Below are 60,948 nucleotides of genomic sequence, written 5' to 3'. Positions count from 1 at the left end.
ATGTAAGAGTGAAAGACAGAGAGTTGAGATTTTAAGGTATTTAAGACAGGTTGTGATGTGAAATTAACAGAAGACTTTACATCATAATGAGGCATCCTAATATTTTCTTGTCCTTTTTCACAAGAGCAATTATGCAGCTAGAAGAGTTTCTAGAGGAAGAAGAAATAAACGGAACTGTTTCATCAATGAGTTCTGACAATGTTGTTGCCCTTGTGTATAAACCCACTGGTTCCTTTGAAGGCCTCAACATTTATGCCAGTGCTAATGAGGTATTTAAAAAAATCAGATTTCAGAGTTATTCAGAATTACTGTGGTACTGATATTTTAACTTGCTGGGAATGCTTTAGCAGCAGAACTGAAAATATCAGTTTTATCTACTATTTTATTATATATAATATACTATAATATAAGAAACTATTGTGAGTGTTGAACAAATTCAACACTAAACTACAAACACTAATTTACATACAGAGCTTTTGAATTATGAGTTTGTTCCAAAATACATACTTTATGATTTTTGAATGTTTAAGTATTAAAGAACATGTTCATGTTTTCACTACAGGAGTTAAGTGAAATAATAGTGAAGTTATTTATTTATTTTAAAATGCTGATCATGTGACCTGCTGTGTGTTAGTTCTTTAACTTTTATAATAGTAAGCTAGTAAATCCAAAGCTGTGGGAACTGCTCTAATTTTAGTGATGAGAGGAAACACACTAGAAACAGAATTGTGCATAAATAGATGATCTTTAGGTCGTTGCATTCAGAAAATGTGAATGCAGTAAATAAAATGTAATACTGTATACATTTTTAGACAGTTAATACAAAAGGGAAAAATCACCACAAGTTTTTATTGACAAAACAAATTAAACTAAAGTGGTTACAGATTAGACATCAAATCTTACATAAATCTTTCCTGGAAATACAAAATGATGAATGTTTGTTATATTGTAGGATATTTTAGGATCCCCATATAAAATATATGATGGAAGACTGGTTGGCCTGAGTGTGGAGAGCAAGAACATATCAGGACTGCAGCAGCGTGTCAACATCACCATGAATCTTGCCAAGCAAATAAATGTAGCTAGTACTTAATTTTATCATTTACTTGAGGTGTGCCTCTTAATGCTGTCATGTTATATAATATATATTATATTTTGCTCAACTAAAGTTACTAAAAATTTGATGTGTATAATATTAAAACATTCTGTGCCATAGGAAACCCAAGAACTCTCATGTCAGTTCTTTAACTTCTCAACACACAGTGAGTAACCAAGCTTCACATCTGCCATTAATAGTGTCTAAAACAGATATTTACTTTGTAAAATAGAGTCATTGTTGTTTGTGGTTTTTCTCCAGATCAGAAAAGTGAGCTGAACTAATCTGGATGCAGAGTATCTTATGCATAATGGATCTCTTTGTTGTATTTACCAGATTTTAGTGAGGATGGATGCATTACCCTATGGACATATGGTCAGAATAATGTCTCCTGTTCCTGTGACCATCTAACATACTTTGGTGTGCTGCTCATGGTAGGAATCAACTTTTTTTTTTTTTTTTTTTTTTTTTTAACCTGTCCCGTTTGGCTCTTTTGCCATCAGAATTATTGTCTAAAGGCGAAGAAAGATGCCCAACGGATTTACTTTACCAAATTGACCATCCCAGCCTTGCCGTAATGGTCCATTTGATTCACCTTTTATTGTTTATTTTATTTTCACTTGCTGAATACGGGACAGACTTAACTGGGGGAAAGAAAGGGGAGAAAGAAAGAGGGAAAGAAAAACAGCGGGGAAGAGGGACGGGGAAAAAGGGCAAAAAACCAAAAACCAACAAAATAAGCAGACAAAAAAAATACATATATTGATCATCTGGTTCACCTGTTGAGAAAGAAAGAGAAAACAAGCAGAAGAACACGAGAGTAATAAACAACATCACAATGATCTATGGGAATATGACAGTAAATACTAAATGTTAGACATTATTGTGCAGCCCGTAAGATCGACAGCGCACAGTGTGCTTTGAGGTAAGAGCCAAAAAGGGTGTAGTTTGTGTGTGATCACCTGTGTGTACACCTGTGAGCATGGACGCGCTTGTTTTTAAAAGGTTCCTTCATGTAATGATCTGCTAGAGGGTGTGGGGGGCCACTGCCCCGTCCTCCAGGGCATGAAGCAGGTATGGAGGAGATCAAAACTCCAGACGTCCAGAGGCCCCCAGAACACAAGAGACCAAGGAAGACCAACAGAGGGGCAGCCGCGTCACTATCCCAGAAAGAGCTGAGGAGAGTCCCAGATGAGGGGTCATTCAGCAGCCGCGGAGCAGAAGCCAGGGGGGGCTGCAGTGACGTGCCCGTGAGCTCCGCTGGCAGCCAGCTGTGCCTGAGTGACCGAGCCCCGGGCCGAGAGGCCGAGGGCACCCCGCCTCCGAAGTGGCCCGAGCGAGCCCCAGGCTCCAGGCCCCGATAAGCAGCCGCCAAGGAGTGAGCCGGTGTGTACCTGGGCGCCCACCCCCGGACACAGAGAACCACCAACGCACCGATGTCTGAGGGCGTCCACCACCGGCAGGGGAAGTGGTGGGGGAGATAGGCCTCCAAACCTTGGAGGGCCTGAGATGTCCCCAGAGAGGTGGCGTCTGATACCCAACCTGACATATAGACACAGACATACAGGCACACACAGATACAAACATCCATTCCCACCCTCATGCTCTCATAGGCAATTATTCCACACTCGACCAACGCGGAGACAGACATAAAGAGACGCTGTACACACAATCACTCTCCCCAAGCGTACTCTAAGAACTGGGTCCGGGTACCCTTGCCCCTGGAGGGGGAAACTGCACCCAGACCCAGGTGGTGTTACCCTTTTCCCTGCGGTGGGGAGAAGCAGACCGCCCCGACTCCGCAGCAGCAGGGAGGCCCCACATTCCAGACCCCAGTCGGACGGCCAACTCCTCCTCCTAGCCCCCCCGCTCCAGCAGGCCGCAGAGAACGGGGGTGTGTGAAGACTCCAAACCTCCCTCCACCCGCTCATATGTAGTGTTGATGTATGTGTGTTCTAAGGTGCATTTAAAACCCAGGAGGGCATGGAGCTACCTGCCAAAGCAGCAGGTAGGCGCATAGCCCCTCCTGCTAGCCCTCAATGTCTACGTGTATTTAAAATTGAGAGGTGGGCAACGACGCCAGGGGTGAGGTGTACACCCTGATGGTAATTTGGATTCTGTGTGGCGTGCCCACCCCCAAGATCCTATATGTATGTGTAATGAGAGTGTGAGTAATGTGAATGTCTAAGTTGTGGGATAAAATTGAGGCAGAGGCAGCCAGAAGGGGACAGAGGGGGGGATGCCTCCCCTGCACCCTGGTGACACACCCCTACCCCAAGGCCCTGCATGTGTGGGTGACTGTGGTGGAGCGAGAAGAGGGAGGCAGCTGGAGATGGGGAGGGAAGGAAGGGAGGGGCAAGTGACCCCTCCCTGGGGCCAGCTCCCCCGCTGACCCCAGTAGGCACCCCCATACTCTGCAACCCGCCAGGGAAAGGGGGCCCAGGCCCATCCGGACCGGGGCCAAGTGCAGCAGCGCCGCCCAGCCCCACAGAGCCCGGGACAGTCCACCCGACCCCACCACAGAGAAAACTACACCCACCCCATCATCCACTCATCTTCCAGACTACACAGGACAATAGACGCCCAGGCTGAGAGCTTCCTCCACCTCTCCTGTATCTCCCCCTCCTGCAGAGAGAGTTCCCGAAGAGAGGAAAGCTCCTGCAAGATGTGACAACCTCCCCCACCAGTTGAAGAGCCCCCCAGGTGGCTCGATGCACCGGCGGCACCCTGCGCCAGGGCTGGGCCCCCATACACCCACCCGCCCACAACCCCGGCAACACACCAACCAGGACCCAGGCCCCTGAGGCCCGGCCAGGGCCCCAGCCCAGAGACGGAACGCCCCCAGAACCTCACGCCCATCCCGGGCCCACCCAGGGGCAGCCAGGCTACCAGGTCAGTAACCCACGTCCGTCAGCACAGACCCTCCCCTAGCCCCGCTGCACGCAGCCACGAGGAACCGTCACCCGAGAGCCAACAGAGCCCTTAATTGGCCATGACCGCTACCCCGGGTTGAGCCCCCCAAGGAAGATGCTCCTGGGGAACCCCCCAATGCCCTAAGCCTGTCCCTACCCCCACACCTATCACAACAGTGAAGGTGGGACCAAACTATGACCCCCCACCCCCACTAGGTGATGGAGCTGATCAAAGGAGCCCAGAGCAATTGATCTGATGTGGTGGCAGAGGCTGTATTAAGACTAATGTGATCTAATAGATAATTTCTATATTGGTTAAAATTAAGATTATTTTTATTTTTCCAGTTCATGAGGACTGTTTTCTTGGCTATGCATAGGGCAGTGAAAACCATATGGGCTATATTCTTTTCCGTAGTGACATTATCTAAGCTGCCCAACAAACATACTAAAGGGGAAGTTGGAATGTTACATTTCAGACACTTTGATAAGTCTTCACATATCTCGCGCCAAAACTTCTGAACTGGTGGACAGAACCAAAGAGCGTGGATATAATTGTCCGGTGAATTGGTTTGGCAGTGTGAGCAGTTGTTGGTAGATGTAAAGCCCATCTTGAACATCCGATGACCTGTATAGTGCACTCTATGTAGTATTTTGTATTGAATTAATTGAAGACTGGGATTTCTAATTAGATGAAAGGTTTTTGAACAAATCTGAGACCAGAAGTTTTGGTCTAAGTTAACTGATAAATCCGCTTCCCATTTTGCAATAGGAAGTGATATTGATTCATCTATTTTAGAAAGCATTCTGTATATTTTGGACAGTAATTTGGGGGTTTTAAGAGTCAGAAATTGAACCACACTTGGTGGTGTTTGTAGTTCATCTTGACCCGGTTTAAATCTCTTTTTTACTATGGATTTAATTTGCTGATATTCTAAAAATCTTTTCTTGCTGATCCCATATTGTGTAACTAGTCTGTCAAATGAAATAAATTCTGTTCCTTCTAGTATATGTTCTAAATATTTGATTCCTTTACCACTCCAATCTGAAAAGTTTATCATATTATTGTTTTGTAATATGTCAGGGTTGTTCCAGATAGGTGTACGTTTGCATGGGATTAATGAAGACTCTGTCAACTTCAGAAACTCCCACCATGCTGTCAGAGAGGAGCTGATGTTGATGCTTTTGAAGCATTCATGTCGTTGGATGTTTGAGCTAATAAATGGTAGATTTGAAATCTCTAGATTATTGCAAAGTGCTTGTTCTACATCTAGCCAAGGTTCATCTAAGAGGGTATGTTTTTGCCATCCTGAGATAAACTGAAGCCTGTTGGCTAAGAAGTAGTGCTGAAAGTTAGGTAGTTCTAATCCTCCTTTATCCTTGGTCTTTTGTAGTGTTTTTAAGCTTATACGTGGGGGCTTATTTTTCCAAAGGAATTTGGAATCAACTTTTTTTATTTTTATCTAGTAATATGTATATACATACATACGTGTGTGAGCGTGATATATATATATATATATATATATATATATCGGAGCACTAGGTGCGGTGACTCCCAAGCTAGGCGAGTGGCTCCAGCAGATCCCGGGAACAACATCGGAGATCTCTGTCCAGAAGAGCGCAGTCCTGGGAACAGCTAAGATACTGCGCAGGACCCTCAAGCTCCCAGGCCTCTGGTAGAGGACCCGAGCTTGAAGGATAAAACCGCCCCGCAGGGGCGTGCTGGGTGTTTTTATATATATATATACATACATACATATATACATATCTCACTGTAATATTTATATATATCACTGTTTATATTTTAGTGATACATTATATCAGTATAATATAAATACATGAAAATGTAAGAAAAAAAAACATATCAATATTGAGGATGATTTATTGTAGGGACATGTTTCTTGACTGGCTTTGTTTCTTTGGCAAAGCCTGAGCTCGCTTAGACAAATGTTCTTATCATTTCTTTAAGTACTCTTCAGGAAAAGTTATTCAGGTTTCTTAAAGCACTTCCAAAGCTTTTCTTTGGATGTTGACTGCCTTTTGTTTTCTGTGAAGACGATCCCATCCTTGCTTGAATAATATTGAGTTCTTGTGTGTTTTTCTATACACGTGTTCTTTAACTGCAGTAATAGTATCTTTGGGATAATTTCCATGCTGAAATTTAAACATTTGTCAATCAGAAGCTCACAAGATGGTATTGCATGGTCGATCAAAATTGGACAGTACTTTTCTGTGTTCATAATTACATAAATTCTGATAAAACTCCCTTCACCACATGACAGAGCCCCCACCATGGCATACAGATGTTGCAGACATTCACTGTTCTACGTCTCTCCTGACTTCCATGCCAGAAAACCAAACAAGAACCTTCATGACTCTATCAGACATATTGCCACTGTTTCAGTCCAATTTTTCTGTAATTTGCTGTACCTCAGTCTTTTGTCAAAAAGGGCTTCTGCTGTCTAATGAGACCATTTCTCATGAAGCTTTGGCAAACAGTAGATGGAAACAATCGTAGTTTCAGCTAAAGAAACAACACTGGTTTGTATCTTGAATTAGGTGCCCTTTTTATACGTTAGTGATTGATAGGTTAGTGTTAAGTGACTTCACAAACACAAAAAAACTTCCAGGTGCAAGGTACAAGAGCCAGACTGAAAATTAGTGGAAATTCAATATTGGAATTTCTTTCCAATATTGAAAGAAAAACTTTGAAAAACCTCCAAAAGCTTCAAAAACAGCTGTCTCTTACTAAAAATGTTCAAAATGTAGCTGCATTGGGTGTGCCTTGCCTACCTCTGTGTCATTCGTGATACTACCAGCACATGCCACAAAAAAAAATCTACACATGTCCATTTTTCCCAGCTACAAATGCCACCTTGATAACTCTTGTTTCTGCCATCTGTTTTCACTCACTGTTCTTTGGTTCATTAACCTGTCCCCACATTATCTGTTCCGTTTTAATTTACATTTGCTCTTTACAATGTTTCTGACTTGCTGAAAAAAAAAATGAGTCTGTTTTCATTTTAAATTTCTGCTGCCAAAGATTGGCTGATGATCTGTAAAAAATATTCAACATGGAAAAACAAGACTGTATTTGACCAGTGCAGTGTTCACCTGTCTGTCTCCTGCTTATTGTATTCTATTAAACTGTCCTGTGACATGCATTTCCTTTTTTGTTTTTAATTTAAAGTATTGTTAATGGAAATGCTGCAAAATGATGTGAAAGTGCATTTTCTTCACAGGTGCCTGCTTCCCCATCACCTAAAGAACAGGAGAATTTAACATACATTTCTCTGATTGGCTGCAGTCTCTCTCTGGTCTTTTACCCTGGTCATCACTGTTTTGCTCTTCATCACAAACAGGTAATTATTCATTTTTTGCTTGATGACATTCTTTAAACATTAATCCTCCGGGCCTCCACATTTTTAGTAGCATCCTCCTGTCCTGCTCCCATGATTTCTTCAGCATCTGCTCTCGTCTTCCAAGTCTTGCCCAGTTTTTTTGTCAATTAAATATCCTTTTTCCCTTATCCCATCGTCTCTCTTCATCTTGAAAGAAATGTCGAAGCTTTTTATCCATATTTTTATTATATATTCTTTTATCTCTGACTGGATTTGGATCAATTTTATTCCAAACAGGATATGACCAAATAATCTACATGAACGTTGTGACTTACTGTGAATCACATCTCCTGTATTTGCCAGAAAAGTCAGAGAAGGTGTCTTTATGAAGGTCCACATCAACCTCGTGATCGCCCTGATCCTCCTCAACCTGCACTTCCTGCTGAATTCCACAGTGGCAGCAGTGTCCTCTGCTGGGCCCTGTTTATACATGGCTCTTGCTCTTCACTACTTCCTGCTGGCCACTTTCAGCTGGATGGCCTTGGAGGGATTCCACCTCTACCTTCTCGTAGTCAAAGTCTTTGACATCTATGTCAGCAGATACCTGCTCAAACTCAGTGTGGTGGGATGGGGTGAGTTGAGTACTTCAAACAGGAAGTTCTCTTTATCAGACTGTAAACTGTGGCTGACTGCTCAGTTTGCATGTTTCAGGTGTTCCTGCAGTCATTGTGTCAGTGGTGCTGATCATAGACAGAAGCTTTTATGGTCCTGTCTCTGTGGATACATATAATGTCAACAAAACTGCAATGTAAGGAATGAATTTGCCAACATGTAACATCTAAAAAAATATTTTGATTTCATTTTTGTCAGTATCTCTAGCTCCCATTAAACTCCAATGTAAGAAAATTTGGATGCATGAAAATAAACTTAATTTATATTTATTAACTCTTTTGCACGTGCATTAGAATTTCTGTTTATTTCCATGTTTAGAAGAAAAAAGAATCTAAGTTGTTTAAGTTAGTACACTGACTCACCTACATCTTTTTAACAGAAAGCCTCTTTCACCTTTCAGTGTGCGACATTTTTATCATCATCTATTTCATTTCTTTGTAGGTGCTATATTACCAATGCTGACGTGAAAATGGTGACTACAGTGGGACTGCTCGTGATTGTGTTTCTGTTTAACATGATTATGTTTGGGGTGACAATCAAATATGTTTTCAGTGTTGGACAAAGCAGAGAGGTAATTTTCTCATCTTTTTAAAATAATCTTTAAGTCTAGGTGAGTCAGATCTTACCAAAATCTCTTTTTCCTCTTCCTCTTTTTTTTAAATTTCAGATTTCTATCCTCTTTTTACTTGATACGAATACTCTATAATGGTTGTCTTTAAAAAAAAAAAGAATGTTATGTACTTGTAATATTTTACCATCACTACTTAAAATTTAGTTTCTATTATACACACGCTCTATAAGTGAGCAAAAGAGTCCAGAGAACCCAATTTCAAACAAACCGAATAGTTTTTGTGGACACTCTTAAAGTGTAATTCGAGGACTCTGTTAGTTTCAGGTCATCTAGAACATGCTGTGTTATGTTTCATTCTGTATTTGTTAAATTATTTTGGACAGACTGAATCCAAAAGAGTCATGCAAAGCATTTGTCCCCTGCTGGGAGTTGGCATTCTGCTTGGCTTTCCCTGGAGCCTGGTCTTCTTCTCATTTGGACAACTGACCACTCCTGGCCTCTACCTCTTCTGCATCCTGAACTCACTGCAAGGTCAGTACAGTCTGCAACTATGTGTGTCTCTGTTGAAGGTACTCATCAAGATTAGCCTTTTAACAAAGTTAAGGTAAACTTGAGACCTCACATATAACCTATTCTGGTTAAAGTATATCATAGACATTAACTTGGTGCAGTTAGGCTAATAATACTATCATGTGTCACAGATAAAGATGCTCAGAGTTGGCTATAGGATAAAGAACTGAGGGCTCCAGAATTTTAAAAGAAAGAAAAAACACAACATTTTTTACCCACACTTATGTACTGTGGCCTTGTAACTCTGAATATTGTCTTAGCATTAAAGTTAACTTTTGAATTCCTTGAATAAATGTGCAAATGTTATTGTACAATAAGAAAAAGCCAGCTGATTCTGAAGGGTCAGGATGTGAACTTTTTGTTGATTAAATATGGAATACCCACATAGATTCTCAAAGTGTTTTTTATGGTCCTCTGGTCTCTGAGAAGAAAGTGCTGCAAAAGAGTCATTTACAATAAAATTTACTATAAAAATTGTATAATGTTATGATAACATTTTCTAATTTTGTGTTCCCTTCATCCTGCCCTATGAAAGATAGGCTTTAGCACCCCGACAGCCTCATGCTGAATAAGAAATGGACAGACAAAATTGATTTATAAAAATGTTTTTTAGTAAAATTAAACATTTTGTACATTTTAAGTAACATAAAGGGCATACTTCATTTTAGTACTACGTGTTGGTCATTAAAGAGGTCAGTGAGCTGCAACATTGCTAATGAAAGGAAGGGAAGGCTTTGTTAAGAGGACATTCAGCAGGTGGATGGATCACCTCTGCCTCCACTTTTTGGAAGTTGACTTGAATCTTTAATATGAAGGCTGGGCTGGGCTTTTTCAATGGAGATCTGAGGAAACATTAGATTTAGATAATAGCTGATGTTGCATATACTTACTTTCACGTAAGAGCTCATATAGGACCTTATTTAAATAGTAATCATGTTTATGCTATTGATTAACACAAACTTTAATCTTTGTTCACAGAGTCCAGTTTAGGAAAACTGTTCAGAATAAATGGTGCATCATATTAACATACCTTCTTTTATGCAGTACACTTTCACATACAAGTTTATTTTACTGTGTATGCACTAACAGTAACCTAATACAGTTGAATTATTATTGAATTATATTATTATGTCACTGAGAAAGACCTAAAACTACAACGAGCAGTGAAACACGTAGTACCAGCAACAATGAGATTAAACACAAAGATCTGTTCTTATAAATGTTTTAACTGTAGCTGACCCTCCTGCTTTAAGAAATTTTGATATTGTTTTGTGGATCACACCACTGTGCTAAGTTGTGTATTTATCGCATATTTGATCATAATCCTGATTTGAGATTTTCAGAAATGTCATTAGTTATTTTATGACATTCAGTTTATATAAACTTTTTCTGTGCCAGTTTGTGCTTCTACATGCATTGGTAAATCCTTTGCTAATTCATAAAAACTGCATTAAACCTAAAAATGTTGCTTTGTTTGTTGTTCGGATGTAATAATATTCCTGTTAACACACCTAGTTTAGAGCAGACTGATGCTAAAGTTCAAACAGTCATTATGTTGCCCCCATAAAGAACATTTGTTTAAAACAAATACCTCCCACAGACCACACAGAATCACTTCTGTATTTTAAACATTAAACACATAATCATGAGATCGCTCAGGCAGAACTGCTCACTGATGTTTGTAACTTTTTCTTTATTATATGTAAAAACAAAAACACCCAGCACGCCCCTGCGGGCGGTTTATCCTTCAAGCTCGGGTCCTCTACCAGAGGCCTGGGAGCTTGAGGGTCCTGCGCAGTATCTTAGCTGTTCCCAGGACTGCACTCTTCTGGACAGAGATCTCCGATGTTGTTCCCGGGATCTGCTGGAGCCACTCGCCTAGCTTGGTAGTCACCGCACCTAGTGCTCCGATTACCACGGGGACCACCGTTACCTTCACCCTCCACATCCTCTCGAGCTCTTCTCTGAGCCCTTGGTATTTCTCCAGCTTCTCGTGTTCCTTCTTCCTGATGTTGCTGTCATTCGGAACTGCTACATCGATCACTACGGCCGTCTTCTTCTGTTTGTCTACCACCACTATGTCCGGTTGGTTAGCCACCACCATTTTGTCCGTCTGTATCTGGAAGTCCCACAGGATCTTAGCTCGGTCATTCTCCACCACCCTTGGGGGCATCTCCCATTTTGACCTCGGAACTTCCGGCCATATTCGGCACAGATGTTTCTGTATACTATGCCAGCCACTTGGTTATGGCGTTCCATGTATGCCTTGCCTGCTAGCATCTTGCATCCTGCTGTTATGTGCTGGATTGTCTCAGGGGCATCTTTACACAGCCTGCACCTGGGGTCTTGCCTGGTGTGATAGACCCCAGCCTCTATGGATCTTGTGCTCAGAGCTTGTTCTTGTGCTGCCATGATTAGTGCCTCTGTGCTGTCTTTCAGTCCAGCTTTGTCCAGCCACTGGTAGGATTTCTGGATATCAGCCACCTCCTCTATCTGCCGGTGGTACATACCGTGCAGGGGCCTGTCCTTCCATGATGGTTCCTCGTCTCCCTCCTCTTTCTTGGGTTTCTGCTGCCTGAGGTATTCACTGAGCACTCGGTCAGTTGGGGCCATCTTCCCAATGTATTCTTGGATGTTCGTTGTCTCATCCTGGACTGTGGTGCTGACACTCACCAGTCCCCGGCCCCCTTCCTTCCACTTAGCGTACAGCCTCAGGGTGCTGGACCTGGGGTGAAACCCTCCATGCATGGTCAGGAGCTTTCTTGTCTTTATGTCAGTGGCTTCTATCTCCTCCTTTGGCCAACTTATTATACCAGCTGGGTACCAGATCACAGGCAGGGCGTAGGTGTTGATAGCCCGGATCTTGTTCTTACCGTTCAGCTGTGGATGGATGGATGGATGGATGGATGGATGGATCTGAGCCATTCTTGCACAGAATTTGAAAGAATCTAACCAGTCCAGTTTACTGTTAAGGTGAACAGGAATTTGCACCTGTCCACAACCTTGATGTCCAAACCATGAATAATTACCAGATGATGAAGTCTGTTGCTGACCTTCCTATACTCCAGATCGTTCCCCTGAGATACACATCCAGTGATGACTGTATCATCAGAGAACTTCTGGAGGTCACAGTTAGAGGTGTTGTATCTTAAGTCTGATGTGTAGAGGTTAAAAAGGAAGGGAGAGAGGACCGTCTGCTGAGAGGGCCTCCACCTGGGACACACTGTCCTGAAGGCTAACATATTATGAGGTGTTTTCAAGGTATTGAATTGCCCATGGAGTAAGGCAGGGGTGTCAAACAGAATAGGTCCAACATAGACTCCAATATGACCAACAGACGGCTTTAGAAAATGTGAATGGCAGACATTTTAGATTTAACTGTATTTTTAAATCTTTTGCTCTGGATACAGACTTCCTTGTCTTCTATACTATTCAATTCAATTCAATTCAATTTTATTTATATAGCACCAAATCACAACAAAAGTCGCCTCAAGGCGCTTCATAGCTACAGAGAAAAACCCAACAACCATATGACCCCCTGTGAGCAAGCACTTTGGCGACAGTGGGAAGGAAAAACTCCCTTTTAACAGGAAGAAACCTCCGGCAGAACCAGGCTCAGGGAGGGGCGGGGCCATCTGCTGTGATTGGTTGGGGAGAGAGAAGGAAGACAGGATAAAGACATGCTGTGGAAGAGAGACAGAGATTAATAACAGATATGATTCAATGCAGAGAGGCCTATTAACACATAGTGAGTGAGAAAGGTGACTGGAAAGGAAAAACTCAATGCATCATGGGAATCCCCGGCAGCCTACGTCTATTGCAGCATAACTAAGGGAGGACTCAGGGTCACCTGGTCCAGCCCTAACTATATGCTTTAGCAAAAAGGAAAGTTTTAAGCCTAATCTTAAAAGTAGAGATAGTGTCTGTCTCCCAAATCCAAACTGGAAGCTGGTTCCACAGAAGAGGGGCCTGAAAACTGAAGGCTCTGCCTCCCATTCTACTTTTAAATACTCTAGGAACAACAAGTAAGCCTGCAGTGCGAGAGCGAAGTGCTCTAATAGGGTGATATGGTACCACAAGGTCATTAAGATAAGATGGGGCCTGATTATTTAAGACCATGTATGTGAGGAGCAGGACTTTGAATTCAATTCTGGATTTAACAGGAAGCCAATGAAGGGAAGCCAAAACAGGAGAAATATGCTCTCTCTTTCTAGTCCCTGTCAGGACTCTTGCTGCAGCATTTTGGATTAGCTGAAGACTTTTCAGCGAGTTCAGCGAGCGAATACTACACTCAGGAATTAATTTAGTATTATAAAAACAATTAAATGACAGAGGAGTTCCTGTTTTTTGACTATCTAATTTCAAGATTTTTTACAGTCCATGAACAATATATAAAAAAGGGACATTTTCTGTGAATTTAAAAAAGCTTTTTGTTTTATAATTACAGAACAGTAATTATGTAATATTGCTCCATTCTGCTCTGTCCTCTGCTATCAACAAGGCACTTTCTTCCAGAGAACTGATGCTCACTGGATATTTTTTCCACAAAGTAAACATCCCAGTAGATATACAGTTCCTGAATTACTCAGGCACCAACAGCTATGCCATATTCAAAGTCACTTAAAATCACCTTTCTTCCCTCTTGTTGCACAGCTTGAACTTTAGCATATGCTGAAGTCTGTATGATTAAAGGCAATGGGTTGTTCCCATGTATTTGGCTTTTTAGATATTTGCATTAATCAGCCTTTACATTACTGCCATCTTGTGGCCACAGTTGGCTATTGTCTCTGAAAGCTTTTCATTCTCGTACAAAACTGCAGCTCTCGTTTTGAGGGTGTGTTTTCATCTCCCATTAGCAAAGACTGGAGCTGGTCAGGTATGGCAGCTCAAACAGTTCAAAAGCTTGACAAAACTTTAACAACATAATATGCATGCATTTTTTCCCGTCCATTCTCTTCTTCTTATCCTCATCAGGGATGCGTGGTAGCGGGGGTGGGTGGGGAGGAGTGACCTTGAGCCTATCCCAGCTACCATAGAGAGAGAAGCCAGGTACACCCTGAACAGGTCACCAGCCTGACACAGGGCTTAAATCAACAAACACACAGTCAGTAAATGTATAGTTGGTCTACACAAGTACATCTGATTTGAGATGTTGGCTTGAATTCAAGTTTATATGACAAAAGTACCAGGTTCATATATCTCACAGATCTGTCTTTGTCCTAGCATCAGAGTCAGGCATTTTGTTGTTATTCATCATTTACAATGTAAAGAATAGAGAAAAACAAATAGAAATATTTTTTTCATAATTATTTTAAAAGCAAATGATAAACCAATACACGGCATGAGATAGTTTTTTTTTTTTTTGTTTGTTTTTTTACAAGCTCTTACAGGCTTTAATTTTAACTTCTATTCTTGTGATAACAGGAAGAAAATCACAATATGGAAATTTCATAGTTTATGTTCAGTTTGTTTGGTTTTTTTTTTGTTTTTTTTTGTTTTTTTTTTGGGGGGGGGGGGGCAAAGCAGTTACAACACCTGGCCTCTGATGACAAATTGCTTGAATTAAATCAAATTAAAATTATCAGCTAAAAGGACAATTTACTGTTGAATGTTTCAATAGAATTTAAATACAGTTTCGAGTGCTAAGTGCAATTTTAAGTGCAAGTTTCACTAATTTAATGTCAGCCTGTATTTGCTGGTCAATGGTGTATCCATGGAAGAACAGATGAATATATTTTTAGTTTTCTCTCACCTGATGCTTCCTCCTTTTTATTCAAAAAGTAATTTACATAAAATGTTAACAAGATCGAAAAAATCTTTTCAGAGTTACTCATTTGTTTTTTCCCTGCTGGCACATCAGCTGTGCTCCTGATTCTGCTCAGATAAAAGGAACTCTGCACCATGCAAAGGTAGGCTATGCTTTGTCTTTATGTGAAAGGTCTAATTCAATTTTCTGTACTTTTCTTGCATAAAAATGTATTCGGTAATATGAAGATATAAAAATGTAAAGCAGGTCATCCACTAACTAGAAGTTTGATTGGTTGGTGGTTCAATCCCTGGCGGCTATGTCTACATACCAAGTGTCCTTGGGCAAGATACTAATGCCATGTTGCTTTCTGAGGAATCCATCAGAGTTTGATTGTTCAATAGAAAACACTCAAACATATAAAAAGGGCTGGTGGGAATGAGGCATGTTGTGTGCTTTCAGTGCTCTGTGACAGTAGAAAAGTGCTATATAAGAACCAGTCCATTTATTGTGATAATGTTTAACATCAGGTATTCCATTATTAATATTATAATTTTTAGTAGTGGTAGTGTAAGAGATGTAGCATAAGTGGACACACTCTATAAAATTTGGCTTTTTTAGGCCTTACTTTGAAGGTTAGCATACCTGAGGTGTCTTGTTGTCGTTGTACTTCCTGCTGTTTCTCTTCTTTGGAACTAATATTTCTTCCTGTGTTTCCACTAAGACTAGAACTCTCGACCCTATTACTATTTAGAAATTATTTTCTGAATGATTATTAACAGCAATGAAATCAATATTGTAGAGAGGCAGGTCTGCTGATTTCGATATTGCACTTTCTAGGAACAACATGCAAATAATATATAAATATTATATAACATCCTGTTGTGTGTCCTGACTCACAGCAGGTTGTTTGTGCATCTGCTCGAATGTGACCATAGAAGAATGCCCCCCAATTTATGTGGGAATTATTACAAATTTACTCCAATAATAAAACAAATAAGTGAATTTAGCATAAAGAGTGCATATAGGATTATTTGTCTCTAAGAGCAGCTCCTGTAATCACAAAGAGAAGAGAATCGTCACAAACTGCCAAATGTGACATTTGTTCCTGAAAGATCAAATAAAGTCTAGACTTTATCACAAAGATGACATAATGATTTAGGTTACCAGTTCTGGTTCAGTCATGATGAATCGTAAACGATGAAGCATGTGGAGATGATATCAGCAGTGCTCTGATCAGCTGCTTTAGCATTGGACAACATATTAAGGCTTCATATTATTTCTCTCAAATGATGTAAACTGTGCAGACTAATGTATGTAATTTTGTGAACCAAAACTCATTCAGAATAATTCAAACTGCTTTTTCACCCAAATATTTGACACAAACTCTCAGTTAGAAAATATATAAACTGCCAACTGTTGTCATGATTACCCACAATATATATGTGCGGAAAAATCCCTCAGTGGAAAAATAAAACATAAAATTTGACCTAACATGCCAAATGTCATCATTTGGTTCTTTACTATTTTTTTTACTATAATTTTTTTTTTATTAAAGCTATTAAAGCTGATACCAGTAAGATGATACCCATGTTAAACACAAAACGCTGGGTCTAACAACCCAGGGCCATGACAAAAATTGACAAGATTTACAAAATTTACAAATTTAGAAATTTACAGTAAAAAAACTGCAGTTAAATAAAAAAAGGTCTAACAGACGTAAACAATAAATTAAGAATGAAGAATTATTAAGAATTATTAAGTTATTAAAAGTTATTATTCAGTATTTGCTCAGATGAAGTGTGAACTTCTTCCATGACATAGCCCCTGACTGGTTGTAAAGCACAGATACTGTTTTAAATGAATCCTCTCCACTTCACAGGATGAAGTGCTGGCTTCTCTGGTGGCTGGTGTTTTTTCTGTCACACCAACCCTCTGCATGTCCTCATCTTCAAAAAAAAGACTGCAGAGATCAGAGTGCCATTGATCACTGTAAGAAAACAGGTAGGGTGCTTTAATATTGATGTAAGCTCTTGTTTCCATGCTTTTGGTTTGACATTTCTTATCCACACATCTTTGTGTTTGCTTAATACAGTAAATAAGAATGTACCTAAGTTTTCAGATGAAACTGTGGTTCATTCTGTAGAACTTTTAATTAACTTGAATTCAGTGAAAATGTGCATGTTTTATTTATTTTATTTTACAGATCATTCCTGTGGCTGTATGAACTATGTAGACAACATTTTGGAAAATGGAAGCCTTGATGACACTATCAAGTAAACAGTTTCATTCCAAATCACAGCATACTTTTTTTTTTTTATAATTAATTGCTTGGAGTTCTTATTTGTAAAAACTCTTTGATCAATCATGTATGTAGAAGTACAACACAGAGTGGAGATTTTAAGCTATTTAAGAAGGTCTATAGTGTATAGAAATTATTGAAAGACATCAAAATGCGGCATGCTAATTTCTTGTCCTTTTCCACCAGAGCCATTGAGGACCTAGAACGGTTTCTATTGGAAGAAGAAATGAATGGGACCAATTTTTCATTGAGTTCTGACAATGTTGTTGCCCTCCAGTATGAATCCAATAGTACCTTTGAGGGCCTCGAAATTTACATCAATGATAATGAGGTATTTTGAAAAAAAAAAAAAAAAATCAGATTTCATATTAATTAGAAATTACTGTGACAGTGACATTTTAAGTTGCTGGTGAGGTTTAAGTAGCTTTAAAATGATGTGCATACATACTTTGGTTTTCTGGTGATTTTTTAAAATATTAAAATATGGATTATCACTGTAAAGAAAACGGAACAGAATATTTGACATTGGAAATTCAGTAGTTTACAACATGTGTACTATAGAGAACAGTGATTATTTTTTCCCTTATTTTCCCTAAGCAGCAAAACAGGTTGTATACTTATGCCATGAACTTGACCATGTGATGACTATGAATCCTAATGATTTGTCATCTAGTTCCAAATTACATGCTAAACTACATTTAATTATTTTCCTAATCATCAGATCAGATCATTATTTTACTTTTTCTGCAACACAAAACTCATATTCATCAGCCTTAGTGCAGCTTTTTAATGTGTTATTACAGGTATTCACATGCAATGTTTGTCTTCTTTCTTGGTATTGTGCCAATAATATAGAACATATCATATGGGCTTCCTGACAGCAGCAGAGTGAGTGTAAATTTAATTGTTTTCCTAATCATCACATCAGATCATTATTTTAGTTTTTCTGCAACATAAAACTCATATCCATTAGCCTTAGTGGAGAGTTTCCTTGTGTTATTACAAGCATTCACATGCAGTGTTTCTTCTTGTTTATCTGGTAATATAGAACATATCAAATGAGCCTCTTCCCAGCAGCACAGTGAGTGTTCAGCTGCCGAGTGAACTGAATCCTGGATCAAACACCACGATTGTGTTCCTCAAGCTTAAGTGGCCTGAAACAAACCAGGTCAGGGACTAGATTATGTTTTATAAAAATTTTCAATTTTTGTATGTGTATAGATTTTACAATGTTAATTAAACTTCTTTTTTAATTTTGTTCGTTTTATCCCAATAAGACTAATTTAAAAAATGCTTTGTCTTAAGAAACCTAGTCGCTACCTGCTGTTTAGGCTCCTGTATCTGCTGGATCTCTGCACATCAGACTAGTGAGAAAAACATAACAAATTATTGTGACTGCCAAAATAATTTAATGTGAAATTCAGTAATTCAGAAATTCAATAATTATTGAGTACTTCTGTTAGAACTCCATGTCATGTAATCACTCTAAATATGAACTTGCACTGTTTGTTTCATACCTTATGATTCAAGGACCTAATGTTTATGTAGTAAAGAATATGTCCACGTTTTCACCACAGGAACATTAAGTGATATAATAGTTAAGTCATTTGTTATCTTTACTATTATCTTAACTTAATGTTCCTGTGGTGAAAATGTGGGCATATTACTATTATAAAAGTTAAACCAGAAAAACTTTTATAATCATAAGCTAATAAATTTAAAGACACCTGTGGGCTCCAAGTAAGTGATAAGAAGAAACACACAAGCTGCAGCTCAGGAGAGCAGTTCCCCAGTTCCCCGTGCGGTGTGTTTGAATAGTGGATCCAAGTGCGGACACAGGCGATGAGACAGAATTAAACTTGAACCAAAGGCGATATTTTATTTGGGGGCTAATACTCAAAAACATGACACAAGGCAGAATTAGGGAAAACCAAAACATATACTGGGAAAACTAAACTATGGTAACTATGAGTAAGCTGAGAAAACTATGACTGCAACTATGACTTCAACTAAGACAACTACTATGATACTATGATAACTACTATGATAACTGTGACGAGACGTGGAGGGTGGTAACACAGACGACCTGACGATGACTGAACGGAAACACACAGACTAAATACAACACAAGGGTGGAAACACATGAAGAAACAGCTGACACGATAAATCATAATAACACCACAGGCGAAGTGTAAACTAAGCACATAGAACATGACGGGATGCAGACATGACATGAACTTGACAACATGAACCACGCAGATAAAAGACATGACAGATTAGACACACTAACCAACAAGGGAGACTTAATCACAGGGGTGAGACACAAGGGGAACCCAATAAACCATGAACTATAACTGCAACCTTGGCATGACAGAATTTCAGTTTCAGTTTTCAGTTTTATTTGTCATATGCAAGTAAGCACAGGGTCAACATCGCAATGAAATGTATTTGACGAGCAGATGATAGTCGCTCAGCAGAATGGTACAGTAGAAGAAAAAAATAAAATAATAAAAAATAAATAGAAAAATAGTAAAGAGCAAAATATTAATAAGATGTAGTAAAAGAAAAAAAGATTTTCAGTTAACTGACTAAATATATATATGTATATATAAATATATGTACACACTAGTGATTAAATAAAGAAAATCTTAAATAGGAATGTGACGGGGGGGGGGGGATGGGATATTGCACAGTGGCAGGAATGAGCAGCAGTACAAAAGTGATAAGCTGAAATGAAACTAGAACACAAATAAATAACAAAATACAATGAAACTCAAAAACATTGGGTCACACGACCCAGGACCGTGACAAACTTTCACGCAGGCTGAAATATTTCACAAAACAGGAAGTGATATATTCAAACACAGCTGTGCAGAAATAGATGCTCTTTAGTTTATTTGCAATAGTGCACAAAATGTGAACACAGCAAATACAATTTAATATATAGTTTTATGTAGGAAGGTTTGTGCTAAAGGGAAAAATCAAGAAAACCTTTAAAAACGATGCAAATAATAGTAAATGTATTTCAGAAAAGACAACAGAGCCTATGTAAATCTTTCCTGGAAGACCCAACTTATGAATGTGTGTTATATTGTAGGATATTTTAGGATCCGCATATAAAGTGTATGGTCAAGAACTGGTTGGCCTGAGTGTGGAGGGCAAGAACATATCAGGACTACGGCAGTGTGTCAACATCACCATGAATCTTACCAAGGAAATAAATGTGACTGGCACTTAATTTGTTTTTGTTTTTTTACAGTTATTAATATCATTTTATCATTAAATATATTTTATATTTTGTTCAACAAATTCTCAAAAATTAGGCATGTATAATAAAAGCATGTAAACATGTAATATTTCTGTGTCATAGGAAACCCAAAAACCCTCATGCCACTTCTTTAACTTCTCAACACACAGTGAGTAACCAAGCTTCATCATCATTAGTGTCTAACATGAATATTTATTTTATAAAATGAGTCATTGTTGTTTGTGGTTTTTCTCAAGATCACAAAGGTAAGCTGAGCTGACCTGGATGCAACAGTATTTTATGCATAGTCGATCTCTATGTTTTATTTACCAGATTTTAGTGAGCATGGATGCATTACACTATGGACACGTGGTCAGAATAATGTCACCTGTTCCTGTGACCATCTCACATACTTTGCTGTGCTCATGGTAGGAGGCAACTTTTTCATCATAAAAAGTGGAATTCAGGAGTTACACGTCTTTAAACGTGAGGGGAACTTCATCAACAAAATTTTGACAAACACCTTTGGAATAAAATGTGAAATCTCTCTTGATTTATCTTAACAATCATTTTCTGATCTGAATCAGAGTTGGCAGGTGTGTTAATAACAATCCAACAGGTTCATGCTGACTTTGACATAGTTTAATTATGTGGTCCTCATGCTTTGATAAAAAAGTTGTTCTGTGCTACTTTTTTCCCAGTAGTGACACTGTGTGTGTGGGAGATGGATGGATGGATGGATGGATAGATAGATAGATAGAAGTAATCATAACTAATTACTGATTACTTGCCCAAAAAGTAATCCCCTTACTTTACTGATTACTTATTTTCAAAAGTAATTAGTTACTTAGTTACTTTTTAAAAACATGATTTACAACCTGAATAGGTGATAAAGCGATAGACCTTTCAGCCCAATTCTACTTTTTCTGCATAATCCATCATATAAAATGTAATCAAATGAAAAAGTCTCTTTTTAAAACTAGTTTTATTAGTTTTAATCTTTTAACTTTATGCATCAAGCAAAAATTAAATTATATGCAACATTCTCTGACTGGAGGAAATTTGTTTAACATTTAAACCTATTTTCTGCATATTCCAGCATATAAAATAAAATAGATTTTATATTTCAAATAGATGCAAGTAAAACACAGCAGAAAATAAATAAAATCAAAGACTCAGCGGTCCTGTTGCTCTATTTTCACCTGTTTAGCAGGAGTGGGGCAGGCGCAGGTTTGCCCTGGTGCAGGTGTGCCGCAGCGGTCATGTCAGTGGAAAGAGTTTCTCTGTGAATTTCACATTCCCGTGGCAGCGTACTTGGTGCTTGCTCGGAAGTTTAGGGTTTTTTTCGCTGTAAAAAGACGTTTTCTTCCCACGCAGTGAACAGCGGACGTCACTTTTTACGGAATCAAACTCAAAGTAATGTCAGTACTTCCATGCTTTAAACGCTGCACGGTCATACTCTCTCCCGCACTCGTTATAGTATCCATTTTTGATCTGCACACAGCTGTTGCCATGAACGTCGCAAGCGCTTATGTCATTGTCATGAGACACTCTCGCAAACGAAATCACGGTTTAGTAACGCAGTAACGCAGCATGCTTACGGGAAAGTAACAGTAATCTAATTACCTTTTTTGCAATAGTAATCCCTTACTTTACTCGTTACTTGAAAAAAGTAATCAGATTACTTTTAACTTTTAACTTTATGCATGAAGCAAAAATTAAATTATATGCTTATTACTTGTAACGCGTTACTGCCCATCTCTGGTTAACTTTGCCACTTTTCATAGGTTTTAACTAAATAAATGGGAAAAAATCTGTGCTTTTGCAACAAGCTGCTAGTAACAAGATGCCTACAATGCTGTGATTGCAGCCATTCCCCAACTTTCTGTGAATGGTACTCATGGCCATTGATCAGTGGTTGTTGCTCAATGGTCATGAGAATTTGCATAATCATGATGAAGGAACTGACCTCCCAGCCCATTGTTCCTTCAGTGGGCTGGTTTCAGTCATAATGCAAATGTACTGTTTATAAGATTGGGGAAACCTGCAGTCAGCTGAGACTGAAGAAGTCACTTGGATGAGTGATGAAACGTTTCTCCCACTGAAAATGCTACATCCAGATGAACAGAATCAACCTTTGGAGAGTAACAAGGATACAAAATAATTTAAAATAAAATGATAAGAAGAATCCTTAGAAGCTAAATATATAGAAATGAGGGGTGGCTTAAAACATTCATGATACTGACATTACAGCATGCTTGAAATGTTACTCTATGTCAAAATAGAAAGTTGTCTTTGTACTGTGTCATTCCTGATACTACCATTAAATGCCACAACAAAAATCTCCACACAGTCATCTTTTCCTGCTACGAATGCTCCCTTTACAACTCACTGTAATCTTTATTCCTCTGTTAGTGCCATCTGTTCTCAACCACTGTTGATTGGTTCATTGATTTGTCCCAATCTTATCTGTATCATTTTTTTTTCTAATCTACATCAGCTCTTCATTGTTTGTGTGTCTTTTTGTTTTGAATTTTAACTCACAATGGAGATGATGCAAAATAATGTGAAAGTGTGTTTTCTGCACAGGTGGCTGCTTCCCCATCACCTAAAGACCAAAAGATTTTAACATACATCACTCTGATTGGCTGCAGTCTCTCTCTTTTTACCCTGGTCATCACTGTTTTGCTCTTCATCACAAATAGGTAATTATCTGTTTTCTGCTTGATGACATTCTTCAAAACTTAATCCTCCCCATTTTTAGTAGCATCCTCCTGTCCTGCTCCCATCAACTCTTCAGCATCTGCTCTCACCTTCCAGTCTTGCCTGACTTCTTGTTTTGATCTTTTTCTCTTACCTCATCGTCTGTCATCTGTATTATCTTTATTCTTCATTCTCTTTCCTTTATTTAGCTTATCCATTCTTTCTTTCCTTACTGGATTTTCCAGGGGGTTTTTTTTTCAAACAAAATATGACCAAATAATCTGCTTGAAAGTTGTCATTACCATGAATCACATCTCCTGTATTTGCCAGAAAAGTCAGAGAAGATGTTTCTATGAGGGTCCACATCAACCTCGTGATCGCACTGATCCTCCTCAACCTGCACTTCCTGCCCAGTCAGGCAGTGGCAGCAGTGTCCTCCACTAGGCTCTGTTTATACATGGCTCTTGTCCTTCACTACTCCCTGCTGGCCACTTTCATCTGGATGGCTTTGGAGGGATTCCATCTCTACCTTCTCTTAGTCAAAGTCTTCAACATCTACATCAAGAGATATCTGCTCAAACTCAGCGTGGTGGGATGGGGTGAGTGGAATAATTTAAGCAAGAAGCTGTTATTGTCATCATTTCAATAACTGTTCAGTTCTTGTGTTTCAGGTGTTCCTGCAGTCATTGTGTCAGTGGTTGTGATCATAGACAGAAGCTTTTATGGCCATGTCTCTCTGGACACATCTAACTCCAACAACACTGCAATGTAATTCATATTTATTCATAAAATGTTGGTATATGCAATCATACTTTCTGTATCTCTCCATGTTCAAACTGTAGTCCTTTGTCATAAACGTAACATAAACGTCAGGCAGCAAACCCAGTTTCACCAAACACCTAACTCGACAAAATTAAAATACTGAGTAGTTTCTGGAATAATTAACCACATGTACCTAAATCATCTGCAGTAACATCTCTATGAAGTACAGAATGTACTTTTTAGTTTCACAGTGTGAGAGACTAAAACATGGATCACCTAAACTCCCTTTCTTTTAGATGCTATATAACCAATAACAATGTAAAGATGGGGACAACATTGGGACTTTTCAGCTTGGTGTTCCTCTTTAATATGTTCATGTTTGGAGCGACAATCAGACGAGTTTGGATTCTACGCAAAAGCACAGAGGTACGGGCAGTTTTGTGTTGCTATTAAAATTTAAGTTTTCTCTGTCAATATGTTCTGTGAAAACTCAAAAGGCAACAAGAAATTAGTCTATTTAACAAGAAAAATAAAGACTATCTCTAGTCATCACTATTGTTAACTTTTATTTAGTGTGTATAGCTTCCTTTTAAAGGTTAGACTATAGGATGTGTTGTATGCTAGCTTTAGGACTAGCAGACAAGAATTAAGTAAATTCTATGAAAATATTGATCTGATCACTTAAGTAGCAGAAAGAGTTGTTAATCACTTTCAGCTGGTTTGATACTAATGAAATGAACAACAGGAAACCTGACTGACATTAGGTATAGTGATGAAATCCTTGGTCCCATCGTCAGACCCTAATCTGGATCAGAGGGTCTTTGGTTCCTCCAAAGACAATTTTGGCCTCATGTGGTGAGACTATGCAAACAGTTTCTGTTGGATGAAGGAACTGATAATATTCACTGGCCCCTACACACATCTGACCTAAATTCAACAGAACACTTCTGGAACATTATGTTTTGGTCCATCCGATGCTGCCATTTTGCAGCTCAACTGTCCAGGAGCTCAGTGATGCCCTGGTCCACATGTGTGAGGAGATCCCCAAAGACACCATCCATCATCTCATTAGGAGCACACGCTGACATTGTCAGGCATACATACAAGCACCCGGGACTCTACAAACTACTGAATCCCATTTTAAGTTGCTGCAGTGAAATTTCAGCACAATGAACTAGCCTGTGGCATCCCTTTAATTTTTGGGCTCTCTGTGAATTCATTGTTGCTGTTGCGTTGTTCCTCTAATCATTTTGAGCAATATATTATATTTTGTAGTCATTTATTTAAAAAAGCAAAAAAACAAAAACAAAAAAAACCACATTCCTAGATTAGTAAAAATGACTCTTCACACACATGTATCTAACTGTGTGAGATTGTATATAATCTCCTGTGTCATTGTATATTTCCCAAATCAGTTTGGGCAGAATAACCATGACAGAGCCAAGAAAGACATTTGTACCCTGCTGGGAGTCATGACTCTGCTCGGCATTACCTGGGGCCTGGTCTTCTTCTCTTTTGGCTACCTGACCACTGTTGGCCTCTACCTCTTCTGCATCCTGAACTCATTTCAAGGTTTGTGCAACCGTTTTGTGTGTTAAGCTCAGTTCTGTGCTCAGTGGCAGGCTGCAGCACCAACGATGTGGGACGGAGAGATTCCGCAGGTCTTACCTTCCAACTGCTATCACACTCTACAACAAAGACTTTTAAGATGACCACACATGCGCAGGCAGACACACACACACACACACACACACACACACACACACACACACACACCCAACACACCAGGGTTACCCAGACAGCACTGAGCAGCTCCTTCAGCAACAGGGTGCTGCACCCATGGTGTGCAAAGGAGAGATTTCAGAGGTCTTTCCTTCCAGTTTCTCTGAGTCTCTAAAATGTACAACAGCAGTGAATGCAGACACATTGAAACACACCACATGTGCACACACTGGGGTCTGTACATATTTTTGCAATATTCAATACCTGCTGCTATTAACATCCAACCACTGGACTGTGAAGGATTCCGTTCTGATGCTACAAATATAATTTAGTATTGTGACCTACATAATATGTACATATATTTATATCTAAACTATGTTTCTTCTACCTTGTATAGTGTATCAATTTTTGCATAGTATTGTTCTTGAGTCTACTGCACATATTTACTTATTCCTGCCCTGTCTACTTTGCTGTTGCAACAATGTGACTTTCCCATATCTGGGACTAATAAAGGCTATCTCATCTCATATTAGCGCTATTCTAACTGACAGGATTATGTGATATACTGTAAAGCTTTGATTCCCAAAGTTGCTGCATGTTGGGACATGAAAGTTATGCAGGTGGGCAGGTCGTTTACAATTAATTAACTGTGGTTTTCACCCTCTCTCTCTCACACACACACACACACACACACACACACACACACACACCTACCTAACCTTTGAAATTTTGTTCTTTCTTACTTTCTTTTGAAAGTTGACTGCCTTTATATCCAAGTGTCTTCCCTGCTCACCCTGACATGAAAAATCATTTTAGAGGCCAGGACAGTCGGCCCCAAGGGGCTGTTACTTTAAAAGGCTGGAGTAACCAGTAAGAGCTATTTAGACTAAAACCAGCACTCAGATTTATCCCTCTGCTGTTTCTCAAAGAGTTAAAAGGGGAATGTCCACAATTTAGACTTTAAGCAGGATATTTTAATTAAAGCAATTAAGAGGAGCAAAGCAAAAGCAGAATAAAAAATAATTAAAACTAGAAAAATTTGCATTTCCTGCGAAAATGCAGTGTGGATGCTTTAAAGCTGAAGCTTTCTGCTGAAACTAGCTGAAAAAGCTGAAAAGTTGCAGAAATTGTAAAATCTTTGCAGAAGCAAAGGAACTTTGCTAAAATGTAGTGACTTAGCAGAACTGCAATATCTTAGAGGAAACATAATACTTGGCAGAAATACAATAGCATAGCAGAACTTAGCAGAAATATTGTAACTTACCAGAAACACGATAACTTCTCAAAAATACAAGAATTTAGGAGAAATAGTATAAGATAACAGAAAGAATATATTTAGCCAAACATTCTTAAACATTACAGAAATACTATGATTTAGAGAAACAGTACAACATAGCAGAAATGCTGTAATTTGACAGAAATACTATATTTAGCACAAATCTTATAAAATAGCAGAAATGCTGTATTTAGCACAAATACTGAAAAGCAGCAGAAATGCTATGACTTAGCACAATAGTAATAACTTAAATAGAAAAATTGGAAAAGCAAAATGGACAGCTGAAAAAATCCTGAACATGCTAAGGGTCCCTCAAATGTAATTGTTAAATGAAAAGAAAATCAGCAAAAAAAAGTATAACAGTCACACAATCACAAATATGGACACATATTGAAACACACATGCACAGAGAGACACACACAGGACCAAATTCAGTCAACCAGTCTAAATATATTGAATTAAAATCATACAATAAGATGCTCCCATAAAAACTCTCTCTCGCCCTCCCTTTCTCTCTCTCTCTGTCTCACACACACACACAAACACACACACACACACACACAGCAGCAGCAGCAGCAGCAGCAGAAAGTGAACAGGGGCTGTTAACAGCATGTTTCTAGGTCAGTCAAACAGCTGTGACCTTCTCAATTTGAATCCACCAATCAGAGAGGCTGTGTGCTTTTTCCCGCCAAAACTGGTGCACCAAGTGCAGGCTTTTACACATGCAGCACAGAGAGAGACAGGATTTTTGCAGTCTATTTCTCATAGTGAGAATTCCCCTCAAACAAACAGCCATAAATTTCTAACCGTAGGGGCTAAAACAGTCATTCTTAGACCATTTTATTCAGAAGACATAGGGGAATCTTGAAATGCTGACCATTTAAAATAAAAATATGAAATATTAGAGATATATGACATAGATGATTGGTGGGCTTAGAAGCCACGAAGGTCCCAATATGCAAATTTAAATGTGCCAGGTCTCAGATATGATTGGCTGGCTGGGAAGCCATGAAGGTCCCAATATGCAAATTTGAATGTGCCAGGACTCAGATATGATTGGCTGGCTGGGAAGCCATGAAGGCAACAATATGCAAATTTGAATGTGCCAGGACTCAGATATGATTGGCTGGCTGAGAAGCCATGAAGGTCCCAATATGCAAATTTGAATGTGCCAGGACTCAGATATGATTGGCTGGCTGGGAAGCCATGAATGCCCCAATATGCAAATTTAAATGTGCCAGGACTCAGATATGATTGGCTGGCTGGGAAGCCGTCCAGGTCCTGATATGTCAATTTGAATATTAGGACTGACTCCCTGGGGACCTGGCAGAAATATATAGAAATACAATGATTACCCAGAAATACTGCATTTAGTAGAAATACTATGTTTTAGCACAAATACTATAAAATGGCAGAAATACTATAATTAAGCAGAAATATTATATTAAGTACAAATCCTATAAAATAGCAGAAATGCTGTATGATTTAGCACAAATGCTGTATTTAGCACAAATACTGAAAAGCAGCACAAATGCTATGACTTAGCACAATAGTAATAACTTAAATAGAAAAATTGGAAAAGCAAAATGGACAGCTGCAAAAAGTCCCACAAGCACAGAGAGACACACACAGGATCAAATTCAGTCAACCAGTCTAAATATATTGAATTTAAATCATACAATAAGATGCTCCCATAAAAACTCTCTCTCGCCCTCTCTCTCTCTCTCTCTCTGTCACACACACACACACACACACACACACACACACACACACACAGGGAGAGAAAATCAAGTTTCTAGGTCAGTCAAGCAGCCTGGGAGCTGCTAAATTTGAATCCACCAATCAGAGAGGCTGTGTACTTTTTCCCGCCAAAACAGGTGCAGCCGTTTTTACACACACAGAGCACAAAGACAGGATTTCTGCAGTGAATTTCTCATAGTGAGGATTCCTCTCAAACAAATGGCCATAATTTCCTAACCGTAGGGGCTAGAATGGTCATTCTTACACCGTTTTGTTCAGAAGAGATGGGGGAATCTTAAAGTGTTGACAATTTATCATTAAAATATGAATTATTGAAGATATTTGACTTCTAATGCACCATAACTGAGTAGAGGCAAGTGAAATCTGCCTTGACTTGCCCTCAAACAACGCTTTCTAACTCTAAATCTATTTGGAGTATAGATATCATTCTTTCACCGTAAGAGACAGCAGGCTTTGGTGAACAGTCATGGAAATTTTCAGGTCTCTGTGGAAATCCAACAAAAAGTTATGACTCCTCCGGAGTGAGAGGAGTAGGAATATTTTACTGCTATTATTTGCTGCTATTTTTATAATCATCATTACCATTTCATGTTAATAGTGATGTTGCATTCAGGGGCATTCAGATGTTCAAATATATGGGTATTATATTAGTCTTTATTACAGGTCCAAGAAGAACCACTTTAAACGGTTGAGTTGAATCTATAATTTTAAATGTTTTTAATGCTTCTATGATCTCAGTGTTTCTGTGTAGAGGGCAGAGACAGGAAGTTATAGGCTTTTGAAGTTGCAGGCTTTTGCAGAAGTGAAACTGAAAGCAAAGAGAGCATTTAAGGGCGAGACACACATACAGACACATATAGTACGAGAGGTCATGACACGTACGCAGTACACAGCATGCACGCGCCCCCGCACGTGCACACACACACAGATATAAACTCTTACCTACTAACTGAGTCTAACTGCAAAGTTGTGCCTGTATGAGTGACATTTTGTGCAGAACATGGACTTGATGTTCCAGGAAGATAAGCCTGGGCAGGATGGAGACAGGAAGCACCTGCCGTCGACGCGAAGACGATGTTGTTTTAGACTATGTTAAGAGTCATTGTGGTTTTGGAGTGACGTATGCTTTGTTTAAGTCTGCCTGGTAACAGGAAGACTGCAAACCCTATAAAGCCTTTGTCTAATGATTGTAAGTTCAGTTCGACGCTGAAATCTGCACAGCGGTCGGACTCACACATGTATTTATTAAAATGCTGTCTAATTGCACACCGGACCGGATCTGTGGTTATTTTTGGATTCCTCTCTCAACATTGAACCTTAACACCAAACATTCTTAAACATTACAGAAATACTATGATTTAGAGAAACAGTACAACATAGCAGAAATGCTGTAATTTGACAGAAATACTATATTTGGCAGAAATACTATATTTAGCACAAATCTTATAAAATAGCAGAAATGCTGTATTTAGCACAAATACTGAAAAGCAGCAGAAATGCTATGACTTAGCACAATAGTAATAACTTAAATAGAAAAAATTGGAAAAGCAAAATGGACAGCTGAAAAAATCCTGAACATGCTAAGGGTCCCTCAAATGTAATTGTTAAATGAAAAGAAAATCAGCAAAAAAACAGTATAACAGTCACACAATCACAAATATGGACACATATTGAAACACACATGCACAGAGAGACACACACAGGACCAAATTCAGTCAACCAGTCTAAATATATTGAATTAAAATCATACAATAAGATGCTCCCATAAAAACTCTCTCTCGCCCTCCCTTTCCCTGTCTCTCTCTCTCTCACACACACACACACACACAAACACACACACACACACACACACACACACACACACACACACAGCAGCAGCAGCAGCAGCAGCAGAAAGTGAACAGGGGCTGTTAACAGCATGTTTCTAGGTCAGTCAAACAGCTGTGACCTTCTCAATTTGAATCCACCAATCAGAGAGGCTGTGTGCTTTTTCCCGCCAAAACTGGTGCACCAAGTGCAGGCTTTTACACATGCAGCACAGAGAGAGACAGGATTTTTGCAGTCTATTTCTCATAGTGAGAATTCCCCTCAAACAAACAGCCATAAATTTCTAACCGTAGGGGCTAAAACAGTCATTCTTAGACCATTTTATTCAGAAGACATAGGGGAATAGGTCCCAATATGCAAATTTAAATGTGCCAGGACTCAGATATGATTGGCTGGCTGGGAAGCCATGAAGGTCCCAATATGCAAATTTGAATGTGCCAGGACTCAGATATGATTGGCTGGCTGGGAAGCCATGAAGGCAACAATATGCAAATTTGAATGTGCCAGGACTCAGATATGATTGGCTGGCTGAGAAGCCATGAAGGTCCCAATATGCAAATTTGAATGTGCCAGGACTCAGATATGATTGGCTGGCTGGGAAGCCATGAAGGTCCCAATATGCAAATTTGAATGTGCCAGGACTCAGATATGATTGGCTGGCTGGGAAGCCGTCCAGGTCCTGATATGTCAATTTGAATATTAGGACTGACTCCCTGGGGACCTGGCAGAAATATATAGAAATACAATGATTACCCAGAAATACTGCATTTAGTAGAAATACTATGTTTTAGCACAAATACTATAAAATGGCAGAAATACTATAATTAAGCAGAAATATTATATTAAGTACAAATCCTATAAAATAGCAGAAATAGTATGATTTAGCACAAATGCTGTATTTAGCACAAATCTTATAAAATAGCAGAAATAGTATGATTTAGCAGAAATGCTGTATTTAGCACAAATACTGAAAAGCAGCACAAATGCTATGACTTAGCACGATAGTAATAACTTAAATAGAAAAATTGGAAAAGCAAAATGGACAGCTGCAAAAAGTCCCACAAGCACAGAGAGACACACACAGGATCAAATTCAGTCAACCAGTCTAAATATATTGAATTTAAATCATACAATAAGATGCTCCCATAAAAACTCTCTCTCGCCCTCTCTCTCTCTCTCTCTCTCTCTGTCTCTCTCTCACACACACACACACACACACACACACACACACACACACACACACTGAGAGAAAATCAAGTTTCTAGGTCAGTCAAGCAGCCTGGGAGCTGCTAAATTTGAATCCACCAATCAGAGAGCCTGTGTACTTTTTCCCGCCAAAACAGGTGCAGCCGTTTTTACACACACAGAGCACAGAGACAGGATTTCTGCAGTGTATTTTTCATAGTGAGGATTCCTCTCAAACAAATGGCCATAATTTCCTAACCGTAGGGGCTAGAACGGTCATTCTTACACCGTTTTGTTCAGAAGAGATGGGGGAATCTTAAAGTGTTTACAATTTATCATTAAAATATGAATTATTAAAGATATTTGACTTGTAATGCACCATAACTGAGTAGAGCAAAGCAAAAACTGCCTTGACTTGCCCTCAAACAACGCTTTCTAACTCTAAATCTATTTGGAGTATCGATATAATTCTTTCACCGTAAGAGACAGCAGGCTTTGGTGAACAGTCATGGAAATTTTCAGGTCTTTGTGGAAATCTATCAAAAAGATATGACGAGAGAAAAAAGTGGTTCATTTCCAGAGTTTGAAATCTGAAGAAATCTGAGCGAACGACGAATTTCCTACCCTCAAACAAGTCTAACTCATTTCAGAACGGTAATAGGTGAGAAAATAATTCTTGAATTGTGAGCGTCAGGAGTGTCTGAAGATATACGGGGACAAGCCTCATGTCGTAACTTCGCTTCGTTAAGGAGATATGACGATTCGAATATGCCTCTCATTACAGAAATCAAGCGATGATTTTGAACAAACTCTCCATTGACTTTCTATGGAGAGTTTTCTGACTTTGTGTTGGTCTGAGGAGATTTGCCAAAATTCTATAAATTTCACAACAATGATGGTGACATTTTCTGAAAGCCAGCAAAAATACCTACGTTTTGATGTATAATTTGTGTGGGTTGAGTGAAAATTGAGTGAGTAGCAAGAAGTTGTTCGGACATGAAGAGAAAATTGCCAAAGGTACAGTGGCTCACTTAGAACCAACTGCATAGCAACCATAACAACGCATGTATTTTGTGAAAAATTACAATTTTGCAACTCAAAACTTAAAGAGGGATAAGATGAAAACGGTAACAGATATGAAAAAGCTGAATCATTTATGAATAGCCCAATAATTTGTGAACATTTTAAAGTTTGAATGGTTGTTCTATGTGAAAGTAGGAAAAAGTAGTTAAGTTTCAAAAACAAGCAAGTTTTAGCAGAATTGCAGAAGTTTCCCATTCATTTCAATGGGACAAATTAAAGGAAAAAAGCTTAATATTTTAAAAAGTATAACAGTATAAAATACCAAAAGTCATAGCAGGAATTAGCAGAAATAGCAGAATAGTTTAAAATTTGAACGGTGAAAATCGGCTGAAAATTGTGGGACTAGTTAAGTGCCAAAAAACGTACAAAAAGTGGCAACTGGAATAATAATAAAGTAGAATAAAGAATAAAGAGAAACAGGAACTCAATAGTGTGGATGCATAAAGCATCCACACAAAAATGAAATGAGAATTAAATCTCTCTGGATGAGAGGTCCTCATATCTGTGCTCCATGCTCAGTGGAAATCCAAGTCTTCTTAATTTTTACTCTATTTGGTCATCTCTGTTTTATGCTCTCCTTGTTCGCCAGTGGGCTGGTTTCAGTCATTATGCAAATGTACTGTTTATGAGATTGGGGAAACCTGCAGTCAGCTGAGACTGAAGAAGTCACTTGGATGAGTGACTGAAAATACCTACTGAAAATGCTACGTCCAGATGAACAGAATCATTTTTTGGGGTGATAGGTCATGGTAACTTTTACATATTTATGTTTAATATATGTGATAACATTCTGGTAAGTATTAAGCAATTGTGCGAACCATCAGTAAAAACACATAAATTGTGGCTCCATGTTTAACAGGGTACAACATGTAATGCTATATTTCTGATTCAGGGTTATGTGAATGATGAGTTGGTGACACAGTTCTTATCTTCATACATCAGATATTAGAACAGTTATTTTCACTACTCAAAGAACATTTCTCATTTATAATATAAATCAACTTATACTTTCGAGGTTTCTTCCTGTTAAAAGGGAGTGTTTCCTTCCCACTGTTGCCAAAGTGCTTGGTCATAGGTGGTCATATGATTGTTGGAGTTTTTTTCTGTTTTCTTTCTATTACAGTTTGGTAGGATCTTTGCCTTGTAATATAAAGCTCTTCAAGGCAACTGTTGCTGTGATTAAAGATGATTTACTATTGGCATATGTGTAAAATATTAAATGAATATTACAGTTAATGAAAATGTCTGTGATAATTTTTAACACAAAAGGCTGAATGCTAAGACCGTTTACCCTCTTTCAGCTGAGACGCAGGGGGACTTCGATTTTTCTAGCAATATTATACAACACAGCATTCATAAGTTTCTGAATATCTACTGTATCTTAATGTTTATACTGAATTCATGAACAGGAACCATGTGTTTCCGTTATCTCTTTTAGGTTAGGTTTGTCATTTATGGTAATCCTGTATTTTGAACCCTACTGTCTAGTTTCTGTTCCTGGTTATAGTCCTTAGTGCTTTCCTCCTTTAGTTTATCTAGGTTCTTGTTAAGTTTCTATCATCCTCTGTGTACTCTTCTGTGTCAAGCACCTTGTATTTATTCAATTCATGCGTTTGTCTTCTTTTTTGTTGTCTTGAGTTTTTCTTCTGTTTTCGTCTGTTATGATTCTCTTCATAACAGCCATGTCTTGTTCTCTCCAGCTGTCTCCACTTCTCTAATCACCACTCCATCCTGCAGATCCTGACACATAGTTCATTTACTGCTTTCATTTTCAAATGTGCGTTCTCATTGCATCTCCTGTACACAGTCTAAACATTTGCTTCTCTCTGTCTCTTGCTTTATCCATGCAGGTTTCTTCATCTTCCTGTGGTTTATGATGTCACTGAGAAAAGCTAAAACCTCAGTTACTAAGACAAGCAGTGAAACACGTAGCACCAGCACCTAGCTTACACACAACTACCAACAACCCAAGAAGTGCCTATGTGTGTGTTGTTGGAATGTATAATGTAATATAAAACTAGAAACATTCTTTCTTTTTAAGCTCATGTGTAGAACACTGTATCTGATAAGACAGCGACTGAGACTAAAAAATGTATATTAATGTATTAAATGTGAAGATTTCTAACAGCTCCACTTTAGTTTGAAGTTTTCTTGTTATTAGAATGGACAGAATGTTGTGGTAAGCGGTTTATCTTTCCACCAGAGCATGTAACATATGATGATAATGCATTTTAACCTTCATCATTTTTGGAGCAATTGAGTTAAAATTGAAATAGTGATGTGGGAAAGGAAGTCCAGAATAAGACAGATGATAGATGAAGTGTCTGTTCTGCACCTGCTTTCAGAGATCAGAGGTATAACAACAGAAAATTGCTCTTTTTATTTTTTTTGTCTTAAGTCACACATTCACATTTCAACATAACAGCTCAGATCTAGGTTTTAAATGAAACTCACCTGGCATTAGTTTAGTGTTTTAAGAGGCTGTTATGTTGATTGCATGAACAGCATTATTGTGCTCTATTGTAATCGGACTGTTTTGAGGTTTATTTTACATTAAAACACATTGTGAATCAGTAAAGGCAGTGGTATCGATAATAACAGTAATAGCTGCCTTTCAACACACAAAGAACTTGGTGCAAAACATACAAAAGATTTTTTTTTGCTTTTCTTTGCTTTTTATTATGCCCACTTTATGACTGAAAAAATAGGTGTAATTCCAGAAAAAATGAAAAAAGATATTTTTTTTGGTTGATATTTTTGTAGAAAAACTATTTTTGAAATGACACAAAATTTTACCTTTATGGACATTTTACAAGTTACAGGCAATCTAAAGCCAAAGTCTCAATTTTTTTTCAGTATCATTATCAAATGGTATATGTGCAGATTCATGTGATAATATATGATAGGTTTTGCTCACATGGTAAAGGCCTTTACTGTAACACAAAGGCAGATTTACCCCAAAGTTCTTCATAGGCCTGAACCCACTCAGTGAGAGCCGTGACAATACTGGCTATGGATACTGACTAGGGAATGGAGCAATTGTTAGACACCACCTCTACATGAAAGACATCAAGATGTATACCAGAAGTGAACAAGACATTGATTTGCTGATCCACATCACCAGAATCTGCAGCTATGGCATTGGAGAGTCATGGTAATTTTTTTTTAATGTTATGGTTATGTGTTTTATGTGTGTGTTTTATTTTCATGCGATAAGTGCTTTTTTTTTTTTAACATTGCACTATTATTTGTTTATGGAAAAATATACTGTTATATATTTTATTACAGACATACATATATTATGTCTGAACCAAATAATTAACAGAAAATGCAAGGTTTTAAAAAAAACTGTGTTTATTGAACCTCCTGCTACCACTATCTCATGTACCATTAAAGTAATTTTAAACTGTAGTGTGGCTTAACAGACAATTTTATTTTTCCTTTACATCAGCCTCATTGCTATATTTTATGAATGTTTTAAAAATCTTAATGTAGTGACTTTTATACATTTTGATTTTAAACATGAAAATGTGCAACACCTTTTAAATTTTCATGTTTTTTGAAACCCTTTTTTCTTTCTTTGTTTTGGAGATCTGGAATGTAAATGTGCCTGTTTCTAAAGTACACTGGGTCAAACTTTTTTAAATATGCTATAGGCTATGAACAAAACAGACATGACAGTCGACACAAACAGATTCACACTTTTTTCATAGTAAATGTCTGAGCTACATATATATATATATATTTATTTCTGATGAAAACAAATCACTTTTTAACACATTTCAACTGGCTACATACTGAACTTAGAGCATGAAAACAAAATGTCGATCCTATCATGCTAATATCAATGCGAGACAAATATCAGTGTTAGTATTTATTGGATCCACCTGTTACTCCCGTCACTCACCACACGGACAAGTTCTTTGTTTACAGATGATTTATTCCAAGCAATTACATTTAGGTACTTCCTGTTTCTTAAACATAAACAATAATGCTACTTTAGCTTGTCTCGCATATTCAGTGAAATTAAAAACTTAAACCATCATGTGTGACATGGTTTACAATAACACTGTTATCAAAATAAACCCAGCAAATAAAAGTGTAGACACATAAATGCCTGTTTACCGTAGTTACATGGAAACTCAATTTAACAGAGACACATTGAACGCACCGCATTGCCTCCTGTAACCAAACGGGAGAAAGTACGTTCTTCGCAGTTGCACTCTTTATATCTCACAACTACGGTGGCCCTGAAGTGCAAACCACAAAAACAAATCACAAAACGCACAACAAATTGAAAAGCGCAAAAACAAATTGAAAAGCGCAAAAACAAATTCACTTAACGCAAAAACAAATTGAAAAGCGCAACAACAAATTCACTTAACGCAAAAACAAATTGAAAAGCGCAAAAACAAATTCACTTAACGCAAAAACAAATTGAAAAGCGCAAAAACAAATTCACTTAACGCAAAAACAAATTGAAAAGCGCAACAACAAATTCACTTAACGCAAAAACAAATTGAAAAGCGCAAAAACAAATTGAAAAGCGCAACAACAAATCACAAAACGCAAAAACAAATTGAAAAGCGCAAAAACAAATTGAAAAGCGCAAAAACAAATCACTTAACGCAAAAACAAATTGAAAAGCGCAAAAACAAATCACAAAACGCAAAAACAAATTGAAAAGCGCAAAAACAAATTCACTTAACGCAAAAACAAATTCACTTAACGCAAAAACAAATTGAAAAGCGCAAAAACAAATCACTTAACGCAAAAACAAAAACCAAACCGGAAGAGGTAGGTACCAATGCTGCAACAACAGGCATCACTGATTGGATGATGGATCCGGTAGCCTTTTGAACCGGAAGTTGTTCTGCCGAACGTGGTTATGAGAAAGAGCAGTCAACGGCTGTATCCCAATTCAGGGTCTGCAGCCTTAAAGTACACAGCCTCAACGATCCTCAAGGGCCGCGTACTTAAAAACGCTAAGGCCGGAAGTGCAAGGCTTGTGAAATGGGACGGTCTAGCCTCCGTCGCGCTGCCCAGGTTGCCTAGCAACCATAACACCAACCGCTGGAAACGTTTCATACAGCTTTGACGGAAATGAAGGAGAACATGTTTTGTTCGTGTGTTTGTTTCTACACGAGCTTTGTGTGATTTAATACGTATCTGAGGCTGAGACCACAGGACTGTAAAATATGATTGCTGGCCTTCATATCTGTACTGAACAGTCATTTAAGATTAGCTAGTAAATAACAATTAGGTAATGTTGTTCATGAGACTAAAGTCAGTGTAAATATGATATGGCCAATATCATAGTTATTATATTAATCATAAGTTATTACAGCAGTGAGTTTGAACTCTCAAATCACTTCTATTGTCACATCACATGTGCAGGTACACTGGTACAGCACATGTGAGTGAAATTCATGTGAGTGAACTCTGTGTCTAATACTGAGCTTCAGTAAAGATTCAAGTTGCAGTTATTTATATGTCCTATCACCTTAAATCTTCACTCAAAGACAAGTATCTTTGACAGTGTATATGTAGATGTATTATATATAAGAGACAAATATTGTCCGTGTAATATGTTGCCATTACTAAATTTGGCTCAATGCTTACATATATGTGTAAAAAGAAAATGTACGAGCTGTGATAACTGTCTGATAAAATGAAGAGTAGACTGATATATGAAATATCCCTTTATTGGGTGAGAAAATCAGACCATGTCATAACTGCTTTAAGTCATACAGAATAGATATCAGAGCCATAAACAGGCTGACTTCTGCTAAATGGGTCAAACTGGGCGGAAAGTATACAAACACATAACATCCTTATAGAATATGATGTAACACTATAGATCAACTTACCTCAGAATATATAAAGCATATAAACAATTACAGCAATATGATGCAACAAACACAGCAGTGCTACTAATCCAAAATACTCAACGCTTCATAGAACTGAAACAAACATTTATTTTTAGCTCCATTCTGCTGCTGATACATACTTTAGGTTTCTGAATATTAAACTTGTTGCTGCCTTTCATAGTGTGTAACTTGAAGGCCCTGAGTACTTTCTCCCACACTGAAAACACTGGAATGATCAAATTATCTGAACATTACCTAATAAGACTGATTCAGGACAGACAATTAGTTATGTTAAACTTTCCTAGCAGTCCTTCACAAACAGGGAACAGTCTGTCTATTCTCTCCATCTGTCAGCTGCTGCTGGCTCTTCCTCCTCCTCTTCCTCACACACTGCTGAGTTTGTCCTGGTGGATCATCAGGGGTGCAAAGCCTCACAGATGATGTGCAGCAGTGGGTCCCTCAGTCTGTCCTCACTCTGGACACTTGCAGTTGTCACACATGGAAATCAAATGTGTGATAAGCTGCAGGATTCAAACACAAGTGTAACTTATAAATATGTGTTCATACTTTTATTCCACAATCAGAGAGAAAGAAACAGAGAGAGAGTGCAGGACAGACAGACAGGTGACAGTCTCAGGTGTATACACTGCTACAAAACAGCACAAGAGAAGGAGGATTTAGTGTTTGTGTTATTATGAGTGCTAAACAAGAAGAGTTCCAGATGGTACAGTGGACACATGTGTGACTCCTGTGATTAAAGCATCTTTCTTTCAGCTTAACGAGTGAACCGTCAGCTCGTTCAAACACACGTTAAAGTCCGTTTGGCTCGACACCACCGAACAGAGGCAGCAATATAACATAGCTAACATTAACAGTGCAGTGAATCCTGCTTGTGCCATCATATTCAGGACTGCAAACCGAGCAGCATCACTGACTTTCAGCTTGTTGTGTTTGTGGATATATGACTGACTTTAATTATCCATAAAATCATCACATTCTCTGTAAGATTAAGGTCAACTATTGTATTATTATATTTTAAATGCTTTAAAACAAAGTAAACGCTGAAAGTACAAACATCGCTAATGGCAAATAACTTTGCCGACATGTGGCCAACAGTAGTGTTTTAATGTTCCTCATTATTAAACATTTGCACATAAAAAAGTGACATCATATTCAGTACTTACGTTTAACAGTTTACTCTTCGGCCGCTACGCTTCTGCCGTCTGCGGCAAAATTATCCACAGTGACTGCCGCGCTATAAATTGTGGGATATGTTGGGCCACGAAGTCTACACCGCCACAGCCTTAAAATTCAGGGAAATGAAGGCCGAATTTGAGGGCCGCATTTTGAGCAGCCTTTGAATTGGGACAGCCTTCGGCGCACCGCTGTGACGTAATCGGCCTTAAAATGCAGCCTTTAAGGCTGCAGACCCTGAATTGGGATACAGCCAACATGTTTTGTCCAAGTTGTGGAAAAAAGTTGGTAGAGCAGTCACCAAACTTCCGAACAGAACAACTTCCGGTTCAAAAGGCTACCGGATCCATCATCCAATCAGTGATGCCTGTTGTTGCAGCATTGGTACCTACCTCTTCCGGTTTGTTTTTTGTTGTTGCGCTTTTCAATTTGTTTTTGCGTTAAGTGATTTGTTGTTGCGCTTTTCAATTTGTTTTTGCGTTAAGAGATTTGTTTTTGCGCTTTTCAATTTGTTGTGCGTTTTGTGATTTGTTTTTGCGCTTTTCAATTTGTTTTTGCGTTAAGTGAATTTGTTTTTGCGCTTTTCAATTTGTTTTTGCGCTTTTCAATTTGTTTTTGCGCTTTTCAATTTGTTGTGCGTTTTGTGATTTGTTTTTGTGGTTTGCACTTCAGGGCCACCGTACACAACGGTTGGTTAATAAATTGGATTGGAACCGCAATACTTTGACATGGGTTCTTTATAAACTTGAGTCCAGCGTGAAGGTGGCAAGAAGCGACAAAACCCGCAGTACACACATGCTTTACTTGCTTTGTGTCAAAAAAAACAAAAAACAAAAAAAAACAGTCCCTGCTGAGCACTACTTCCGCTCCACCGAGTTCCAAAGCGAAGTCCCGCAGTTAAAGGAAAATTGCAACAAAAAAAAAAAAAAATTCTAACAAATACAGTGAAGAACCTTACAATAATTCACTGCCAGTTACGCCACCCACCTCTAGTAAATGAGTTTAAATACCTGGGATCGTAATAGTTCTGGTTCATTTGATCCAGCGTTTTGGGTCTCTTGTGATTTGGTGTATATGCATTATGTCAAGGGCGTAGATTTGGTTTTGGCATTGGTGGGGACGGATGATTCAACCACCGAACCCTGCCCTGTTTCTTTTTTTTTTCCTTTTTGTCTTTGCTTCTTGATAAAAAAGGAGAAATATACTTGCCTACATATGCTATTCTACATGCTTTTAAACCATTTAAAATTACAATTCATAGTTTTATATGTGAATTATATAATGTTAAATTACTATTAAACAAATGACTGACTAAGTATTTTAGGCTTTAGTTTACTTCAGCCATATTCCATATAAATCAGGTATCATACAAAAATAAAAATAGTTTCAAATACAGTCATGACAATAAAAGAATATGACTTTAAGGACTTAACAACATTACTTCAGTTATAGTACAACAACATCTCTTATACATTAGCACTAAGGGAACACTGAATGACCTGCTGGTTTTTGTCCATAAAACTACTCATCTAAGATTACCACAAAGTAAAAGATCTCTCAGCAAAATTATGCAACATTTTAGGCACTATTGCCCCGATCAAATCAGTGAGATGGGATTTTTTATTCTAAACATGAACTACTGTTACAGCGACAGACATGGACTACTGGTGCCCCACACAAAAACTCAATGTCCACTATGTGAAGGAGCCAAACACATGCCTTCTCCTCTCATTAATCTATAGCACCAAATCATCAGTCAGTGACCTGTGACCTCGCCTCTTCACCTCTGTCTGAGCTACAACATGGCAGAGCTGCCTCTGTCACCTGATAAATAACAGTGAGACATTCCAAATACATGCAGTCACACATGTGCTTCAAATACAATAATGAACCACCAAGTCATCATTCAATTTCACCTGTGATCTTGTATCACCTTTGAGCTTTGTGTTGGTTCTTCTGCCACCTGACAAATAGGACATACATGACAATAAGAATAAAATGGGTAGCTGCTTCAGTGTTTCTGTCAATTTGTGCAGATCTTGACTCATCAGTAATGTTTGTAGGGTGAGTGCATTTTAAAACAATTTGTGCAAACTGCACTACAAGGTGGAATATTTGCAAAATCATGACTACCTCATGATATTTTGTCTCAAAAATTAACCCTATGAATATGTCAGTACCATTAGGATGAAATTATTGTGTCACCAACATTTTAACGTTAGACATATAATTTTAACAGCCTCTGTAAACTAATATCCTGGCTTGCTCGAGGCTGCTGTTTTCTCTGACAGTTTCAATCAAAATTAGAAATGCTGCTCTGGGAGACTGAGATAACTAATAGTGCTGCCTGCTGTGCAGTTAGTTTCCAAAACACGTTATTCATGGTCACATACAATTTTAGACTGATGTAGGCCAAAGCCTAGCATAGCCTGTAACGTTATTATGACGGACACATTTTATGAGTTAACTTGGCTTTAAATGACTTACAAGTTTCTTTGAAAAATACTTTCTTATATCCAGGTTCTTCCTTTTTGCTGCCATCCTCCTCTCCTCCTTACAGTTCCGCGCAGGAGGAGAGGAGCTTGCCGCTGCTAAAACTAAACAGAGCTCCCTGAAAGGCACAGCCAATCACATTGGCCATATTTGTCACATGAGGTAGGACTCCAGTAGAGAACGTAATTTAACTCTTTCTGCACCGCTGGGTGAATGAGACGTTGACAGATCGTTTTTTTTTCTTTCTTTCTATCGGGTTTTGTTTTTCTTTACTCGAAGAGATCAAATTATTGGTGGGGACAATTCAATAATCACTGGATATTGGTGGGGACATGTCCCTTCCGTCCATGCCAAATCTACGCCCATGTGACCTGCAGTGTTTTGCTTCATTAACTTTTATAATATTAAGCTAGGAAATCTCAAGACAGCTGTGGAATTTGCTCTAATTTTAGTGCTAAGAAGAAACACACTAGAACAAACTATGTCAAAAATATATTCATTTGAAAAAGTGATTTGAAACAGAAATTTAAAATTTTTGTATTTAAAATATAAGAATTAAAAATCTGTTTAAAAAACAAATTGATTGTTTCATTTTGAATAAATTGTCTTTGTTTACAGTTTCAATTTTTTCAGATTCAAAATGTTGGGGGGTTTTTTTCAGTTTAAAACACTTTGGTTTTAGGTCATGTTTATTTTTCAGTTTTAGACTTTTTACCCCAATTGTGTGTTGTGGGCGTGTATCAAGGGAGGGGTGTGGCATAGACAAAGGATTGACAGTTCCTGTGCTACATATGAAAATGAGTATTTTGGTTGAAGATGGCCAGCAGTGCCACAGGTACCAGGAAACAGATAAGAGACACGGTTTCTGACCTTAACCCTACAATGGAATATACTGACGGGAAAACATCTACTTGAGCAACAGGTGGCTAAGCTGCAAAAGCTATGAACTATATAGACAAAATCTGTTCATTATGTTTGTGTTTATAGTGGAACGTAGAGAAGGAGAAGAGATGACGGGGGCTCCCTGCAGCAAAGCAGCAATTTAGAGTGGCGGTATCTGTAGAGTCTAACATTGCTATTTTGAGGCTCGTAGGCCTAAGGAGAGCAGAGACAGCGAGGTCACTGCCATCACAGGGATGACTGGCGTGCAGTGGCAGCGCCCTGAGTCTAATATTGGTGAATTTGAATCCACTGTTAAGTGGCTTCAGAAACAAAAAAAAACTTCCTCTGAAAATTGTCAGGTGCAAGAGCTGGACTCAAAGTGAGTGGAAAAGCATCCAGCGTCAAAAGAAGACTTTGAAAGACCACCAAAAAGCCTGGAGGACTATGGCTGAAGACTTTAAAATACAATTAAGTCTTGCTGGTTGGAAGCTGAATAAATGAAAAGAGGGGTGGCTCAAGACTTTTACACAATAATGTGTGACTTTGTATAGTATTCATAACTTACAGTAGTCATCTCCTCCTAAAAATTTTTAAAAATGGGGCTGCACTGATTGTGTGTGTGTTTGTTAGTTTTGTTTTTTGGGGGGGAGGGGATAGGGGGGCTGGCACATATCCCAGCTACCATAGAGTGAGAGGCCGGGTACACCCTGGACAGGTCGCCCGCCTGACACAGGGCTTAAATCAACAAACACACAGTCAGTAAATGTATGGTTGGTTTATACATCTAAATCTGATTTGAGATGTTGGCTTGAATTCAAGTTTATATGATAACAGTACCAGGTTCATATATCTCACAGATCAGTCTTTGTCCTAGCATCAGAGTCAGGCATTTTGTTGTTATTCATCATTTACAATGTAAAAAATGAATTAAAATAAATAAAAATATTTTTTTCATAATTATTTAAAAAGCAAATGATAAACCAATACACGAATTGAGATAGTTTTTTCACTCGTTCTTGCAGGGTTCAATTTTAACTTATTTTATTTCATAACTCATGTTCAATTTGTTTGTTTTGTTCTTTTTTTGGGGGGGGGGGTCATAGCAGTGGCATATCGTGGCATACAACAATTGGCCTCTGATGTCAAATTGGATTAAATTAAATGACATTAAAATTAGCATCTAAAAAGAAAACCTAGTCCTGAATGTTTAATTAGAATCTATATACAGTGTCCAGTACTAAGTGCAGTATGTTTCTTTACTTTCAGCCTGTATTTGCTGGTCACTGTTGTATCCATGGAAGAAGGGATGAATATATTTTTTAGTTTTCTGTCACTTGATGCTTCCTCTTTTTTATTCAAAAAGTAATTTACATGAAATGTCAACAAGTTCCAAAAAATCTTTTCAGAGTCACTGATTTGTATTTTCCCTGCTGGCACCTCAGCTGTGCTCCTGATTCTGCTCAGATAAAAGGGACTCTGCACCATGCAAAGGTAGGTTATACTTTGTTTGCCTTTATGTTAAAGATCTAATTCAGGTTTCTGTAATTTTCTTGCATAAATATTTAGTTGGTAATATAAAGAGATATAAATGTAAATGCTTTCCCTACCTCGTGGATTACAACTCAGGAGGTAGAGCTGGTCATCTCCTAATTGGAAAGTTAATGGTTCAATCCCTGACTGCTACAAACTGTAAACCAAATATCCTCGGGCAAGATACTAACACCAAGTTGCTTTGTGATGAAAACACTGGAGTTTGATTGTTAGATAGAAAGCACTCAAGCATATAAAAAGGGCTTGTATGAATGGGTGAGTGAGACATGTTGTGTAAAGTGCTTTGAGTGCTCTGTGAGAGTAGAAAAGCACTATATAAGAATCTGTCCAATTATCATGTTATTTTATATTGCTGTAAGTGTTAATGTTTAATATTGGGCATTCCAATATTATTATTACAATTATTAGTGGTGGTAGTGTTGGAGCTGCAGTATAAGTGCACGCAGTCTATAAAATTTGGCTTTTTTAGGCCGTTTCCTGTCTTACTTAAGGTTAGTTTTCGGTAGTGTCTTGTAGATGTACTTCCTGCTGTTTCTCTTAGGCACTAATATGTGGTGGGGCGTGTTCTGCAATGCCGTGCAGGGAAGGTGGACGCACCTGCATGGCATCCGCAATCATGCCCCGCCGACTTAAATGTTGTACTGGGTCCTGTGTTTGGCGTTGTTTGTGGCATGTTGGGCTGCGAGCGGAGAGCTGCAGCTGTGGTTTATATAGCAACCATGGTGAAATAATAATAAAGAGATGCTGCAAAGCATGAACATGTAGATGGGTCTGCCGTGGTCATTCACAAACCCCCTATGAGAAGGCACTTTGGTGACAGTGGGAAGGAAAAACTCCCTTTTAAGAGATAGAAACCTCTAGCAGAAAGAGGCTCAGGGGACATCTGCTGGGAGCGGTTGGAGTGAGAGAAGAAAGACAGGATAATGCTGTGGAAGAGAAAGAGGAAAAAGGAAAGTTTTAAGCCTTATCTTAAAAGTAGAGATAGTGTCTGTCTCCCAAATCCAAACTGGAAGCTGGTTCCATAGAAGAGGGGCCTGAAAACTGAAGGCTCTGCCCCCCATTCTACTTTTAAATACTCTAGGAACAACAAGTAAGCCTGCAGTGCGAGAGTGAAGTGCTCCAGTGGGGTGATATGGTACTACAAGCTCATTAAGATAAGTTGGTTGTTTAAGACCTTTTTTGTGAGGAGCAAGATTTTAAATTAAATTCTGGTTTTAACAGGGAGCCAATGAACGGAAGTCAATACAGGAGAAATCTGCTCTCTCTTTCTAGTCCCTGTCAGGACTCTTGCTGCAGCATTTTGGAATAACTGGAAATTTTCAGGACATCCTGATAATAATGAATTACAGTAGCCCAGCCTAGAAGTAATGAATGCATGAACTCGTTTGTCAGCATCACTCTAAGACAGGATGTTTCTAATTGTAGAGATATTGCATGGAAATGGAAGAAAGAAATTAAACAAACATATTTGTTTAATATGTGCATTGAAGAATATATCCTGGTCAAAAATGACTCCAAGGTTCCTCACAGTGTTACTGGAAATTATATACACTGAAATATGAAGAGCTGGTGTGGAAAAATTCTTCAGTAGGAAAGATAAAATATAAAATTTGACTTGACATGACAAATGTCCTCATTTGGTTCTTTACTATTTTTTGAGATATATATATTTTAATTAAACCTGTTCCTTTCATTCATCTCATTGTTATGGTGATAGCCAAAACACTTCTGGGACAGTCTTCACTTAAAGACAGCATTTAACAACTTTCATGTAGCTTAGCTTCAACAGATGAAGGAGCTTCTCTCGCTAATGAAGACCTCATTAGTAAACTTGTTTTCACAATACTGTAATACAATATACCAATGTACAACATCCTGTAGATCTTCAAAGTAAAAGCTCCTGCTAGGCCCAGCAGGAAGTGTAGAAAGCAAAATAAATTCTTTCAGATCATCACTTAATAAGTGTAACAATGAAATAAACATAAATAAAAGAACAATTCCATCACTAAACAAATACCAAAGGTAGGATGCTTTGATATTGGTCTAGGGTGCTTTTTTCTCTGCTTTAGGGTTGATGTGTCTCACCCACACGTCTTTGTTCTTGGGTAATACAGTAAATAAGAATGTACCAAAGTTTACAGGTGAAAATGCTGTAGGAGTTATCGTTAATTAAATAAAAAAAAACTTGAATGTAGCGAAAATGTGAAAATTTGTGTTATTTTACAGATGATTCCTGTTGCTGTATCAACTATGTTGACAACATTTTGGAAAAAGGAAGCCTTGATGAAACTATCAAGTAAACACTTGAATTCTAAATCACAGCATACATTATTATTTCAATTGTTTGGAGCTTTATGTATATAGAAGTAAAACACATTTGAGATATTAAGGTATTTAAGATGATTTATAGTATGACATAAGAGTTGTTGAAAGACATCAAAATTATCGAAATGAGGCATGCTAATATTTTCTTTTTCTTTTTCACAAGAGCAATTATGGAGCTAGAAGATTTTCTAGAGGAGAGAGAAATAAACGGGACCGATTTAGCAACGAGTTATGACAATGTTGTTGCTCTCCAGTATGAACCCAATAACACGTTCGAAGGCCTCGACATTTATGTGACTGATAATGAGGTATTTAAAAAAAATCTGATTTCACATTCATTTAAAAATTAGTGTGACAGTGACTAACTTACTTTAACATGATGTGCATACATACATTCATTTTCTGATGATGATTTATTTATATTAAAATATTTATTATCACTGTAAAGGAAACGAGATGGAATGTTTGACATTAGGAAAACAATAGGATACAAACAGTGTACATGTTTATTTTTTTTCATAGGCAACAAAACAGGTTGTATATTATTACTTTTGCTATGAAACACCTCAACATTTCCTTAATGGATTAAACTTAATGTTTATGAATCTTAATGATTTGTCATTTAGTTCCAGATAAGATGCTTGGATATGGAATCATTTTCCTAATAATCACTGTCAGATTATTATTTTAGTTTTTCTGCAACACAAAACTCATATCCATCAGCCTTGGTTGAGAGTTTCATTGTGTTTTTACAGGTATTCACATGTAATGCTTCTCTTCTTGTTTTTGGCATTGTGTTGATATATAGGACATAGCATACAAGCCTCTTTCCAGCAGCACAGTGAGCGTTCAGCTGCCGAGTGAACTGAATCCTGGACAGAACACGATTGTGTTCCTCAAGCTCAAGTGGCCTGAAACAAACCAGGTCAGGGAGTAGATTATGTTTGATAAAATTTAGATTTTTTTGTATGTGCATAGATTTTACAATAGTAATTAAACTTCTTTGTTTGCAGACCATATGAACTAGACATATACACCAGAAATACTGACTTTAAGTGCATAATATCCTCAACATTATATTATTTTATAATGAGATTATTTAAAACTATTTAATAACAATTCTCCACTAACACTAACTCACATACAGTTCTTTTAGTGATTAAAGAAAGACTCCACCAATGGAGCCTTTAAAAATAATTTTATATACAGTATGTTATTGTCTCCATGATTTACTAAATCATCGAGACTGTTAGAGGACCCCAACAAAGGAATGATACGTTTGTTCTTAGATTCAATGAGCTAATATTTCAGTATTAAAGAATATCTCCATGTTTTCACCACAAGTGATATAATAGTGCAGTGATTTATTTATTTAAAAAAATGCTGATGATGAGCAGCAGTGCATTAGTTTGTAAACTTTTGTAATACTGAGCTTGTAAATTTAAAGACACCTTTGGGAGCCGCTACAATTTTAGTAAGAAGAAGAAATAACTGGGGCAGTGGCTGTAGCTCAGGAGGTAGAGCAGTTCACCTCATTAGGTTTGTTGGTTTGATCCCTGTCTGCTCCAGTCTGTGTGCCAAATATCCTTGGGCACATACTAACCACAAGTTGCTCTCTGATGTATCCATCGGAGTATGAACGAGTGTGATTGTTAGATGAGACGCACTTATGTGGAAAAAAGTGCTTGTATAAAGTGTGTGAATGGAATATGACACTGATTATTAATGAAAATGTGAATATAAAGCACTTTGAGTGCTCAGAGTAGAAAAGTGCTATATAAGAACCAGTCAATTTACCATTATTTTTTACAGATTTTTTTTAAAATTATGGAGATATTAGGATTTCAGCTTTTACACAGGCTGAAATATTTTACAAAACAGGTGGCATATTCAAACAACTGTCATGAAATAGATGTCCTTTAGTTCTTTGCAATAGTGTAATGAACAAAATGTGAACACAGTAAACACAATTGAATATAAAGATTTATCTAGGAACAATTGTGCTAAAGGGAAAAATCAACACAACCTTTAAATATGATGAAAATAATAGTGAATGTTTTTCAGAATAGAAAAACAACTGATGAATTTGTGTTATATTGTAGAATATTTTCAGATGCATGCCCATATGAAGTGTATGATCGAGCACTGGTTGGCCTGAGTGTGGAGGGCAAGAACATATCAGGACTACAGCAGCGTGTCAACATCACCATGAACTTTACCAAGGAAATAAATGTAACTGCTACTGAATTTTGTCATTTACTCTGGTTTAGCCCATTAACATCATTATATTATTACATACATTTTTTATTTTGTTCAACAAATTCTCAAAAATTAGGTATAAAAGCATGTAAACATTTAATATTTCTGTGCCATAGGAAACCCAAAAACCCTCATGCCACTTCTTTAACTTCACAACACGCAGTGAGTAACCAAGCTTCACATCATCATTAGTGTCTAACATGAATATTTATTTTATAAACTGGAGTCATTGTTGTTTGTGGTTTTTCTCAAGATCACAAAGGTGAGCTGATCTGACCTGGATGTAAAAGCATCTTATGTATAACTGATCTCTTTGTTTGACTTATCAGAGTTTAGTGAGGATGGCTGCATTACCCTATGGACCCGTGGTTGGAATAACGTCACCTGTTCCTGTGACCATCTCACATACCTTACTGTGCTTAAGGTAGGAGTCAACATTTTCATTATGCAAAGTGGAATTCAGTAGTTATATGTGTTTAGACTTGAGGGATACTTCATCCACAAAATATGAAAAAACACCCCAGTAACAAAATGTGACATCTCTCTTCATCCATTCTTAAACTATTTCATCAGCTTTCATCAGAGTTAGCAGGTGTGTTGCTAACAATCCAACAGGTTCATGCTGAGTTTACAGCATTAACCCAGTTTAACTATGTGGTTCTCATGCTTTGGTAAAAAGTTGTTCTAGAGGCCCCACGTATCTTACAGTTAGCTGCAGACACTCACTGTTGTACCTCTCTCTTGAAATAACAATAAAATGTCATCACTCCATAAGACATGTCAACACTGATCTTTAGAATGGTTCCTATGTAATTTAACATACACCAGCCTTTTCTTAAGAATGGCTTCTTGACAGCCATCCGTCCACTCAGACCATTTCTTATGACACTTTTGTAAACTGAAGGATCAACTGAAGGCCAAGAATCATCTGTCATGTCCCGTGTCAGGTCTTTCCTCTTTTTTTGTTCTACTTCTTAAGGAGATTATTTTCAGATACTGCCCTGCTGCTTCTTCTTCAGTCCAATTTCCTCTTTTAAGGATGCACCACACCATGCTGAGATAGGCCATGTTTTTTGCTAATAGCTTCTTGGGGATCAGTTGTACTATTCAGTGTCCTTAAACCTGTGTTACCTTTGACATTTTTCATAGGTTTAACTAAAGAATTAGGATAAATTATGTCCTTTTGCAACAAGCTGCTAGTAACAAAGATACAATTAATTAAAAAATATATAAGAAAGTCAGTCTCCTTAGAAGCTTAAAGCTTAAAGAAATAGGGGTTGGCGCAAGGCTTTCATGGTGCTGATGTCAGTGCATGCTCAAAATGTTGCTCTATGTTAAAATAGAAAGATGCCTTTGTGCAGTTTACGTGACTTATAACTGTCATCTCTTACTAAAATTGTCCTTTGTTGCTCTGTTAGTGCAAATATTCTCACCCACTGTTTATTGGTTCATTGATTTGTCCCCATCTAATCTACATCAGCTCTTTATTGTTTTTGCCTCTTTTTGTTTTTCATTTCAGCTCACAATGGAGATGCTGCAAAATAATGTGAACGTGTGTTTTCTCAACATACATCCCTCTGATTGGCTGCAGTCTCTCTCTTTTTACCCTGGTCATCACTGTTTTGCTCTTCATAGCAAACAGGTAATTAATTTTCTCCTTGATGACATTCTTGGCAGCACAGTGGCGTGGTGATTAGCACTGTTGTCTCACAGCAAGAAGGTCCTGATACCAATTCCACCACCTGACCCGGGTCTTTCCCTGTGGAGTTTGAATGTTCTCCCCGTGTTTGCATGGGTTCTCTCCGGGTACTCCAGCTTAATCCCAGCTTAGTCCAAAGACATTCAGATAGTGGGGTTACATTAATTGACCATTCTAAATTGCCCGTAGGTGTGAATGTAGGTGTGAATGTGAGTGCGAATAGTTGTCTGTCTCTATGTGTTAGCTCTGCAACAGACTGGTGGCCTGTCCAGGGTGTACCCTGCCTCTTGCCCTATAGTAGCTGGGATATGCTCCAGCCCCCCTGCAACGCTGACAAGGCAATGAATTATCCTTTTTGTCATTTTTCCATTATTTTAATTTTTTCCTTTTATCCCGTTGTCTCTCATCTGTACTCTCTTTATTCTTTATTCTCTTTCCTTTATTTAGGTTATCCATTCTTTCTTCTCTTACTGGATTCAGTCCAATTTTATTCCAAACATAATATGACCAAATAATCTGCTTGAAAGTTGTCACTTAACCATGAATCACATCTCCTGTATTTGCCAGAAAAGTCAGAGAAGATGTTTCTATGAGAGTCCACATCAACCTTGTGATCGCCCTGATCCTCCTCAACCTGCACTTCCTGCCCAGTCAAGCAGTGGCAGCAGTGTCCTCCACTGGGCTCTGTTTATACATGGCTCTTGTCCTTCACTACTCCCTGCTGGCCACTTTCTGCTGGATGGCCTTGGAGGGATTCCACCTCTACCTTCTCTTAGTCAAAGTCTTCAACATCTACATCAAGAGATATCTGCTCAAACTCAGTGTGGTGGGATGGGGTGAGTGGAATAATTTAAACTAGAAGCTGTTATTATCATCATTTCAATAACTGTTCAGTTCTTGTGTTCCAGGTGTTCCCGCAGTCATTGTGTCAGTAGTGGTGATCATAAACAGAGGCTTTTATGGCCATCTTCCTCTAGACACGTCTAACTGCAACAAAATTGCAATGTAATTCATATTTATTCGTAAATGTTGGTATATGCATCATACTCTCTCTAAATGTACATGTTCACGCTGAAAAAGTGTTATAAACATAATAGGCACTGAACTCAATTTCAGCAAGGACCTAATTTGCCAAAGTTGAGATACTGAGTAGTTTCTGGTATATTTTACTACATGTATCTAAATCACCTGAAATAACATTTCTGGTACAGAATGTACTTTTTAATTTCACAATGTGAGAGACTGAACTAAACTCCCTTTTTTTTTAGATGTTATATAACCAATAACAATGTAAAGATGTGGACTACATTGGGACCGTTCAGGTTGGTGTTCCTCTTTAATTTGATCATGTTTGGGGGGACAATCAGATGAGTTTTGATTCTATGCAAAAGCACAGAGGTATGGGGCAGTTTTGTGTTGCTATTAAAATTGAAGTTTTCTCTGTCCTGTGAAAACTCAAAAAACATCAAGATATTAGATTTATCAGCTGACATTTTTACATAAGAAGAAGAACAAAGAATATCTCTAGTCATCACTATTGTTCATTTTTATTTAACATTAATTGTTCATTTTAAAATATAAACGGTATGGGTTATCTGTTAGCTTAAAAGACACAGGAAATTCTCAAAAATTAAAGGAACACTTTTCAGTCAGGAGATTCAACTTGATCAAGTGAACTTCTGGGATATTGATCTGGCCAGTTAAGTAGCAGAGGGAGTGTTAATCAGTTTCAGCTTTGATATTAATGAAATTAACAACTGCCATTAGGTGTCAGGATAAAATCCTTGGCCCCATTTTAAGACCTTAAACTGGACCAGTGGGTCCTGGGCTCCTCCTGGTGCATGACAATGCGACAAAAGTATGCAGGCAGTTACTGTTGGATGAAGGAACTAATAACATTCACTGGCCCCCACACTCATCTGACCTAAATTCAACAGAACACCTCTGGGACATTATGTTTTGGTCCATCCGATACAGCCAGGTTGCAGCTCAACTGTCCAGGAGCTGATGCCCTGGTCCAGATCTGTGAGGAGATCCTGAAAAACACCATCCATCGTCTCACTGGGAGCACCTCCTGACATTGTCAGGCATACATACATACATGCACAAGGGAGCCTACAAACTACTAAGAACCATTTCAAGGTGCTGCAATGAAATTTCAGCAAAATGAACCAGCATGTGGCGTCGTTTTTTCCCTTTACTTTTTGGGCTCTCTATGAATTCAACCTGTGTGGATTGATAATCTTATTTTTATTCCAACAACATGGAATCCTTTCGGTCTTAACACATAAACCATTCCATATCAGCATTGATTTTTTTTCCATTGAGATGTTCTTTTCCCATTGTTGCTGTTATGTTGTTCCTCTAATTATTTTGAGCAATTTATTATATTTTGTAGTCATTTATTTAAAAAAACAAAAACAAAAAAAACACATACCCATTATTAAAAATGAGTAAAAATGGACTCTTCAAAATAATTTATCTGTCTTAGATTATATATGATCTCCTGTGTCATTTCATATTTGCAAATATGCTTAATCATTCAGGCAAGGAAATCCCCAAAATTTGATTCTGTTCATGTGGACATAGTGTTTTCAGGGGGAGGAACGTTTCATCACTCATTCAAGTGACTTCTTCAGTCTCAGCTGATTGCAGGTTTCCCCAAATTTTGTAAACATTACATATGCATAATGACTGAAACTAGCACTACTAGATGCTACAAAACAGAGCCAACACCATTCCCACAGATACAGCACCCAGGGAAGCAGAAGAACATCATATCAAGAAGGCCATGAGTAAATGTGGTTTTCCCAGCTAAGAAGGCACCTAAAGAATACTCCAGGCGGTCCAGGAGACCTATGTAAGGAGAAACACTTAGTGAGCCCTTATGTGTCAGGAGCATCGGAACAGCTGAGATGCATTTTCTCTAACCACCACGTCTCTGTGGCTTTCAACCTCCTGAGCCCCAGCAACCCCCGGTACCGTGGGCAAAAGGGGGAGATCCTGTTTAATCAGCTTGTCAAGGTCGGACGCTGCAGACCGAGTGGAATAGAGGTGTGGACCCAAATGCAACACATGAGACACAGGACTGAACTTAACAAAACGTAAGCCTTTATTGTGGCCGAAAAACAAACACAAAATAAACGATAACAAACAGGGAGTGAACTAGTGGACCTTAGAGTGGGAGAAACTAAATATGGGAAAAACTGAAATACCTGAATGCACAAACCAAAGAAACACAGGGGTAGACAGAGGACTAAAATACAAAGAAGGGTAATGAGGGAAGTGGAAACACAGGGGGAACACAGCTGACACAAATGAACGTGACGTCACAGGGGTAGCGAAACTCAACACACCGAACATGGAACATGTCAAGGGATTTCAGGATTTTGGGATTTTTATTATGTTATGCTTAAAAGTACATTTCATTATCTAAATGTGTTTGCTCTTTCAGTATTCAGCTTAAATGGGGAAGTTACACTCTGTGCAGACTCCACAGGAAGCCTGCACGCAGCACAGTTCTATTTTATCTCTTCCTGTACGTGCTCTATGAATAAAGGCTGTTTTTATTGCAGGGCGCGAGTCTCCCTGAGTCTCACCCGTGTACACGTTAAACCTGTCTGAGCGTTTTTATGAGCATATTAACACAGCCATGTACGGGAAACACCTTGGAATAAGTGCACTAATTTTGATCTCCGACCACATCTTCAGAATGACTTTTGTAAAGTACACAACATCATCATCGTCAACCAGGAAGAAACGCTCAACTTCAACACTCAGACCACATGACTCAATTTGGGGAACCTGTCTGAGCGTTTTTATTCTGACCTGAGTTGCAATACAGGAAATCTCCTGACATTTCTTGGTCCTTCGAGCCGGATGGGATACAGCACTTTTGTGTGACCCCACATGAAAACCTCATCGAGTCCTGCCGTCGTGAGAAGCCCGCGCTGAAGTCTGTCGACAGCTCCTGTCCAGGTACAGGATAAAGACCAGAAGCGTGAATTCGGGTTCTGGCCAGCGTTTTTAAAAGTGGTCCACGGCGGTGGGGGTCGATAAGGCAGACCTGAGAGACCGGCAGTGAATCAGCAACCAGGTGAATATTAACACTCTGAGACACCTCGCGTAAAACGTTTAGGCTCGCCCAGAGGGGTTGGTAGCATTCCTAAAAGTAAACGCTCGCCTAAAAAAGGGCTGGAAGCCTTTTTAGGAGGATTTCTAAAAGTAAACACTCGCCTAAAAAAGGGCTGGAAGCCTTTTTAGGAGGATTTCTAAAAGTAAACGCTCGCCTGAAAAAGGGCTGGAAGCATTTTTAGATAAACCTCGTCCATAAGACGTAGTACGCGTTGAAAAGGTATTGTTGTTGTTTTATTTTTGTTGGTGGAATAAGTTGATTTTACAGCACAATAAGGAGGCTGAACTATTCCACTATTTTGTTTACTGTTGGCCACCCAAGTACTGGTGAAAAGAGAGAAAAAGGTCATGTTTCATCACGTAAAGGTGACACCGCTTTCAAGAATAGCTTGAAAGTAGAAGGCCGTGTCAACTACCCCTCTCGATTCTCGTGCCAGAGAAGGTGCCGCAGTTGTGTAGTTGTAAAGGATTAAAATGGGTAACGAAGCTTCAAAACTCACTGCTGACGAGCAGTGGTTAGAGAAAAAATGTCCAGGCGCCGGACAAATTAGTGCATATAGATGGAGAAATCCAAAGAACACCTAAATGTCCCACGTGGGAGGGAAAATGTATAACTAAATTATAAGAAACCCTCCAAGCAGAAATAAATACTGAAAAGGAAGCTAAAAAGAAATCAAAGCATACACAAGAGTTGTATTTTAAAGCATGGAAAGAGGAATGAAGTGGAATAAACAAAAGGTTAAATTAAGGTTAACTTAAATTAAAGTAGAGCTTATCTAGTGTATTCAAACTGATAATAGGAAGGATAACAACCTGTAAATTGGCATTAACAATGAAACATAGTTGGCATGACGACCGTGCCTAGAATGAATAGAATGCATGAAACCAGATAATTCACACAAAATATATCAAATAAAAAAGAGAGATGCATAAGGTATATTAAGGCTGTGTCATTGTTCAGCCAAGGAAAAGCAAATGTCTCCAGCTTGGGAAGGTGTAAAGCTGCAGATTCACACAGACCCGTGATGGATACATAATAAAATATAATCTAATATACTATTGTATATTAGTAGTAAAGTAGTGTATTGTAATATACTATTGCTGTTATAAAAAAGGAGAAACAATACAATGATAACATTAATAATGACATACTATTAATAGGAAGAGGCACCTCAGTCAGTTATGATGTGAGGTGGATGATTGTTGAAAGTAGTCTGATTCAAGCTTAAGGTTTGCTCAAACTCAGTACAACGATATATGAGATGAAGAAAATAAGGAAATAACTACACTAATCAGGTGCATAGAGACACTTGACCTGCTTGTAAACCTGTCATCTTAGATGAGACTTTGTTAAGATGAAGAGCACACCTATACTAACAACTAATGAGCCAAACCCTGAATACAACAGCTAAAGCTACAGGTTTGAGAAGCTGTCAGGCCTGAGAGTGATTGTAAATAAAAGACGTCTGTGTAATATAAAATAATAGATCTTTGTGTGAAAGGAGTCTCTGTGTCAACAATAAACTGCCTGTTGACTTCTATTTTTAGATGGCGTGTGTGTGTGAATGCAAATGAGGAGCGGTGACGCGCATGGAGATTGTTGCTTTCAGTTTAGAGTGTTATTGAGCTTTATAACTATTGTTTGCAAATGTTGCTAAATGCCTGTGACTGAGATGCTGGTTTTGTTCACTACAATTGTATAAATAGAGTTTGAATTCATTACTGTGGATGTATAGTAAGTGACCACTATATATCTTTCAGTAGTAACCTCTCTTGAGGTTACTACTGATGCCGGTGTGTTTTAGTTTTTTCTCCAGTTTATGTGTGTGCTGTGAGAATGATTAGAGGTTTCAGTTGTTTTTTTGACTTGCTCTTTCTGATTATGAAAAGCATGTCTAAAATACTCGTATGGAAGCATATTTTGAGTGATTGTAACTGTGTGAATGCTGTGAGTAGTAGGTTTTGAGTGATTGGGTGTGATTTGTACAAAAATAATAAAAAATAAGTAATAATAACACTACAAAGATTCATAGTAGAATGAACAACTGGAAGTTTGAGAGAAAAGGCAGTGTGTGTGATGATTCCTGATGTCTGAAAGGGCTCTATTGAGAAGTGTGAGCGTGACATAAAGGTGTATTGGTTTTGGATCAAGATTTAGTAGAATTAAAGAGGGTTTATAGACTATGAATACAAAGAAAGCCAATAAGAGTTCGATTAGTCTGCAGAAACAGGAAATATGTGTGCCTGTGGTGTGTCAAGACAGCTCACCGAGAGAAACAGACGAGTTAAACTCTAAGAAGATTTTTGTTTTAGGAAAAGTAATGATAATGGTATTAATTGTATGCTTTAGTGTGTCAATACAGGTGGATTTCTCTCAACCTGGAACCTTGAGTACAGCGTCAAAAGCATAGATTAATTGGGAAAGTGCGAGTGCGAGAATACAGGGTATAACTGGGTTGAAATTGAAGGCTGAACTCATGATTGTTTAGAGATGTCCACCATGTCACAAACAAAAGAAGGCAAATTAATGACAGAAATAATTGACAACTATATTAATTAATAGACAACACATACACAAATTGTTATATGTGAAATTATTTTTGGAAAGAGTCAGGAGTGAGATAGTTTGAATTTAGAACTCAGTGATAAGATGCATGAACTAAACCTTATTGTAACAGACACTTGCAATAAAGAAAGCAGCTTACACTCAATTAATATGAACGCAAAGCCTTGATGCCATAGGCAATTTGTTTTGTTTTTGTTTGTTTGCTTAGTAAGTTTGGAAAACAAATTTGTGAATAAATCTGTGATCATACTTGTGGATCACAGTGACACATAATGATTTGGGCATATGATTTGTTGATGCCTAGTTTTAGAGCTGTGAGCTATGAACTGTAAGCAATGCAAGGTTTTTCCTAACTCAGAAGTTTGACACACGCCAGACAACTTTCCTATGTAGGCATTTTGCTTACACTGTCACACATCAGAATTGCTGTATGCTGTATCACGCGCTGACCTTCACAGCACCCCACAGGCTGGTTTCGTTAACATCTTTGTAGACGGTTCAGCGTCCAAAAATAGCCTTGGGCGGAACTGTGTAGGTTATGCGGTAACCACAGTAGACACAATTTTAGAAGCAAAAGCACTAACTTCCTCACACTCTGCACAGAGTGCAGAACTCACAGCTGTCATACATGCCTGTTCCCCTAACCCAGGGGTCGGCAACCCGCGGCTCCAGAGCCGCATGCGGCTCTTTAGTCCTTATTTTGCGGCTCCGGGTGGTTTGGGAAAATAGAAGAAGTATTTAGCTGAAGTGCATTTTATTTGTGTTTAGTTCTTTTTTTTTTTTAACTTGTAGTTCTAAATTGGAAGATTATTGTGATTTTGAAATATAAAAATAAAATGATATCTTATTATTTTTTTCATCGCTCAAAATAAGCGTCACACTCGCGGAAGCCGGTGTACCCGCCGAAACGCCATGCATTTATCGAGACTTTCAACCCCAGATAGGCCAATTATGGATCTTCGGATCCACATTATGTCGGCTGCTGTTCTCCACCGTGAACTATGTTAAAAACAAACACCGCTCACGCCTCACAGATGACAGCTTACAGTCCTGCGTAAAGATGAAAGCCCCGATTTGCAGACGCTGTGCGCCGAGGTTTGGGACCAGAAGTCTCATTGTAAACATATCACGGCAGACCCGACGATGTTTGCATGGACATGCTTTTCAGCATCTCTTTATTGACCACTTTTCACATACGGTTGCTGTACGCATACAGCCGGCTGTAGCTTTTCAGCTCACAGCCCGACAACACAACAGCAGAGAGAGCACAGACTTTAAGGCGGCGAGGCGCGATTGCGGGTGCCGCTCAGGTGCGTCCGACTCCCATGCAGCGGCACTGCAGACCACGCCCCGCCACACACATTAACAAGGTAAAATAGATATTTAGGCAGAATTTTGCAAATATCAATTTTTTTTTTCTTTTAGCGGCATAGTGTCTGTGAAGGTTCTCAGTCATCCAGGTCATCGTAGTCAAAGGAATTTGCAAAGAAAAGCGTCTGGACTTCTTTGAGTTGCTTGAAGACGTTTCACCTCTCATCCGAGAAGCTTCTTCAGTTCTAAGGTCAAATGGCCGAGAGTCCCAGATTTAAACCCAGTGGGAGTATCCCCCCAAAGAGGGACAAAGGACCCCCTGGTGATCCTCTAATCACATGAGACAAGGTGTGAAAGCGGGTGTGGTACCTAATCAGCCAGGGTTTCAGGTGAGCTCATTGTGAAACCTGGCCCCACCTTGTCATGTGAATTCCTGAGGTCAGATGGCCCAGGATGTGAGTGGGCGTTAAGGCGTCTGGGGAGGGAACTCAAAACTGGATTATAGATGGCAGACAGTTGGTGTCGTAAACCACCACCTCTGTTCAAAGATGGTCGCTCACAGTGGACATAGATGGCCTCTTTCACTCCTCTTTCAAACCATCTGTCCTCTCTGTCCAAAATGTGAACATTGGCATCCTCGAAAGAGTGACCTTTATCCTTAAGATGCAGATGGACTGCTGAGTCTTGTCCTGTGGAGGTGGCTCTTCTATGTTGTGCCATGCGCTTGTGAAGTGGCTGTTTGGTCTCTCCAATGTAGAGGTCTGGGCATTCCTCGCTGCACTGTACAGCATACACCACGTTGTTAAGTCTGGGTTTTGGAGTTTTGTCTTTCGGGTGAACCAGTTTGTGTCTGAGTGTGTTGCTGGGTCTGAAGTACACTGGGATGTCGTGCTTGGAGAAAACTCTCCTGAGTTTCTCTGATACACCGGCTACATAGGGGATGACAACGTTGTTGCGTCTGTCTTTCTTATCCTCCCTCCCTGGTGTCTGATCTTCTTTTCTGTGCCTCTTTGCTGACTTTATGAACGCCCAGTTAGGATAACCGCATGTTTTGAGTGCTTCCTTTACATGTGTGTGTTCCTTCTTTTTCCCTTCAGGCTTAGAGGGAACATGTTCTGCCCGGTGGTGTAGGGTCCTAATTACTCCAAGTTTGTGTTCCAGAGGGTGATGGGAGTCAAAGAGGAGGTACTGGTCCGTGTGTGTGGGCTTCCGGTAAACTTCAATGTTGAGGTTGCCATTCTCTTCAATGTGCACGGCGCAGTCCAGGAAAGGCAAACAGTTATCCTTTGTGTCTTCCCTGGTGAACTTGATGTTTTTATCCACAGCATTAATGTGCGCAGTGAAGGATTCCACTTCTTGTGTCTTGATTTTGACCCAGGTGTCATCTACATATCTGTACCAGTGGGTGGGTGCTCTTCCTTTGAACGAGCCAAGAGCCTTCCTTTCCACTTCCTCCATGTAAAGGTTGGCTACAATAGGTGACACGGGGGAGCCCATTGCACAGCCATGTTTTTGTCTGTAGAAGCCTTCGTTGTATTTGAAGTATGTTGTGGTGAGGCAGAGGTCTAACAGTTTGCAGATCTGATCGGGTGTGAAGTTGGTCCTGTCTTCCAAGGAGCTGTCTTCTTGTAGTCGTTTTCTGACAGTCTCCACTGCCTCCGTGGTGGGTATGCAAGTGAAGAGAGAGACTACATCAAAGGACACCATGGTTTCATCTGGATCCAGGGTAAGTTTCTGGACCTTGTCGGTGAAGTCGGTGGAGTTCTTGATGTGGTGTGGGGTGTTCCCCACGAGAGGTGCAAGGATGGTGGCAAGGTGTTTCGCAATGTTGTAAGTGGCTGAGTTTATGCTACTGACTATGGGTCTGAGCGGGACCCCTTCCTTGTGGATT

General features: G+C 38.6%; 1 protein-coding gene and 1 long non-coding RNA gene across 2 annotated transcripts; both read left to right on the top strand.

Moving 5' to 3' along the window:
- Positions 1-7,872: 7,872 nt before the first annotated feature.
- On the top strand, positions 7,873-9,176 carry LOC109203268 (uncharacterized). Its single transcript, XR_002063184.2, has 3 exons — positions 7,873-8,154; positions 8,460-8,589; positions 8,973-9,176. It is a non-coding gene; the product is annotated as an uncharacterized LOC109203268 (long non-coding RNA).
- Positions 9,177-24,274: 15,098 nt separating this feature from the next.
- Positions 24,275-34,753, top strand: LOC109202809 (adhesion G-protein coupled receptor G5-like). The gene is made up of 3 exons (XM_019361128.2): positions 24,275-24,345; positions 25,335-25,491; positions 34,624-34,753. Exons 1-3 carry the CDS (start codon positions 24,289-24,291, stop codon positions 34,716-34,718), a joined length of 309 nt encoding a protein of 102 aa, XP_019216673.1. The 5' UTR covers positions 24,275-24,288; the 3' UTR covers positions 34,719-34,753.
- The last annotated feature ends 26,195 nt before the right edge of the window (positions 34,754-60,948 follow it).

Source organism: Oreochromis niloticus, linkage group LG1 (genome assembly GCF_001858045.2).
Source record: "Oreochromis niloticus isolate F11D_XX linkage group LG1, O_niloticus_UMD_NMBU, whole genome shotgun sequence".
In the NCBI taxonomy this organism is placed as follows: Eukaryota; Metazoa; Chordata; class Actinopteri; order Cichliformes; family Cichlidae; genus Oreochromis; species Oreochromis niloticus.
The sequence above is the reverse complement of the archived record's forward strand: the minus strand, read 5'-3'. Positions and strand labels throughout refer to the sequence as shown.

Bases quoted from the DNA above. Each gene is read 5' to 3' on its own strand.
- LOC109202809 (XM_019361128.2), top strand. From the start codon at position 24,289: ATGTTCATGTTTGGAGCGACAATCAGACGAGTTTGGATTCTACGCAAA. The intron at 24,346-25,334 runs GTACGGGCAGTT...TTCCCAAATCAG, and splicing joins TTCTACGCAAAAGCACAGAG to TTTGGGCAGAATAACCATGA. The intron at 25,492-34,623 runs GTTTGTGCAACC...TTATCCATGCAG, and splicing joins CATCCTGAACTCATTTCAAG to GTTTCTTCATCTTCCTGTGG.